At 41.5% G+C, this 72,089-nt stretch overlaps 1 protein-coding gene across 1 annotated transcript; it reads right to left on the bottom strand.

Moving 5' to 3' along the window:
- Window positions 1-31,037: 31,037 nt before the first annotated feature.
- Window positions 31,038-66,736, bottom strand: tbx15 (T-box 15). Its single transcript, XM_022741086.1, has 8 exons — window positions 66,550-66,736; window positions 59,700-59,907; window positions 56,146-56,247; window positions 47,681-47,852; window positions 41,341-41,508; window positions 40,811-40,875; window positions 34,724-34,821; window positions 31,038-31,870 (listed from the first exon to the last, which is right to left on the bottom strand). The coding sequence occupies exons 1-8, from the start codon at window positions 66,734-66,736 to the stop codon at window positions 31,038-31,040; spliced, it is 1,833 nt and encodes a 610-aa protein (XP_022596807.1).
- Between the last annotated feature and the right edge of the window lie 5,353 nt (window positions 66,737-72,089).

The following is a 72,089-nucleotide window of genomic DNA, read 5'->3' as shown; positions in this document are numbered from 1 at the left end:
GATAGAAGCAGAAAAGAAAAGGTATAAATAAGAGAGCTGCAAATTTATTTAACTTTAGTTCATCTTCTTTAGGACAAATCTAGTGTCAAATCTAGTGTCTCAGTGCCTAAGTTCCTGTTTCTTGCAGTACTAATTTGTAATTTGAGCTGATGGAACAGGTGCATTTTTACTTGAAATATTTGTCTAGTGCAACTTTGAGGTGACAGCATTAGCAGCAGTCACAATAGGTCCTCAATAGAACTGAACATTGCACTTCAAAAACAACAAATAATGCTCAATTAATGCTCAAAAACATGACAAAACACAATTGTGTATCCACTTGTCAGACACACTCACACCCCCTCCTGCTGATACACACTGTACACATGTAGAAGCACACACTGGTGGACTCTGGGTCACAGTCGTCCGTCCTGGTGAGAGATTGATGTATGCGGTGAGGAATCTTCATGTGATGTGACGATATCTGGAACATGCAGTGGCTGCCCACCCGCATGCCGATGGTTCGCTACCCCATCCTGCTTTTAGATTTCCACTGGTCTTTAATGTGAAAAGCCCACCCTGCTGTAATTTGCCCTCCACTAAAACCGAGAAGTGACTCAATGACGGGAAAGGTTGCACTGACCCCATGAACAGCCCCGACAGCACAGTATTAAAATGCAACTGACCGAGAATGAAGTAACAAACTTTGCTGCGTCCTGGAACACGCCAAGTCAGCACAGTTAATCTCTCATCACTTTACACGTTGCTTCACTAAACATTGTAAATGAAATGTGAAATAAATATACAAAAGATAAAAGATTTATTGTTGTATTGATACCACATTGAAAAAATAATAAACGGCTTAAATTACTGAATTTCGATGGACTGTCTGCTTCAGAAAAAGGGAGAGTCGATTTAAAATCTGATTTGTCGATTTATTATTGAATATATGAATCAAATTTTCAAAATATTTCCACTAAAATTATATATCCAGTGAGTAAGAGTATCATGAAGCTGATACCTGACGCTGCAAAGTTAACGTATATTGAGGCACAGATTGCAAAGAGGTGGTCATATAAATGGAATGACTTTTCACTTCAACTGTAAGCTGTATTACTATGCGGTCTTTCTATTTATATAACATGTGCATTGTACATATGCTCTGTACCTTTTGGTCTATCTATATCTCCATCTGGCTGAACAGGTGCAACCTTACATGCAGCCAAAGCGTTCTGGAAATGTATCCCCATAAATCAATTTAGATATAATTACAGACAACACTATTCATCAGTCAGCATGGTCTCATATCGTGTCTTCTGAAATGATTAGCATAGCAAGCTATTTTCACTGATGGAGTGATCAAATCATGAACTACTTTGGTCTCCTTCTCTTTCATCTGGGTACAAACACTTCTGTACATCGAGCCAACTCACTCGCATCTAGAATTATTGTTAAGCAGGCTGCTATGTGTTAATGTATAGGGCTCATTGTGTACGGCAGAGTTCTGACATATGTTGGACAGTGATTCTAGCAGGATTAGAAATTAGATCCACTAATGCTAATAAATGCTGTAATTGGCTGCTAGATTGCCTATAGATAAAACTGTCCACCAATTGTTATCATGGTATGTTGGTCATACACTGCAACTACAACACATATGACTTCTTTTTAGCTTTAAACAGCACTGTGTAGGTGATTTTATTTACTTCATGTAACTTTCAGGTTTGTGTAAATAATAATGTGAAAGCTTTATTCGAGAGAATACAGTTAACCAAATATATAGCCAGTTAAAAACCTGTTATTTTTTAACATAAAACTGCAAATTTTTTAATGAAATTAGCACTTCACTAAAATGAGCATAGAATCTAAATGTGTATTGACTGATGAATTGGCAGCTGTTCACAGCTTAATTCTGACAGGAGCTTAAACGTCATTAACGATTAACTTTTCAATGCCAGGCAGGACACTTAAAATACAGGAAACAACTAAATAGTATAGTTTGTAAATAATACTACAGATAATGACGTATGAGACAGAAATGCACTACTGTACATACAATATACAAAAAGTGGTCTGTGATATCAAAAGTTACCCAAAATAAAATGATAGCCAAATCAAAAATAGCATGTTCACACCAGCAAGGACAGAGAGAATAGCACTGCAGTACAGCCAGCCCCATTAGGATGCTGTCCAAATGAACAAAGATGGATTGCATGCTCTTCAGTTGACAATCATAAAATCACTGGTCCCGCTCCACAGTGGTGATAGAGTGAACCAGTGTGACATGTGGATTCAGGGAAAGTGCTGATTAACTAGAAGCCAGCTAATTGGTGGTTGTCTGAAATAATCGTAATGACCTGGTGACACAGAGTATGAGCGGTGTAAACGATCGGGCCCATGGCGCTATGACAGAAGCGCTGAGGGAGGAGGGGGAGTGGAGAGAGAGGAATAGTGTATAATATTACATTATATGCACAGATGACTAGTTTTACAGCACCAACAGGCATACAATCCACTATAGATGGATGAGATCTGTTCTCAAATCGGAGGGGGGTCCTCTTGTAGTTTGATAGCAGAACATGGAGCATTGGCTGAGCTAGCATACATACTATTCATATCGCTAAGCTTCTCCCAGAAAACATAAGCAGCTTCCCACTTTATCAGCTGTTTACATGGCAAACAAGTTCGAGATATGGATTTATGGCCTCAGTATTTATAAAAGTGTCCTCACCAGAAAAAAGACATCCTTGATCATTTGCTCACACACTTGGACCTGTCTACAGTATGTCTGCCTGAAAAGGACACATGAATTACTGTTTTCTGTTAGGAACAAGAAGGGAGCCAAACAATGTTCTATCATCACAAATCTATGTTATTTTGACATGGAAAACTACAGTTTGTAGCCCATCTCCAGCCAATTGTTAACACTGGTTTCTTTTAACCATGGCTATGATCTTTCCCTAACCTTAACCAGGTAGTTTTTTTCCACCACAAACACAATCAGAGTGAACAGAGGACTCTACAGCATTCTTTCACTACACTGTTTTTGTTTTACACCCTGCAAATCTATTGCTTTGTTATAACTACTCTACCTGCAACAGGAAACTGTTTTGATCTGAAAAGTTCAGATAAACCCACTGTACACCATTTGCCCAGTACCAAACAGTAGAGAGACAAAGTAGGTGACTAGCTGGTGAACATAGTGGAAGATTTAGCAGCTCAGACCCGGATTTTATCCTCAGGGGTTGCGAGACCAAACCACAGCAAGGAGAAGAGTGGATATTGGACTTATATAGATTTATTTTAAAGTGGTTGTAAAATGACTTCAAATTAATGCTAATGTTGCAGTGTGTGTGGTTGTGTTAATAGCAGATGTGCAACTGCTTGCCAATACATTCACCATATCAACTTTAGAAGGTGAAACTATAATAATTTTTTTGCGTACAGCTTGTTCCACTGTCACTAAGAGGCATGTTGCGTGCACCCTGGTTTTGATGTCCTGTCCTCTCTCGCGGCTACATTTGCCTCCCAGTTCCCTCTTCCTGGTGCACACCTGGGTGCAATCAGCACTCGGGGACAGAGGGAAGGGATAAAAGGGCAGAGAGTGCAGAGACAATAGGAGGAGGGAGGGAGGGACGGAGGGACGGACGGACGGACGGACGGACGGACAGACGGACAGACAGACAGACAGACAGACAGACAGACAGACAGACAGACAGACAGACAGACAGACAGACAGACAGTTCTTTCGGGCTGGAGATTACCGGTAGTCATGTTATTCATCTTTTGTTTTAGGTTAAGTTGGGTTTAGGTAGTTCAGGAGGAAGTGCTGGGAGCGACGGCCCACTGCGTGGTTGGCCCAGCGTTTACCTGTCTTTTGTTTATTTTGGCCGGGGTCTCCAGTCCTTTTCGTTGTCTTTAGTTTAGGTTGATAAACTATAAATAATTTTGGGGATATTTCAATAAAGCTTGGGTGAAATGTTATTCTTGTCTGGTGTCCTTTTTATATATGTTGCAGCCTCCTGCCCCTTTTGAGCTTTATTCTTGGAGGCCGTAACAAGGCAAAAAAATAAAAAAATAAATCACATGGGTCGTTTTGGTAGGCAGTGACAAAACTTATTTTGATGTTTATTTGGTGGCCTTCTTTGTCTTTGTTTCAAAACTTAAAAGGGAATTGAATGGAATAAAAAAATTTTAAAGGAAATCTTTAAAAAGTGTAGTCTGTGCCAACCGATACAAACACACTCTGACCCTGTGAAACCTTGCATGGTCCAATGATGGAAAAGTAATTCTGAAGTCCACCATCTCTCCCACTCTCTCTCCCTTTCCCTGGTACTGTAACTCTATATCTGCAGCTCAGCCATCGCTGAGGTGATTAAAGCAGATCTGAGCCAACCGAGTGAAATGCAGTCTGCAGGAATGTTCCACTTGATCATCCAGAGCATACCAAGTGAGAACGAGAGGTGGTGTTTGGGAGGAGGTTTAGGTTTCACTAGACCTTCTTATGTTGTAGCAGTCAACCAAACATTTAAGCTAATAAAAAATTAGATGGGTGGTGACGTCGGCCAAGATAGTCAGTTGATGTGTGAAATGTCGTTGTAATATTAATGGAACCTTACTGGCATTAAAGCATGACCATACAATACCTAAAAATTACCTCTATTAGTTTTTATTATACAACTAATATTGTGAAAAGCAAGTGTGTATCGACGGCAGTGACCTAGATGTGCATCATTCAACAAGAGGTGGGAGGTTAAAACAACAAATTATAGCTTATTTACAGACAATAAAAATGATGACCTAAATTCTGACTTAATATACTTTGATTACTTGCCATCAGCCCGTTACATAACTTTCTACTTACAAACTACAGCAAGGAGTGGTTTTAACTCATTGTTGATGAATTACAAATCTCATTGACTAGCTCAAGAAATATGAATTCATTCAAAACTTAAATAAAATATCCTTTAATTGAAATTACTTCTGACTTAAACTTATGTCCTCACATGAAACTAATTTCATCATATCTCAAATAAATACCACAAAGAGATAATTGCTTTTGATCTGTTTCATGAATTCTACCTCTTGCCTGTGAACGTGTCTGTTAAGGTTTAACAGAGTCATCTGATTATGCATCTGATAGTCATCTTTGTCCAAGATCATGGCCTAACAAAGCTGAACGTGGGTTATGATACATGCCCCTTTTCCCCATTTTATTCAAAACAAGTCATAGCCATGAAATACATTACTTGTGTACAAGCAGACCTTTTGCAAAGAGAGAACAACAGGCAAGTGTTTGGAAAACTTCTTTTAAAGCTTAGAAAAAGTTAGGAAAAACATCTCCTCATTCTCTTTCATTCTTTTAATGTCTCTGTCCTGACTCAAATACTGTACACCTTGTTTCCACCCAACATCTAATGGAACAGGATTAACTGCCGATATTTTCCAATGGCTCTGGCAGCACTACACCCTTGTGTTACGTTAATGTTACGTTACCCTATGACGAGAGAGAAAGAGGAGTGACCAAAAAAGCGAGTGTCTCTTCGTGTGTGTGTGTGTGTGTGCGTGTGTGTGTGTGTGTGCGTGCATGCGTGCGTGTGTGCGTGCGTGCGTGCGTGTTGCAAGCGTCAGTTATATGTGGTTATATACATTAAACTGTGGCAGGCAAATTGAATTTAGTATTAATCTAATACTACAAATAAGAAGTAACTACATTATTGGGAAAACAAGTCAAATATTGTCTTGACATTTGCAAAGGCATGAGGAATCGGCGATAGTTCTCATGATCGATGATCACTGATACCATCACCCATCGGCACAGTGTGAATACACCCAAGATGCATTGAGGAACATCACTCAGACCACATTCGCAGGTGGTCTGGGCCATATGTGTCAACATTCTTTAAGCCTACTCTACTGATTACTGATTTGTCCCACCACAGTTTCATAGGCCATGTTCAGACCTGGTATTAACATCTGTCTCAGGTGATCCGATCACAAGTGGACAGCTCTCAGTTCGTCAGTTCACACCTGGCTTTAAAATTCGTCTCCACATGCATCTTGATTGACCACTTGTGATTGGATCTCACTTCCCTGCTTTATATGCAAATAAAAAGGTATGCGTTGGTGTTTTTAGGCAATCGACAGACATGTCCGTTGTGAATGTGCTTGTGTGTGTGTAAAGCGGCAACCTCCAAGGCTGAAAAATGAAGCCAACACGGAAGTACCAAAAACTGCAGTTCTTCAAATGGTTGCTTGAGTCTGGCTTCAAAAGCGAGTCAATCCCCATAGATTCCCATGTTAAAATGCCCAACTTTACACATGTGTCTGGCAGCGGCAGACATTAATAAAATCACCTAGCAAATGGCACTTATTAAATGGTGAATTGCAGACCTGTGTAAATAACCGAAAAGCTGCTGTGCAACTATTTTCACCCAGGTGCAAATAGACACTCTAGGCGTCATTGCTTCTCACCCAATATAGTGTAGTCTCAATGGTACATTAAAGAACTGCCTCTAAACAGATATGACTTACTGTCTATCATTATTGTGAACAATAACTGAGCACCTGCTTCTGTACGCAGAAAGTACTGACACACACACACACCCCAACATGCTCACCTTCATCCCGGGGTCACAGTCACATTCTTTAGACAGAGACAAATTGCCTGTCGCACAAGTGTTCTTCCCACTCACCCCCTCCCTACACACACACACACACACACACACACACACACACACACACACACACACGTAACTGTCCTTGTGTCCTCTTAGCAACAGATGAGCATTTATCATTGCAGTGCTGGAGAAACAGAGGTGACCATCATGGTAAAACTAAAGGAATACTCTTAAAAGGTGACTGTGACAAGTTTCTAATTTGCTCACAGAAGAGCAGCATGTAGCAGCTTAGATATGTCTAGATATTAAAACATCCACTGAAACTCGTCAAACCACTCTTTCAATACAATCCATTGCTCTAAATTGTAATTATTTTTCCAAAATAAAGCCAATTGCACAGCTTCCATTTCACAATATCACTGTCTTTTAAGATCAAATGATTTTGGGTGGAATATCACTTTAAAACTATTTAAAAGCCGAGGGCACTTTGGGGATTGTATTGAACTCATTAAAAATGAATATAATTTTGTCAGGATTTAAATAATTTTTCCTTATTCTAGTGGCAGTATTTTTAACTTTTATTAAATTTAATTTATAGAAATATTTTCAAAAAGAACTTCCCTTAACATTCTAACAATCCTAAAACTTTCACTCAGACAAAGTCTACTCTGCTCTTGCCCCACCCGCCTGAACAGTTAATTAGCAAAGAAAACATCTCCAACCAAGACCATCACGCTCCAGAGGCACCCCTTGGCGTGGAGAATCAAGGTGTTAAAACGGGGAACTGATTTATTAAGTTCTAATTGTTGGTGTGGATGTCTCTCCGTCAGACAGGGGCTGAGGTTACTGACAGACTCCGCTGAGTGCTAACTTTTGTCAGCTAGCATATTCATAGCAGACTGAAACCTCCCACTGAGGAAAGAATATTTTTGAAAATTCGCAAACTTGTTGCCACCACTCGAAAATTGCCCCTTGTGTCCTAGAGGGGGTACTGTTTGTTTTTTTCACCTCCAGCAGACAGATGATTAATGACGAGGGGGAACAACAGAGGAGGGAGAGAGATACCATGAATAGGGAGAAATAGGAGAAAGAGAGGGGAGGACAGACAGAGTTGAAAGCAGGGGGTTGTGGGCCTAAAATATCCTGGCATGGGGGGTTGGCAAGGGCAGCGACGGGGGTCGCCATGCTCGCCTGCAGGCCGAGTTTGTTCACAGACCAGCACACATAACGCATGACTTACTGTAGATAGCAGGAGATTGCAGAGGCTCAAAAAAGTGAGGCTTGTCTGGCTGGGCTATTTGTGGAGCAGAAATTCAGCTACGGACACATACTGTCATCTGATGATGGATCAGTGGGAGAGGAGCAGATCAGGTGGAGGAGGGGAGGACAGGGCATCCTGTTGCAACACAGGGGTTTTGGGGAAAACAACCTCAGCCTTCAAACCACGTGCCCGGCCACCAAGCCTTGGACAATCCCAAACGTCTGCTGGGATCTGATCACAGCTTCAGTTTGTTTTCTTTGGTCTGAACCATAGATGGAAGGCTTACTTTCTGTATTTGGTTCCACATGGGCTCACAGACAGCTTATTCATTGGACAGAGTTGTAGTTACCTGTCACCTTGCCAGGTTACAGATTCAAAACAAATCTGACTCTAGACCTGTAACTTTATCTGTGTGATGTCCTTGTCCTTCCAGAGTTGACCAACTTTGGTGTTTGTACCATATTAAAGCACTTAAAGCAGCACTGCATCAGTTTCTTTCTGTGACTTAACTTGACTGCCCAACCTTATCAATATATCCTTTCCTTTTAGTTTTTTTAGTTTACTTCCCTTCAGTCTGCCAGTCTGTCATCTTTGCATAATGCCCTGTCATGCCCAGTGTTCTGGTAAACAACATATGTAGGTGGTAGACACACAATGACACAAGCCTTATTTCCCTTTACTATTTTGTCTGACACCTCATAAAGTTTACTTGTAGTAAGTTTCATTTTTGCTCTGGTTGTGAATACATTTACATGTACACCTATACTCCGATTATTTGTAATAATCAGTAGGGCTGCACTCAACGATTATTCGATTTTCTTTTAGCTCACTGTTTTCAGCACAAGTTCTGGTCAGGGATGAGTGAGGATAAGAAAAAATATTAGAAAATTCAATTTGCATTGGAAGGTTTTTTTTTCTTCTTTTTTAAATAAATAAAACTCAACAAGAGACCACAATGACTTGATAAGATAGAATTTCTCAGGGAACATGACAAAGTACTCATAGAATCACTTTTGCAGTCTACTGGACTAAACTACTTGTTGAAATGTATCTTCCCCAGTGTGGTGGACCTGTCTGACTCCCCTCCTACAACCCCTCCACTCTCCCCCACACTCCTCGTCTTCCCATCAGTAGTTGAAGAGCTTGACTGGGTTTGGAATAGCACCAGTGACCCCTGGGGCAAAAGTCTGCAGATCCTGTCATGGGTCCCCCTGAGCCCACTGTGCCCTCTGTGATTTATATCTGCTGTGAATTTACAGCTTGTGAAATACTCTCCGTTAACAGCAGGACGAGAGAATCGAGAATCAGGGTGGTGGGAGCTGGAAGAACAATGGGCCTTTCCGCTGGGACACAGATTAGCGTACTGGTGTATGTGTGAATATTTGTATGTGTATGCACTGAGAAGGTAATGTATATTTAAAGTTGCACATGTGAAGCATCATCAAGGTCAAGGAAAGGATAGAAGTAACCACACAACCATCAGACAAACAATAAATACAACAAAAAAAAAATCACACTGAGTTATTAAAAAGCCAATGGCAGCCGGGATTAATGAATACTCAAGTCTGCAGCCAGACAGGAGCAACTTAAACTCCTTGAACAGGGGGTGGCTGGGATCAGCCAGGACTGACTGGGCCTTCTGCAAAGTCCTTTCCTTGTACAAATGACTTACGTCATTCAAGGTCATGCCTGCACACTTCAACGATATCCTGCAAATTGTTTTATATTTTTGAGGTTAAGTGACCCGTACAAGCCGATGACGGAGGAGAACAGTAGAATTTCGAAGCTTACAACAACAGTATGCGCTGATGGGCTTTTCTACACACAGCATCCACTTGAAGCTCAAAAGTCAGCTTGTCATCAATTACAGTGCCAAGATATTCAAACTGCTACACAAACACAACAGCCTGATCATTAATAACTGCAGGAGGGATGACTGTAGGATTTTAAATTTTCACCGATTGCCAAAAAGAACAACTTGCACCAGTCTGAATGATCAGGCTCATCACTGCTGAGGAGACACGATCACTGAATCATTGGTGAACTTATTGGCTTTGACATCTGCACCTATGTGTGTGTGTTGGTCTGAGGCTTTAAATATGTGTTTTAATTTGAGGATTCATGTGAATGACACACGTCTGCACTGTGAGTGTGAGTGTGTGTGTGTGTGCGTGTGTGTGTGTGTGTGTGTGTGTGTGTGTGTGTGTGTGTGTCTACATTCCCCAGTTGGAGCACCTGGCGTGGAGGAGAGCTTATAAATTCCCATGATAAGGAGAGGGGAAGTGTCACATAGCTTGGTGTCATTTTTTTAAGATGTGAGGAAATGCCGCCCAGCTTGATTTCCTTTTGAAATACAGCAGCACTGCAAATACTGATAAGTTCCCCATGCTGCTTAAACTTTTACTGATGTAGCAGAAATGTTGGAAATGGCAAATCAAATCCAATCCTTATTTCCATCTCTCCCTGCCATCACCACCAATTCCTCCACAAAAGTGCAGAATACAAGAATACAAAACAGTGAAGGAGACAAAAAGTTGTTTTCAGGCAGTTAGAGATTTAAGTATCAAAGATTGAACAATAAACGTGGTATTACAAACAAACCAGTGATTTTTAATGTGTGGCCTTTATCAGGATCGTCATTAAGGATGAAACTTAAAGTTTCCAGTTCCCGCCCTTGTATCTCACAGAAACAGAAAAAATCTGAAATGATTCTCGGTAAGCTGATGCATCTGTTGCAAAGGCTGGTGATAAACTCTTACATACTTCATTATAAAGCTGCATTATTTGCCTTGGGGGGCAGCATACAATGGGGTACTATTATCTCATTAAGTAGTAGCAGTGTATTTGCAAACACTTGACAATGCACACACCCAGCAGACACAGAGCAACACTAGCATTCCTTGATGAATGTAGGGGCCAATATTCACTCTATATATCATCTGTATTAATTAAGGTACAACTACGTATTTACTTTCTGAGGAGACTGAGGTCATTTGGAGCAAACACATTGCTTCTGTTATCATTTTTCCAAAAGGTAGAGTGCAAGGTAGTGTCGCGTCTCTGTTCAGCTTTAAGATAGCAGACTGCTCAATGACTGAGGGTGAAACACTCAAGTCAAGTTTTCAAACTGCTTATGATGTCTCTGACTGGTAATATTACAACAGACCCCTCTCATATTTTATTTGAAGAATACAAGTTTTTGCCAACAAACAGAAGGTTTAGAGTTCCAGAGACGAGGCTGTAGAACTGCATGCAAATAGAATTGTTGATCACAGACACCTGGGTGAATATTGCATCAAAAAAACAATGATAGTCTTGGCATTAAAACACTAGATCTGCATTATTGAAACAAAAAGAATCAGTTGTTGCTTGAATTGCTTTCCAGCCAATAATAACCGAAAATATGATATAAAAGAATTGGGTAATGATAAAGAGTTGGACTTAGATACATGTGTATTGTTATGTTTTGCAAAGATCAAACAGAAAATGAACCTGATGATTTGACTTTACCTAAGGTAGGGAGAACCTCTATCTCTGATCCCAGCCTTAACTTCATTGTGAAACCAAAATTTCAGTTATTCCCAAAATGGTGCTTCCTAAAATAACCCCCCACCAACTCTGTGGTGATCTGCCTGGGCACCTCCGCTAAAACTGCCGCCCTACATAACTGCACTGCACAGCCTCCTGGTATTAAAAGAGATGTTCCACATATAATCTCTCCATTAATTGGTTGTCAGGCATGATATTTTGTCATTTCATTCCCTGGTTAACTGAGACATTGCTCTAGACGTAATCTCTAAATCAGTCTGTTTATCAAAGGAGGTTTCCATGTAAATGATAGGTTGAGATAAGCTCTTTTAATTGGGTGATGCGGGTAGTGGGTGGGGGTTGGGTGAATCAGAGAGACCAGAGGCCATTGAAAAGGAAACTTTGCTCATCACAGAATAAGTCGTCACAGCTCGTCATAATGAACTTACTCATGCACAGAACTGTACACAGAAATGGACTCCACATACACACAGTAGTTAATGTTGCCTCTGCTCTATTCTCACCTATACAGCAATGGTTTTTGTAGGGGCGAAACTGATGATTCATCTACCTACAACACAAAACACAGATGCTGCTTGACCTCATGAATCTTGGTACTCATGCACGGAGCGCACATTGGATGATGCTGCACCTTAAGATTTCTGTCTAATGTTCTTATATTACATGGCAGAGAGTAAGAATGTAGAGGTTAGGGTCGTGGATGGATGTGTCACAGATCTGTGTCCACTCCAACCAAGTGATTAAGTTTTGGCATGTGCAGATTTTTTTAAAAATGGCACTCAATGTAAAAATGATCAGGCAAACCAGAAAAATGTTCAAGGTTTGATCATTTTGCCTCATAAGCACACATAAGGACAAGACATCCATAGAGACAAAACATCTCTCTTGCTGAAGTGATGACATCACTGATTCCCTCCCAAAGATGCTCTTCAGCTGACTTCTGACCTCCCCTTTTAAACAAAGGACAGACGAAAGATAATTTCTCTGCGGGGATCAATTGTACATTTGCATTTATTTGCAGAAAGAGTTGAAGGTCGGTTAAAGAACAGCCCTGCAGGTGAAATGACATTCCTGCTAACAGTAATAACTTGTTGCACAACTTTCAACCTCTAAATGTTAGTCTACACTAATGTAGAAACAAGGAAAAACTTTAGTAAAGTTCAGATACAGATTTATATTTGTAATCACATTACATAGTATGATTTTAAAAATGTTTTAGCAAATATATATATAAATAATGAATCTTAGCAAAGGCATGGGAGAGAGGACGGGATCTCCAAAGACTTTTATTTTTGGCTTGTTGGTCTGCACACACCATTGACCAATGGTTGTGAGTGAAATATTTTCACTAAGAGAGCAACAACAAGATAAGTTCACCAAAAAGCCCCAGCTACATTAGACTAAAAAATGGTTTCATGAAAGTGTAATAAATTAGAGTCATTATCACTTTACCATGCTTTCCCAACAAAGTAACACACTGCAGGAAGACACGGTGTGGATGTAGCTGCATGGTGCATGTTGGTGTGGGTGGGAAATCGATCCTTTGTGATGAAAGTAAGAGGTAAACAAACAAACAATTTTGCCGAATGTCATCGTCTCCCCGCTGGGCGTTTGTCGGTGGGGGTCAAAGGGGTAGAGGGGAAAACAGGAGTGGAAATGTCATAAATCAGAGGGATTTTAGAATCTGATGACAAACCTAATTCCTTTCTGAAAAGATCCGAGCCACCCCCCCCCTCCCCGACTGTCATCGAAGCTGGCCTATAAACATCGCAGCTGTCACCCAAACTCGCCTGGACCGCGAAGGACATGCCATCGTGCCTCTCACATGCTCTTTCCATGGGCCAATTCTGGACTGGAGGGGCCGGCGAATTCCACTTTGCATTTTGTCACATTCGGCCGCAGTGGGAACTGGACCAAGACCCCAACTGTAAACCACCACCACCACCACCACCCACTATCCCCTGTCATGTCTGACCATCTGTTGAAGGGCATTTACTCCTGCAAAATCACTTTATCCTTCTATCACTCCTAAAACAGGTTGTGAAGCCTTAAAAAGGAAATATGGATGAGGGGGGAGAGGTGGCGAGAGAGCACAGGGTGGTGAGTGGGTATGGGAGGGTAGTGGGGGGGTCGGCACACCGTGCTAAATGTTGTCACTGCGAAAGGTGAGTAGAGGAGCTTTAGAGGCCATTTTCCACTCAACAAACGCACCCCCTGCCCCTCCCCACCCTTCTTTCTCAACACAACGCCACACACACACACACACACACACACACACACACACACACACACACACACACACAGGCAGTGGTAACTAGATAGCTCCTAGCGTGCCTGCTCTGTAACCTATACAACTAAAGCTGGCAACTCACTCACTACAGATAATATATATATATATATATATAAAATTACACTGGGACATCATGGCATCTGAGGAGTATGTCTCCTCAGGCCAAAACTGTGGCATTAACTTTAACCTAAAGCAAGATGAGACCCTTTACTGGTTTATGGCACGGGCACATTCAGGATGTATTGGCACATGTGAAGTCTTGGCCAAGTCCTGCTGACACACATAAACAATATAAATAGAATTTCCCTCTGATTTTGAAAAACACTACATTCAATTATTTGAACTCAAAGTACTAATGGTTTGGGGAGCCTTGGTAGCACTTGGCTGGGCGCATGTCCTAGCCTCAACAGCCATGGTTTTGGGTCCGGCCCATGGCCCTTTGCTTGCTGCGCGTCATCCTGTCTCTCTCTCCCTGACTTTCCTGTTTCTCTCACTGTGGTATCCCAATAAAGGCAAGAATTCCTTAGAAACCTAGAAAAAACTGTACAAAACAAAACCCACACCTCAATGTGTATACAATGCATGAAGTATAAGCATTTATCTAAGAATTAAAACCCAATTCCAAATTTCCATGCAGCATATTAGCAGCTGTTGGCTAAGATTTATGGTACTTCACATCCATAAAGCCGTTTGCAGCTGCTTAGAGATAAGTGCTCTGATAAGACAAACGTTCAGTACACTATCAGCCCAGAACTGTGTCCGCTTGATGGGCATATAGATAACAATAACAACATGAATGTTAGTTATACTTTGAAACTGTAGTTAATGACGCTGTAAGCTACACTTTTTTGGAACTAGTTAAACTACAGCAATTGATTGAAAGTAACTGAAAAGTAATGTGGCAGTGTGGCTACTTTTGTCATAAATTATTACACTACCAAAATTAATCTGATTGAAACTCAGAGTCTGTTAAATCATTTTTAAACATCAGTATCACTTAACTAACTGAATGGAGTATTTATGTAATGAGACTTTTTTAAAGCAGTGCAGCAATTTTTTTTTTACTTTTGGTGTACCTGCAGTAGCAAGTCGACTAAATGAATCAGAGAGCAAGACTAACACTTGACCAGCTCCCATTCTGCTGACCAGCTCTCCAGAGTAGGGTGGTTTTGGGGGGGACTGGGCTGCCGGCCCACTCTCTCTTTCTCTGCCACAGACAGTCAAACCAGCCTGCTGCTTGATTCTCTCCTGAATGAGAGGATGGAGAAATGAAGGTGCATAATCTGTGCTGGTAACGGAGCAACAATTTTTTTCCCCTGCAGTAAAAAATATATAAGTAGTATTTAGCAACGTTGTGTTTTAAAAAAAAATATCTAAATTGGGTTTGGGTTACAATATTTTGAAAATGGCTACAACCTTAAAACTCCCAACAAGTCCTCAAAATTAAATGGCAAAATCATGATTTCTCCCTGGTGTCAATCACATACTGTAGAAGCATTTTATGATCATCATGATCATTGGTTTGTACCTTCCCATACCATTACAAATCACTGCTGAAAAATAAATTTGATATATGATGTGATGATGCTATGGTAAGTGGTTACGTTTAGGTACAAAAACAGTTAGGTTTAGGTAAGATCATGGTTTGGGTTAAAACAAGTACTTTGTTAGGGTAAGGTTAGCCTCATCGAGTTGATTAAAGTTTGGGGGACAATTGTGGTCATGATTAAAGGTAACCTATTTGACTTGAGATTAGAAACTGGAAAGAAACAACTGTCTCCTGTAATAGTCCAGCATTGGTTGACCCATCCATCCACCCCAGCATCCTCCCTACACTGACTTTCACTCTATAATAATATCAGCTCACTTCCTAATAGGACTGATGCTGTCGTTCCTCTCAGGAGGAATGTGTCAGAAATACAGGGAAATGTGGGATAACTGGTTGTTTCACTAGCTTTGCCACATATAGCGTGCTTAAAAAAGAATAAAATGACCCCATAAACATACAGAAGTTTCGGTCAACAGTGTAATCACCATTCTAAATCAGTGCCCAAGTAATATTACAGTAAAAAGTAGATAACCACAGCAACAATACTTGCTATAGTTGTTACTTGCTAAGACAGAACTAACTCCGACTGAACGAACAAAAGTGAAAACAAAGCAACATGAAGAAATGAATGATGATTTAAACACAGCTTCTTTTCTGCTTGTTGTAAGTGGCCATGTTATAAGCACAATAATCTCCCCAGGGTGTGTTCTGCTATACAAAAATAAGTTAAAGGCATTTCCTTTGTGGCGTCAGTTATTTTCTCATATCAAGACAGTTTTTTTTTTTTTTTGCTATAGAGCAGGACAAATTATATAAATGGCACCTGTAAATAAAAACAAGTTCATTGTACCTATGATCACGAGTAAGTTGATTCTTCGTGCATTTGTTTTTGTTTTGAAACTGGTTTGTGGTTTAAATTCCTGACTAACTACTGCCCTGGGTTTCCCGCTCTCGGTTAGTTTAGACGTAAATGGCCACAACACATCATAAATAAGAAGAAAAATGTCACAGGGCCTACTTCCTGTGTAATTAGATCAACATGCTGTACTGTATGTGATGCTGGAGAACGTCTGTGTGTGTTCGCCATATGTACAATGACACACACACACACAACGTCTTTGTCTACACACACACACACACACTTCGAATGTGTTGTATGAGTGAATATAAAACAGTTTCCCTATGTCTTAAAAAAGACTGCTGAGGGTTCACATCCAGCTGCTGAATTTATTGACCACCATCAGCAATTTTGGGAGGAGCCTCTGTGGTTGTTTGCAGTTGGCTTTTAGACAATCTTCAAGAGTGACAAAGTTCAATATTGTTATATTATTGTTGCCTCAAGCTTTTCAATCTGCACAGTTTACAACACCATCTGTCCTTATACCCTCGTGGCAGAACAGAAAAAACTAACCAACAAACCCTACTAATTTGAAGTACAGGTGGAAATCACAAATTACTGATAGAAAAACATTTCTTCCTTTTCATAGAGTCATATTCACTATGTAGTTTGTTGGTTTTACTAAACTGCGATCACACAACTACAAGAGTTATCATATCATGATTGTTTTCATTGATTTTTGCAGTTTTTGTTGTAAGTAACATGAGCTGACAATGTGGTTTTCACTAATCAGTGGAGCTTCAATGATAAAAGTTTTGTCTTCTGTGAGTGAGACTGATATTTCAGCAACTTGGGTTTCAGGATAATTTTTTCATTTATGCATTGAACACTGCAACAAATCCTGCGTTTTAATCAGTAACAAAAATCTAATTGTTTGAGTAATGCATCATTAGCCTGAATATTAACGGATGTCTTTTCACATTTGAGAAAGTGAAGGCTGTGCCATGTTTGAAGATTTTACCTTTACATGTTCAAAATAGCTGATATTGTCTCAAATTGAGTCGTTAAGCGAAAAGAGTTCAGAACGAAAGCTCCCTCTCTTGCTCCATCAGATGATTGGAAACCGTGAGATTTGGCTGAAAGCTCAGAAAAAAAGCTTGTTGGAGGACTTAAAGTTCCATGTTTGTCCACTAATTACAAACCAATGGTTTGTGGCCTTGTTCATGATGGTTAAGTCAGCGCCTTGTCTGTAAATGTGTGAACGAGAGGCAAGGTGTAAAGTGCTTTGGATAAAAAAAGCTCAATGAATGCAGTCCATCCTCATTGAGGTCCATAATCCCTCTCATATTGGGGCCAAATGATTTATTGAATGATCAATAAAGTGTTTGTTGGTTGCAAATGGTTGCATAGTATAGTTGCATAGTACTGCATATTAAATATGACATCACTAAAATTAAGACAAACAGTAAGGCACCCACAGATTTCCACCTCAGGGGTAAATGGCAACGTATGCTTTGTTTTATCAAATTGTGCTTTGTTTAACAATGTGGACTGAACAGTTAGGAACATCTTTATTATTTTATAGACTCAGTGAAAACACAACATGTTATCCTGTGACAGCATCTTAACACAAACCCACTGTTTTCTGATAATGTGTTTAAAATCAATTAAATTGTCAAAGTGTGGCAGGTATTGATGTGTCTGGCTATCTTCCCTTTGACCTTTATACAGCCTCACAAAACACTTTCTAAATCTCCTTTTGCCTGCGTGGGAACTCATCTGCCACCACCTTTTTACCTCTCTGTAGCCAAAACAGTGATTATATCAATCACGGCCGCTGCAGCTAATGGACATAACAGCCAAGTGGGAAAGAAAGAAAGAAGTCCAGTACTGCTAGACACAGACAGGGAGAGGACCAGAGCTGAGGGCTTGTCCTGCTGTCTGGTTCCCTCCACCACAGACTCAATTGTCATTTTCTGGAAGGCGATCACAGTAATAGTCTTGTAATTGGCTTTAAGTGGATTAAGTACCAGGCAAGGCAGAGTAGCTCTGGCCAGAGTTGTGCAGTCCAAACAAAACCTGTTGCCCAGGGCGTGACTGAGCGTGAGGTCTCAATCTGGACAACAGACATGGCTGCTCGCAATATGCATTCCAGTCCACACTTCTGATTGGCTGAGTCACATTTGAAGACTTTGTAAAATATCCAATAAGCAAACACCTGTGACCACAAAACTGTTAATTTACCCATACCAGTACGTAGGTGTCACATAGCAACCACTTTGTTAAGCTGCTGTTTAGGAACAACATTGTGTAACAGATGAATATCACAGTAAAAAAAGATTCATAATTCTTGAGTAAATGTACATTATGGTATGTACTTATTACCAGACAAAGCTAAAAAATCAGTACATGCAAGTCATAGGAAAAAAAGGCACACTACATATTTTAGGTTTTGGCTGTCTTTCAGTGGTTAATGGTCAATCAGTCAGTAGCCTACAACAGTAATGCCTAAACCTAAAGCTGAAATACCTACTTTCTGTATTACAATACAGTGTCGATATCCCTATGTTGCCCTTTATGTTGTTATCTCCAGCATAGTTTTGCAGAAGTGGCAAAATGTTTCACTGAACTCTAAAGCTAACCTGTTATAATAATATAATTACCACAGCAATATATAAAGATCAGAAACTAACCAAAGCATTCAACACAAATTTTCTCCTGCATTAGCCTATAGGCTGTGAACAATTTTCAGAGCAGCTTCCTTTGTTGGCTTGTGCTAGCATTGGCAACAAGCTTATTAAGCTAATTAACATTATACCATTATGTTTTTCCTGCAGTGTCTTACATATTCAATTTACTGTAGTCTCTACATTTGCATACATTTTATTGAGTCATTTTTAACTAACATCTACAGCTTACTATCAGTTAATCAGGCAGTCACCAACAAAGAATCACATAAAGTTATAGTATATAATGAGCATTAATAATAATAACAACACCTTTCTCTAACAGAACATATAAGAGAAAGAGATGTTAGAGCTGCGGTGCATTCATTCTGAGGCTTTATAATAGTTTGCAGATCTTTTGAATCTAGCCCCTGCAATTAAGGCTTAATTTGAAATAGGCAGGCAAGTTATTGCAATGAACTGTCCAAGTAATTCATGCAACTGTGTTATGCAGTCCAAACGTCAGAGTCATCCTCAATTAAAATCTTCTTTCCACTGGCTCTTTAGTCGTGGTTGTAAATTTAACTTGGCATTCCTTTATGTAGCAGGTGTGAGGGATTAGGCTGAGGGAGGCGTTCACAAACTGTACATGTTGTGAGACATCTGAACTTGAACTATTTCACATACAGATTGATTCACACACTCCTGATGTGTGTGAAGCGCAGAATATGCTATACATATATTGCATTATACACTGCAGATGCAGACATAAAAGACACTTACAGAGAAATAGACAACTGGGCAGCAGAGTTAGCAACACTTCAGAAAGAGTACAATAGATAGACAGCACTTTTACATACAGCTGGACAAAAGAGATGTGTCAAAATCCATATATTAACGTTACTCAGCTCCTTGCTCTTTCAACATCTGACATCTATACGGAGAGGACGAGTGCTCCTGGTGAGGATCTTCTGCCTATTTTAATCTATATCATTTCCTTTAAAAGTTATTTGACCACAAACGGAAAGTTGCACATGCATGCAGAGTATTTGCCAGTCTGAGAATTCACGTACTAATCACCTAAAAAACTGGGATCAGAACTGTATGTCTCTAAAATGCCAGCTGTAGAATTTGGTTATGCCATGATTAATAAGGACAAAAGAAGAAACTTTGGAAGAAGTGGCAGTTGAAGATGTCAAATCAATTCTGAGGCAGAGACTGCAACATCTCGTGTTCTATAATAATAACTTCATTCAAGAGCATGATGTTTTTTCAGAGAAGACAGCCATCCAACAGTCAGTTTTCACACAATGTTGGATTAAAATTTCGCAAAAATTAGTTTGAGGAAATGAATGTGCCCTACATAATGCTGAAATGCCTGCATTCAATGCATTCCAGTGGAGTAACTAAAGAGGTTGTCCTTGATTTAAACAGTGATACACAACCACACAGCTCCTGTGAATGATCTACTGTTTTTGTATTGTAACTAAACACAGAAGCCACTCACTCACACACAGCACACACATCCACAGCCTGCCTTTGTCTTCCAGCTGTACATTTCAGGGACTTAAAAGAGGGTTTGGCAGAGTTCAGAAGCAGTTGGTCAGTGTGTGTTTTTGACACACAGGTTTCAGGCACTTGCTGAACATGTGCAGCCGTTCCAAATTCCACCAGGGAAAAGAGAGTGGACCCCAGCTTCCTGTTTTCCCCTCTCAGCGCACGTCGCAATGCGACCCCAGCCAAGCTGCTAGGCAGCACAATGAGCGCGGATGTGATTCAGCTTTCAACAGGCCTGTTACTGGGGATTACCATAGCGTTGTTTAATAGTGTTATCCGGATCACAATAGAATGTTGTTTTATCAGAGTAATAAGTCAGACACTTCGCTCACTGACGGCTTCAGAAATGTCACCGTGAAATTTCTGCGAATCTGTCCCTGGCCTCTGCCCAGCCAGTGCAGGTGAGGTCCATGAGAGAGCACAGCTGCCACTCTCAAACTTGCATTCAGACACGCACCAGCAGGCATGTATGGCCCCCATAGATAGATTGATGGTGGCGGGGGGAACCAAGGGCTGTGTGGCTGTCCTGAAATCAGGCCAGCTTTAACACAGCGGACATGCTCTCAAGCCCACAGTCGTAGTAACATTTTATGTGACAAGCATTATAAAGGTGATTTATAGAACGCATGTGTGTTGGGCGGAATAATTTTCAGAATATTTAGCCGGGGGTATTAGGTCTGCATTTTTAAATCTGCCTGGTTGTTCACATCGTCCTTACATTGACCGTTAAACAAACTTCCTGTGAAAATAATGAGCGTAGCAAATGGAAAACTGTGAATGCCCTCTCAGAGGGCCTGACAAGGACAAGGGAGGCATGCTGTTGCAAGCACACATTTATGAGCATTGTTGTTTTTAATGGGATGGCCTGTTATGTATGGCACTGACCTCTGGCTTGTTCTCTTTTGTACTCTTTCATTCAGAGCAGACAGGGACCATAGCGCCAATAGTGCCTGCAAATAGTTCAGAGCTTTGATGTAAAATGCCTGCAGAACCAGGTAAGTGGAGCTTAGTGGAAACAGTTCAGACAGCTTGAGTGGTCAATAACACAATGGTTTATTCAGTTGACTTTCAAATACTGTTGTGCTTTTCTAAACTATGAGATTTCAAGTGTCAGCCTGTGAATAAACTTCACTTTCCTGGTAGTTACTCCAAGTCTATCACATGAGTTTTCTGTGGCAAATATTCTCTTTTGTGTATTTTTAAGAGCAATATGCGACTGTCTGAACCCCAGTTTTTAGGGTAATAAAGGCTACAGAGGATCCTGCCCAAAATCTCATCAGAAAATAAAATATTCAAAGCTGATGCTCATTATAAAAAGGTGAGAACCAGCATTATTAAGAAAGCATATATTTTTCCACAACCTTTTGCACGTATGTGTTATTGCAAAGCTGTACCCCAACTGTTGCTTCTACTTACTGTAAATGTAGTATATCAGGATATCTTATACTCTACTCAAAGATTCAAGATCCAGCATACAAACTAACACCCATCAAGTGTCACTCCACCCACCACCAGATCCACCTGCTCACTTCCCCACCTTACTACACAGTTGTTCCTCATTTCACTCATCTGCTCCCCAGTATTTATACCAGCCCTTTTTCCCTAGTCAGTTGCCAGATCATTTGCTAATGTTTGTCTTTGTGCTGCTCATGCTGTGGACTCCTGTTCCTGCAACATGTATGTAGTTACCTGTTGTCTGTACCTGCCCTGGCTGCCTGTAAACCTGGTCGTCATCACTTTATCTATTACAGTTCCTTCATTACACTGGTCTGCCTGTGTGTCTGTGTTTGGGACCTCCTTGCCGATCCAGTCTAACATGCACCCAGCAGACAAGCTTCTAACTCGGCCTACCATTTACCTAGGAACTCTTTGGAGTTTGGTCTTTAGCCCTGAGCCCTTCATCCTTCAGCCAGATAGTCTCCAGCCTGAACCCCAGTTGCTCAGCCTCCAGCAGGCCCGGCATCAGGGAGGTCAAAGGGTACAGATGACCCTGACATATATCACTCACAATACATTTTATAATATATTTATGTGTTGAAACCACATTTCAACTTGTCCTTTGATACCCCACCCCCGCTGTTATTGTGAAAATGGTGGAGTCGAGACACTCGAAATACAGTCAGATGTGTGTGTCTCTCACTCTCTCTCTCAAACACATTGACAACAGACCATCTGTGAACAGCCCCTCCTCTCCCCCGCAGAGAAGAGGACTAGCATAACTGCTAGTCAATCAGGCCCAGATTAAGAATGCAGAGGCCACTCTGCACAATGTCTTGGATCTTGGCTCTTCACACACGCGTAGTCCAGGTTTTGAATTATAGGTTTTCAGCGGAGGCTACTATCTGTTGGAAACACCTGTAGCTTATAAAGGATTTACACTGACAGGCTACAGCCTATGATCACAGCCTGAAGGACAATATCAACACCTGGAGATATATTCTATCATACAGGATTTACACCTGATGATTGCAACAATACTTTCCTGGGTTAGCAGCAACAATATCAACACATTAGCATACAGTGTGTAGCCGAATAGTATACTCAATCACATTCTGCCCCACCTCCACCAATACACTTCTATATTTCAGATTCTTCCATCAATCACACACACACAGTGATCGATTCATACTGTCCTATAGTCTAACAAATAACATATATAATCTATATCAGTCCTGCAACCACACAGCTGGCCACCAATGTTATTAGTTGTTGATATTTGGTTGAATGTAGATTGTGATGTCTGGTATCAAAATTCAATGTCAGGACAACATCTAATGCCAACGTCACTTTGACGCAGAATTTTGAAAACGGACGTTGATAACCCAACGTCTGCTTAACTTCACGTCAGTTAGCCAACGATGGGTTTTAACGGTTCATTTCCAACAAAAATTTAACTTCTGTCAGTCGTTAAGAGTCCAACATCTTTCTGACATTACATTAATTTTCGGTAATTATATGCCAGAGAAAAACGCCAGATAGACATTATGTTATTATTTAGTCATGGGGTTCGACAAACTAACTTTATTTTAATGAGAAAATAGACCCTCGACAACAGGGCGCCCGGCCTGAGCAGTTGAAACAGTTAGCTAAAAGTAACTTCCGGTTAAAATAGGTGCAAAGTAATTGCTTAAACTGATAACCTACCGGGTCTCTGTCATCAGCAACGCTGTAAGGCTCCAGTGGAGATGAGGGTCAGTTGAACAGGTGGCTGTCACAGGGTTGTGGCTCTCTACCTTTGTTCGGCTGCTTCTGCCGCGTTCTGTCCTTCTTCTCTTCGACGTTAGCATCTTCCACCTCCGGGCTCTTTGCTAATGGCTAGCAAGACAACTTACGAAAAAAATCCACATATATCGTATGCTTTTCCGAATTTCAGTTTCTCTGATATAACTTTCTTTCTCTGCCTTTCTCTTTGCTGCTCCACTGTTCCAACGTTCGTTCGTTCGTTTGTTTGTTTGTTTGTTTGTTTGTTTTTTATGTTTTAGGAAACCTCTATGTTACCCGGTCTGTTTTGAGGCTAAATTCCCGCCGTCACCTGATCTCTGACCTGACGTGGGTCGTCATCACGACGATACCATAATCATAATATTTTTTCTTATTTGAAAACAAAATAAATCTGCATCTTTGGTTCATATTTCAACACACACACGATTAATTTATTTGAGTTTTTTTATTTAAAAAAAAAAAAAAGAAAAGAAAAACAAAGCCAGGATGAAGTGAGGGTTTCGACGTCCCCTAGAGGTCGGAGGCCGCCGGGCACCTGCCAAATCCAGGTGGATAACTTCCTGTGCAGTAGGCCAATGCTAATTCTTTAACTCTATGCTTCCTCAATGCACATGGCTATTGAAAAAATGTGGGAAAGCTGAACAGGCCGACCAGAGTGATTTGCTATCGAATTCATTTGTTAACTAATTTGTTTTCCAGTATCTAGGCTCCAACCAGTGATGCTCTGGCAGCTGAGGCAGCAAGAGAGGGTCAGGGAGTGATAGCAGCTAATGAAGAGAGGGATGTAGGACAGGAGGAGAAGGATATAAATATTACTTATTTGTCACAAAGTACTTGGCAATTAAAACATTTACAGTGGCGCACCTTATACAGAGACCATGTTAGAGCTCAGGGTGGGCGGTGGTGGTGCTAGATTGGATGTGGATAAGGGCCTGATATGGTCCTGCACCTGTAGACCTTCAGCAGTCACCTTTCCTTCCTCTTCCTGAGCCTGTACCTGAGTCAGCTGTTCCAGCCGACATCCTACCTGTTCCCAAGTCTGTCCTGCCAAGGAACAGCCTACTCCCAAGGCCATCGTCTCTGCCAACAACCAGCTCCTGCTCCTGAGGCTGTATTCCTAGTCAAGGATGCCCCACCATATTATCAGGCTGCCAGCCTCCATTGTGTCTGGTTCTCAACTTCACCTGTTGGCCTGTTGATCCCCTGAGCTGTCTGCCCGAGGTCTCCTGCTCTTCGTCTTTTCTGCCACCAGGTTGTCTACCCAAAGTTTCCTGTTTCATGGTAGACTCAGTTCCAACATTTGGCCCCTTGATACTCACATCTGATACTCACATCTCTGTAAAATTAAAAAAAAATACTAAACCTCATCTTGTCTGATTTGGTGCTTTCAGGGAAAAAGACATTCAGGTTTAAATTAAGCTATATTTAGTTGAAGTTTTTTAGGTATCAATTTTATTTAACAGTATTTCTTTATGGATTTAGGACCTGCTTCATGTTAAAATCCTTCATTTAAGAGTTAAAAAACATCCACTTCCACAAGTGTTTACTTTGACGTCTAGATGTAAAAAAAAATCTGTTTTCAATTATGTTAAACAAAGAAAAGTAGTCGATCCTCAAACCTAAGTAACTGGAAATGGTGAATATTTGTTGTTTATGCTTGATGAATTCATTGACAGTTAATTGGTTGTCAATTCATTTTCTGCCAGTTGACTAACAGATTAATCAGCTATGTTTAAGCACAACTTCACTTACCTTACCTTTACCACTGCACATCCTTCTCACACCACTGCAGTTCTCACACTCAGAAAATCAACCCTCCACTGGGATCTCAATATCCAGGTCACCTGCCCAGTCAGTCACACTATACGCTGGATCTCCGAGGACCTGACTGCAAACTGCCACGCAGCACCGGACCTCTCTCATTTAGACACAGGGGCTTCCCAGCAGGGTGTCTTTGTACACAGCAGGCACGGCACCATGGGACGGCCTGGGACGGGCCTGTCTCCATCTGGGCCGGGGGTTTTATCAGAACCACCTGCCTGTGGGGGTCGACCATATCTCAAACATCTCTTTTCCCTCCTTTGGAAAAAGAAAAATCGTTGGGACTGTTTCCTGTTGACCTGCATGCCATCGCTGAGGCCTTTTTTCTGAGAGTGTTTGAATATTTGTGTGTTTTACTTCCCCTTTTCGTGTGTGTGTCTATGTGTGTGGCTGATTGAGCATTACTACTCAATACAGCATGTCTCTAAAATAGAGAAAACTGCATTTTACCCTGCTGTCTGTACTTTTTTGAGTTTGAGGATCAAGATTAAGGGATGTTTTTAATAGAGGACACAGACTGAGGTTTGGCATGTACAGGGTAGAATTATGGTTAAGTATAAGAGAACAAACGTAGTCAACACAAGGTCTTTGTAAGTAGTGATACTTGCATCATTACCATCATTACAAACACATGCTATGAGGACAGGGACTAGTCTTAACATATATAACTATTTAAAATAATCAAGATACAGAGGTTCCTAAGTCAAAAAAATCACTTTTTTGTCTCAACTGTGGAAAAATGTGATAAAACAGAAAAATCCAAGTGTGATATTTTCACACTGTGTGGAATAACTTCTAACTTAATTTCATTTTTATTGTATTTTACTTTATGTTGTTGTCTTTTAAGGCTATATGTATTTTAAAGATAACAGTCTAGTGGGAAAATCATGGTTACAAGACTTTAAATGTTGTCTGTTATGACATATTCTGTTATATTGTGAATACAAGTCAGTATAACATTTGATGTAATTACCGTAATCATTAAACATACTAGGTCAAAGTCACCAATATTCTTGACATTCATCACACATCATTCATTGTTACCTCAAAGATTTACTCTCTCATCCTACCTCAGAATTGTGTTTTTATCATGTTTTGTTTTTGTCTCTTCATGTGTGGTTTACCCAGTTTGGAGACTGAGGGGTGCATGAGATTTCCTGCATTCAGGAAGCTGTGAAGCTGTCTCCAGATCTCCTTTTTCTGCTCTTCCACTCATCTGTCAATTTCAAATCTGTTCTAAATTTACTTTTCCTCGACTGTCCATCTTTCTTCCATTCAGAGAGAGAAGAAAAAGAGAGAATGTGACAACCGTATGTAGAGAGGAACAAAAGTTTTACAGTTGGCCATGGTTTGATTTTTTCTTTTTTCTTTTTTTTCGGTTTCAAATGTTTTGCCTGCAATGTGAATTTCCAACTAAGACGAGAAACTCTTTTCTTGTTCCCACACGAATTCAGTCTGTGAGGGAATGAGTTGTGGTTCATTGATCATGTTTGTTGGTTGACAACATCAACAGAAGCTGAATGTCTGAATGTTTTAGTCCAAAAAAAAAGGAAAAGTTATCATCAGCACTGACATGATGATGGCAGAAATAACAGAAAAATTCAATATGGAACAAAATGCATTGCATTCTGGTATACGAAGTCTTTTGGTAAGTAAGTTAACTAACGGACAACAATGTACTGACAAGAACTAACTTTCGACTGGTTGTTATTATTTGCTGAGTTACTATTGCTCCATTTCGCCATCTCTCTTTTTGAATGCCTAGTTATTAGTCTGTATTCAGGCCTTACAATCACTATCACAATCACTATGACCATTAGAAAATTAGATTGTGACAATAAAGAAAATGTTGCAGGGAAGTTGTGATTACAAAATAATTTGTTCGTGATTTTTTTTCTCTTTTTCATGCAATAATCAGAATATGAGCAAGAAATTACTACTATTATTATTGTTCTTGTTTTGGGATGTCAGCATCAGCCAGACTGTCTTCTCATGATCATTTCATAAAAACATGTTTCTGATGTTGTAATTTTGTCTATAATCATCAGACAGAAGCGAATATCGCTGCAACAGATTCTCTCTCATAATTTAAACAGTTTTGAGTTTGAAATAAGAAAAAGAAATAAGTCACTGATCACGAGAGTGTTTCCTCTTAGTTGCAGCTTTTATTTGAATAATAATAGTTAAATCATCAGTGGGAGTTACTATGAGAGACTATGATGATAAGACTTATATACTTTCATCAGATGAGGTAATTATCTTCACTTTTTTTGCCTCAGAGATCTGCACTTCTGTGACTGTAAAAACACTGGCCACATCACCAGAGTCTGTATGTTTCTTTTTCTAAGCTTGACATCTATATCATGACTTTATCAATCCTTAAATAGATTCAAGATGTTCCTTGAAGGAGAAAACACACACACACACGCACACGCACATACATGCACACACATTGGTGTAAGGCGGCTGATGGTATGTGAAAGCCCTTTGTGAAAGAGCAGTGATTTAGTGCTTCAATACACTTGTCAGGCACACTGTAACACCTCTGAGAAGTGGGTCTACGTCTCCTGTCAGCAATAATTTACAGTGAAGATGAGTCAAGCCGAGGAATCTCAAGCATAAGAGAGGAATAAACACAAGAGGGCAATAGTTTACCAGGAATTTCTGATTGCAGTGTCTCATATTAACTCACACTCTGTCATATCAAAACCAGACCCTCACATCCAAGAAATTAAAACAATGTTTGTCCTCTCTTTTGCATATGGTCACTGAACCCCCCCGGGCTGGACTTGCATCCAGTAGAGTTCCCCAGAGAGCGATTCTGAGTCTGTTAAAATGTCCGAAATGTGTTCGGAGGGAAAGATCAATGGCTGAAACAGTGGGGGATTATGGGATACCCTCCAGTCAGCGTGCTGTCACTCAGAATGGCCTCAAAGCGGCAGATTAGGCACCAGATCCCTCTCATCTCTGTCAGAGGATCTCGTTAAAATACCCAGTCCTGTATCTCAAATTGTTCCAGTTTCATGTTTTACGGCGAGCCGGCCTCACTCTGCCATTAATCAGTCAATGGGATCGTTTGCATATTTTGTTCCTAATGAAAGACGCCACGATGAAAGGCAGAGAGTGGCTGTTACTGTTACTCAAGCCTGGCCATTCTTTTCCACTTAAGGACCTGATGGATAGTTTACGGTATAAAAACAGACCTGCAGTGCATTATGTCATGCCGCTGCCCTGTGGATCCATGTGCACTGCTCCTCTTTACAAATACATCTCCTAATTTAACAGGCTCTGAAGTAAATTTGCAGCGAAGATGGGTGGGGGGTGGTTGGGTGAAAGAGGTGGGGGGGGGGTGATTTTGAATGCTGCTGGAACAAGAGAGGGGGTGTATATCAGACAAATAATGTGAATAATTATTGGAAATAATGTCCAGATAGATGGAGCGGAGCCAAATTATGAAATCATGCGCTTCTCTCCGGTACATCACCCCGCTCATTATTTGAAGTCATGCTCTGGAAAAACAGGTGTTTCCAATACTGGGTCGTTGTCTCCACGGTCCCGCAACCCCTTCATTTTCTTATGATGGTTCAGATATGATATTTCATGGCTGGGGCCGTACACATGATAGGAAGTGATTGGGGAGAGCCGGTCAGAAGACATCCGTGTAATGGATGCTGATTGGCCCCGGCTAAATCCCCAGAGCATGTGCCTGTGTAACAAGAGGGGAACCACAAAGCTGCAGGAATGATCCTAAATTCTGCATGTTTTCCTTCTCTTGGACGTTCAAATGATTACAGGGGGATTTCTCTGTCTTTTTAAACAGGTGCCATATTTATATGCATCATGCACAACAGCAGGGCAGCTGAGTGCAGTTGGCACAAGAGCTTTATTCTTCATTCTTGTAATAAACAAAACCAGCAGGGAGAAAATTTGCCCTTTTTTTGGGTCTTTTTCTTCCAGTTTGGTTTATGATCGATGCATTACGTCAGTGTTTGAAGCCCATGTCTGTGATGTGGAGCAGAGCAGATGTGTCCGTTTTATAAGTGGAGAACACTCTCTTGTGTGATTAATAATCATGTCATTTGTTTTAGCCTGGAAAGTAGGTTAAACTCCCGCAGTTACAATCTCACTCTGCTCCAAAGGCACGCGTGTTTTTAGAAGAATCATTTGTCATTTCCAAAAGCTAATTAGTAAATAGCTGTGAAATATGGAACATCCGGTATGTAAAAAGCAGCTTTATTTTGTTGATTACCAACTGTAAACACTATAATTTGTTTTGCTCATGCTCTCCACATTACTTTGTAAGAGCAACTCCTGTCTCCTATGAGTTCTGGGGAAAATTTCTCCATGGCGAATTACAAATAAAAACATCTTTGCCCGTTCTCTTGAGTTGGAAAACAGCGTATGTTCTTCATTTTTGCAGAATAATTGTCTTAAAGATCAGGTTTACTTTGAAAATCTACTGCTAATGAAGAGAAAAATCAAAACCATGTACATGAATTGAAACGTTTATTGAGCTTTTTTACGTGCTTGGCACCTGTATTTACATTTTTTCAAAATGCCTCCAAAAGAAAAAAAAAAAAGAATTATTTTGCTATTTCCCTTTTTTTCCACACATTTTCATTAACAGATCGGCCTGTAAAATTGTTATATTGCTCAGCACTTAAATACACATCTCTACAACACACCAAAACATACTTTAATTACTCTGTTTTGCTATTGCTTCTTTTTATAACTTCTCACACAACAACCTTTAAGCTTATGTTATTGATTGCATTTGCCATCTTATTTATATATATGCTTAAAAACATAATCCACTCAAAAATAGTGAAGCCATTCCAGTCTATGAGGACAACAGGTTGAAGTTGTGTGGTAGAGTCCTGAACTCTCACGTACGAGAGTCTCTGCTGGGAAGAGACAAGAGAGCTCCTCAGTTGACCTGACCTACAGTTCTCTTGACTTACTGCGTCCATGTGTTGTATTCACCCTGTTTGGCGGCTGCAGCGCCCAGACGCTCCACCGCACATACTCCTGCATATATGTAGAGCGGTGAGTCACTCAGTGATCTTGTCCAGTTGTTCCTTTCATTCCAGCCAGAACTTCAGACCATGACGGCGACCACTGACCCCCTTGACATTTCTAAAACGATACAACACAAGTGCTGCTGAAGTAAAAACTTCTAGATCACAGTGAAGATTCTTTGGTTACAGGATATCATGACCTGATAGTCTTTGAGTCCCCCCCAAACAAAAGAATCAAGAATGAGTCACTTGAAGAGGCTATTGCTACTATTGCACCACTACATATTCACAACTGAAAATCCCTTCTGAACCGGAGCATGTGGGCTCCTCCTCCTCCTCCTCCTCCTTCGTACACTGATCTGAGTTTGTTGTTTCTTTCCTCTCATAAACAGTAAGAGAGTCAAGTTGCTGTCCCAATTTTTCACTTTATTAATACATAGATAATTTAATAATACTTTGACTCCCTCTATATTGCTTTGTAGCCTAAGTGGTGGAAAGTCTTCAAAAACAAAAACATGGGATGATGTCCTTTTCTGAAAGGTTTCTTTTGTAACTCAGTACGTTAACTGTTCGACATCGACACCAAACCGGGTTCATAGATTAGAGATTTGCTTTTCAGCTGAAAGACTTCAGAAACACAGAGGACTGTGAGGTCGGAGCTCAGTTTCTACACCATGTGCATGGACATCTGAGAAGAGGAGCCGTATTGACGACCATCACAAGAGCTGCTGCCCTGCTGGCCGCTGGCGGTGTTGCCGATCATGTGCATAGTGTCCATACTTCCGTTGGACAGGTACTGGCGCTCAGCGAAGGCCCCGGCGGGAGAGGAGGAGCAGAGCAAACCTCCCTGGGGCTTCTCGGGGCTGGCGGCCAGGCGAGGAGAGGTGGGGAAGTTGTATCCGTACAGGTTGTAAGGGTTGTGCAGGGAGAAAGCGTTGTAGGAGCCCTGCTGCACGTGGTGGTGGCTCCCGCTGAACATGTGGCTGGAGGAAGGGGATGATCCAGATGAGGAGGACGAGGCAGAGCCGGAGCTACCTCCGGCCTGCATCACGTACTGAAGCTGCGAGGCCGGGAAGGAGCCGAGCTGACCGCTGTAGGCATCCATCTTGCCTCCAGTGCTGCTGCCACTACCACCGCCAGTCAGGGAGGCGTGAGTGCTACCCTGCATGCCAGCAGCAATCAAGGAGGAAGTCCTCTGCGGCAGGAAGGACTCGGAGGGCTGAGCAGAGGCCACAGCGCCCCCTGCAGCCTGGAGGCGTCCGTAGGAGCTGTCGGCCAGGCCGCCGTAGCCCTGCAGCGCCGCCATGTTGCTGCGAGCGCAGGCCGGGTACTCAGACAGGCCCAGGTTGCAGAGCTGACTTTCCCTGCAGCCCACATTGAAGGTGTTGGGAGCAAGGTGGAAGGTCGGAGGGGAGCAGGAGGGGGACAGGAGGTGTGCCGCACCAGAGGGGGAGGGGGTTCCTGTGCTGGAGGTGGTGGGCGAAGTGCCTGTGCTTCCACCTGGAAAACACAAATACAGACAGAATGAAATACAGTGGCATTTTATAGGTGCTTTTATCTTAGTGAAGACTCAGATCCAAGAACAGATCCAGATAACAGTTAAAATACTTTTGCTCCATTCAAGTCTTCATGATGGATCATCATAAATCAGATTGTAGCTGATGAGTCATTTTATTCAGCCATAAACAAAGTGAAGCATGTGTGGTTCTTTTTCAGTTTATTGTATTAGAATGAATGTAAGTGATGCGATCTCTTTGTTTATTTATTTTACATAAAAGGCGCAAAGAAAAGTGGTGTTCAGCTGCCACATTTTATCATATGTCCACAAACCTTTTTCCCCCCCAGAAAATTTGATATGATGGGAAAGTGACATGAATCCCTGCCTGTCTACCTTTGACCTCCCTGTGGAGGGTAGCAAGAAACAAACAGGATTTCCCTGTGGGGAGGTATTAGTATTAGTCTCTCATTTCCAGACCTCCACATCCTTTCTACCCTGTGGCAGTGCAGGAGAAATGTGTTGGAATGTGGAAAGAGACAGATTTTTTATTTTTTTTTTCTGTACATCCACAGAATAAACCAAGGGATCTTGTTTTTCTGCAGATTCTTCATCATCAGGATGCATCTTCAAATTCAATTCTTGTGTCTTACTTTCTAAAGAGCGGGCAGAGGCAAAATGCAGTAGTAATTGCTAATGGGAACACTTCCCAGTGGTCCACATGCATTGAGTCAGGCTAATAAACTAAGCAGTAAACTACATTATGAATTCACCTGTCGCCAATATAATAAATGACCTAGTTGATCCATGTGGAACTTTTTCAAACTCCGACCCTTAGACTAATTGCAGACCACTCTTTGAACCTGTGCTGGGTACGCGATCGTGAACTATACCATAAAATATATAGTGCTGGTATGTGGAGATAAATATGGCTTCAGTTTTGACCGTGTCTGGTCAACAGAGCCACCACAGTCCCTCCCTCCATAAAAAGCCACAAGCGCTGAGTTTAGACATGTACTATACTGTTCAGCTGAAAGGGGAAAAGGGGGAATATGTATATAACTACATCACAGAGAAAAAAAAAAAGGTTGGCACAAATCGTATCCACTAAGTCAAGCCTTTCATAGTGAAATGATAGCTGTGGGATATCAATCGCATATTTCTCTATTAATGAGACTTTGGCCTGGGTTCATCTTGCTGTTGGAGAAATTCAGTTTGAAACCAGAATGAGGAGGAGGCATAACTAAATAATCCAGGACTCGCTTGGCTGGGGTTCTGATTTTGCACCATATGCCTTCGATAATATTGCTGCAGCGCTCGGCTCTGCTCTGCTCTGCTCCGAGGAGATATTGGGGGGGAGGGGGGGGGGGGGACCTTTGCAGGGCGGAAGAGGAGAGAGAGAGAGAGAGAGAGGAAGAAAGCAAGGTAGACATATATGAGGAAAAAGAGAGAGAAGGGAAGAGAGGATGACAGTTTGGTGATGTCATGTTTTCTTCTGGTTTGAATGGCTCAAGGTGCTTCAGTGGAATAGTTGATTAGATGAAGGGAAAACGGTGTCCACACTGCGCACGTACACCACGGCGTCCTTACAGGGTGACACAGGGTTCACTGGCGGCGCAAGGACTTTAATTAAATCCTAATCACTTTGGAGGAGTTTAATGATAACAAACACATGTCCGCCTGCTCAGACGGAGCGTCACGTCATGCCGACCTCCAGAGGTGACCGGGACAGGGTCAGCGAGGAAACAGAGTTGCGTTAAAGCGGCGAGGCCCTTGATATGAGCCATGACTAAGACCTTGCGCCGGTGCTGGACCCGATACAAAGGGAGGTGGCCCGACTGACGCTGACTCGTGTCGTGGAGCCGTCCAAAAGCCACAGGCTTTGTTTAACGATTTTATTTTCAAGGGCTGCGCGAGATGTGAAAAGTTCAGCAGACGCAGGCCGACCTGCCAGAGGAGCAGCGTATGGCCAAGCTCAAATGAAGGACAACCGTAGCTGATGTAGTGTGTGGTGAGATATTCAAGGAAAATATGCAGAGGGAGAGTTCAGGTTGGGACAGCACATGCACCAAAGTCATGCTAATTACCACTGCACACTACACTTAGCGTGAACTTAACTATTCATTACCACAAATTGGATGATATCAACTTAACTGCTTGTAGAAACCAAACAATTTTAAAGAAAATTAGGACTGACATGATATATTAAAGACATAAGATTATGAATCGGAAGGTTATCAATGAATTCAGAATGTGTCTCCTCATCGTGGTCATCGATATGACCTCTGAGGATTCAGGTGACATGCAAAATTACCCAATTCACTGGAAAAGATCTCGTGAAATGACCATTTGAATCATGGGTTTACATTATAGTTTCTTCATTTCAAGAGCAGACTGTGCTTCATCTCAGGAATGAAGATTTTCCCATATGAGTTTTGTTGGGGAAAAAAGCTGATCAGATGTGGTCAGTGAGCTTTAATGTGTCTGTCTGAGGAGAAAAGGTCAGAAAAGTAAAGTTCTGTTGAGTGACTGTGTGTGAGCGAGGCAAAATCTGCCATAGAAAGCATTTTAACACTCTGACAAATGCTATTAGCAATGCTCCTTTCATATCTGGGGTCATATGGAGGTCAAATCATCAACTTTGAATGCCAGTCCTTCAGAATAAAACAGAGCTTCAACAATAATACAAAGTAGAAATCCAAATGGAGACACAGAGACCAGTTTCTACTTTGACCCTGATATTTTTGTCCTTTAATATTCTGCTCTAAATCTTTTGTCTACAAGTAAAATCCCATAGAAAAACAGAGAATTAGAAGAAGACAAGAAGGGCTGAGACAAACAGCGTGCGATGGACTCACCTTGCTGTTTCTGCATGTTGGTGAAGTCTTCAAACGTGAGGGTCCTCACAGGAGGTCTCCAGAAAGCATAAGTCTCCATGATCGCCTCCAGGCCGGTCCTGACAGAGACACACAGACAGACAGAGAGAAAATTCAGAGCACAAATAACAGGAGACAAGAAAAGGATCTGGAGAATGAGACAATAATGGCCTCTTCATATGAATGTTGACCTGACGACGTGAACACACAGAAACAGAGGGTTTACTGTTACTGGTCTTAGAATGGATTAGGATTGAATTTAAGATTTTATTGGGGTGTAGTTTACTGCTTAAATCTTTACTGAACAATGATAAATAAAAAAAAATAAATAAAAAAAAGTTTATTCATTTGTAATCTGATGTTGCTGTTTTGGGTCATTTTCCCCTGTTGTGTCCGGTGGTCTTTAGATCAGTGTTTTCTGTTATGCTTGTTTTCCCTTTATATTCAATCAGTTGCCACTTTATGAAGCACACCTACACAATCTAATGCAATGAAATACAACTGTTCTGCCACATGATGCCTATAATGTTCAGTTTTCCTTTCACGCTCTCACAGTTGTATAAATTAAATTATATGTTTTAGCACTGAGGTCAGAATTAGTGTTGGCGTCGCAGTGGACTGCATTATATTCAGAGGTGAATTTTAATATTCTGCCTCCCCTATAATGTAGTCCAATAAAACACCACCTTTAAATGACCTGAGTAATAAATATCTAATTCAATTTGCACATTTCCAACAGTGTCAACAAAAGCTGGGCATTATAAAGAGAGCAGAGCTGTTATAATGAATCACAATAGATTGCACAGGTGTATCTAATAAAGTGTACTTTATAACACTGTGTCTGAAGAAGTGCTATGAAAATAAAAGCTATTTTTATATTAATAGTCATAAAATATATGACCAGTGCAGGTGTGTGTGTGTGTGTGTGTGTGTGTGTGTGTGTGTGTGTGTGTGTGTGTGTGTGTGTGATGGATATGGGTGAGAGACAGAGACAGGATTAGTGAGTAAGAGCAAAAATATTGGAAAGATTAGTTGAACAGAGAGGGGAAGCGATATTCATGAATATTTGTGTCTGTGTGTGTGTGTGTGTGTGTGTGTGTGTGTGTGTGTGTGTGTGTGTGTGTGTGTGTGAATGAGAGAAGGGTTGGTGGTAAATGAGTCAGACTGAGTGAGAGAGTATCAGAAGGAAAAGAGAGAGAGAGAGAGAGAGAGAGAGAGAGGGCGGGAGAAACTGGAGTCCTGCTCGGAGGAAACTGGAGCCATTAAAAAGGAGCAAGTTTTTACTGAGCACATAAATCTGGGTGACGTTTCATCTTGAATCTGTACACGGTTCTCCTTCCTGCTTGATTTACTTCCCTGCGCGCCGCTCGCCATGTTGTTTTAGGGCCACTAGCTCCCTGGCCGTAGCAGCTCGTTAGTGCGCCATGCTAATCGGCCCGGGCCTCGCCATCACTGCACTCATTCATACGGTCACGCTGCCGCGGGACCAAAACCCAACAAATGAGCTGTATCCCTCCGCCAGGCCGTAAAGCCCGGTCACCAGACACAACTGACGACACCACCGTACTTTGGAGGGTTCTATATTAAGATGCTGTTAATAAAGTCAGAAAAAACAAGCTGGTGCTTAATTTGAGAATTAGCAGTGCAGGTTTGCCCTTTTCTATTAATTTATATTTCCCCCTCAGTGTGGAATTAGTTGGTAACGTTCCACAGCAAACAGGCTGCGTTCACACTGTGTCGACTTGCTGCTAAAATCCAAAGAAAAGTTTTTTTGGATGACTGTTAATGTCGCTCATATCCGACACTAATATAAACTGAATTTAAAATACTCATGTGGCAGAGTAACGATAACAAAAGATGTCACACCGGTTTTAATGTTTGCAGCTTCTTGTTTCCAACACTTACACTTCAGTTGCTGCTGTTGCCTCCCACTTTTGTATCCAGCCCGACCCGACTTCAAATTATTACAGGATGATAAATCTGAAATTTTCTTAACAAATATAAATGTAAAAGGTCTTGATTTTTCCTTCAACATCCAAATGTGTTTTTCTACTTTTATCTTATTGAATTGGTTAAAGGCCCAGTCTTGTGTTTCTGTGTTTGTTGTCACTGAATTAAGACATGTGATATGTATTTCTCTTTTTCTTTTTGATGATTGCAGTTTAAACTTTGACCTTTAACCTTTCTGATCCCAGTCAGTGTGTCCATCGTCACAATTAACGTTACACAACAAGCATTGTTCAAACTCACAAAACTGCGCTTTAAATTTGAGCCGAGATTCAAAGTTTTCCAGCATTGGCTTTAAATATTTAGTATAAATGTGATATTTCGGTGCATTACACATCTGCAAAATACATGTGGTGCTGTCAGGGTGGAAAAATGTTTCATCTAACTTTTTATACCTAAAAAGGAAAATTGATAAATACACCAATGTGTAATTACAAAACAAAATGGCTGGAGCGTTCAGATTCCTTGAAGCACCTGTAATGCAGATCAGAACTAGAGCTGAAAGAGACATGACACACACTCCTTCATCATTTTTCCTCACAGCATTTGGCTCCTGTCTGCTCACATATCTTCGTGTTTTCTCCATTAATACACCTTTCCTTGGGAATTATGTTTACAAAATGTGATTAAGCTTTTTAATGTGAGGGCCCCCCCCCCCCTTCCCCCTCTCTTCAAACTGGCTGGACACTGGAGAGTTTGACTTTTTAGTTGAATCAGACTGAAGTGCTGTGTGTGAGTCGGAGGACGAAGGATCAGTTTGAGACAGACACTGTGCGTGACAGTGAAAAAACAAATGTTGGTGCAATCAGACCAACATTTGATTTCACATATTCACTTACTGCACAGGAGCCAATCACAAATCAGATTACTCTTTATTGAAACCAACCCAGCTGCACCTGACTCTGATGCCAACATCTAACCACCGCTGAGACTCCATGATGATGTTAGTCCCACGGCACCAGGTTGTTTTTATGTCTTGATTGATTGTCTGGATTTTAACTTGTTTTAAATGTCAGTTTTGATCTTTTTTTTCTGCTTTGTTTTTAATGCTGCTACTTTTTTTTTTTTTTACCATTTTTTTGAGTAGTTTTAATCTACTCTAAAGCACATTATATCACCTTTTTTAAATCAGAAATAAAACGCAGTTATTATCATAATCAAGGCTCATCCTCATAATTCATAAGGTAGTACCAGAATTTAACTTGACACTTTGTTGCCATAGAAACGCTTTTTTAAAATTCTATTTAAATCACAAATAAGACCTGAAACTTGGCTATTAATGAAGAAATCAACAAATAACCTGAACCTCCCTCATCACCGTCCCCCTTTTTATTTTCTTATATTTCATCTTATTTTTTCTGTGTTTTATTATTCATCACTTACTCATATATTTACTTATTATCTATTTATCCCCCTCCTCCCCCTCATGAGACTCCTTGGTAGCCGGGTGAGGGAAGAGGGACGACCTCCCAGAGGGGAAGGAACCAAGAACTGGTGTGGGTGGGAGTGGGCTTGCAATAGATAACCACAGAACACCGTTAACTCTGCTGCCATTTGTACATGTTATTAATATCTGCTCAAAAACAATAAAGATCTGAGCCACATGCAAGTCAACAAAATCTAAACTTCAAGCTACAACAATCCACAGTTACATTTCATGTCGAGCAGACGCCCTCATCCACAGTGACCTTACAGTATGTGACCAATTAAACCACAGAATAATTATGCAAAAGCAGCAGCAGGAGGATCAGGAGGTCAGAGCTGCAGCTCATTAACAAGATTCATGACTAATCAAAGACAAAAAGCATGAAATCGGAGGATTTCAGGGGAGGGTTCTTTAAGGTGACAGAATCTGACGCTCCCACTTGAATCTGAACAACAACGAATCCCCACAGAGCTGAAGGGAAGGAATCACCAGCCGTACGTGAGAGTAACTTCATTTTCTCTCTCCACGGACAAATATCTCATCCTCCGTTATCTTTTCATCTGTAGCTTTTCTGCAATGAAATTCTAATGCCACTTCATAAATCAAACAGTCTATTGTTTGAAAAATGAAAAAAGATGTCTCAAATATCTGTGTGCCAATAATGCAGACCAGATGAGGGGGCTGCTTTCATGTGCGGTTCAGTACACTCCCGCTCCCCCCCCGCCCGCCCCCTCCTCTCCTCCACAAACGTTATATATGATAATTCAGAAACTGAGAGGAATCGAGAGAAAGGAGAAACCAAAAGAGAGAGAGTGAAAGGAAGGAAAGAGGGTGCGAAGAAAGGAAGAGAGCGAGACGAGAAAAAGACAAGTGAGGGAGAGAAAGCGACGGCTTGTCTTTATTGACAAAATCAAACACCTTCAATAATATCATTAGCTTGGTCAACATGTTTTATCATGACGAGCAACATGAGTTTTGACTCTACAGTGTCAGCAGCCAATGGGAGTGCTCCGTCTGGCTGACATCATCACACTGGCAGTGAGAGCACAGCTGATGCAACTACTGAAAGGATCAGAGCAGTCAGACTGTGAACTGTTTACAGTCGCACATTGACACTGACAGTCACAGCAAACAGTCGGCAACATCCTCTCTCTGCCCCTGTCTGTCTGCGTGTGTGTGTGTGTGTGTGTGTGTGTCTGAGATTCAACACATCTCAAAGAATCCCATTTTGAGTCTTAAAGTGTGCGATGTTGCATGAGTGGTACAGTGTGTGGGAACGTGTAATGAAAAGCCATGACTTCAGACAGAGTGTTAATAACCCCGTGAGCGTGGATTTGGTGCTTTGCAGGTCAAAAGATGTCTAGACGTCTAGGTTAAAATAAACTTCATCACATGTAACCATTGTTCTGACGTCAGTTTACGACGACAGTATATTTCAGTCTGAAGCAGGTCCTAACTATGTGTTGAAATACTTTTTATGGTTTTATGTAACCGTATGAAAAAAAAAAAAAAAAACGTCTAAAAAAATATTATTCAGCCAACTTTTAACCTATGAGAGCGGGACAGGAGGGAGACGCAGCACGAACTCAATAGCATTCAGAAGTCTGGACTCAGAGCCATGAACGTCTCCATGTAGACGTTCAGGACGCAGAAAACAAATTCAACAGAACTTCCTCATCATGGGAAAAAGTGGCGGTTTATTTGAATTTACAGGTGAAATAACCTCATGCACACGCCAGATTTTTTTCACTTGTAAACCAAGAGACTGGTTAGATCTCTCACTGTCTCTTTTGCTCAGTGTATATTTTAGATCTACACTCACTGAGAGACACATTTTAAAAGGGGACATTTGCAGCACCGGCCTCCATGTTTGTGCTGTTTCGGCGGTGTCGTGTAGAGTCCATCAACACCCTGCTGGACAGGTGTGATCATCAGTGTGTGGGTCCATTCACAAATCCTGTTTTTCATCTACTTCATGCAGAGGTTTAAGTATGTTTGTAGACTCATGACTCTGACGAACTCGTAACATGTGATTAACTACGCAAATAATTTACAGTTAGGATTGAAGGTGGATGCATCCTGCTACGCTGCAGGATGCATCCACCTTGAAGCGACACCAAGCAAGTTGACTGCTGCCTACGGTCGTCACGTTACACCACAGTGAATTACTTTGAGGTATGTAATTAGAGCGTGACAAGTACAACATCTGTGTCTGGCTTCGTGGTGCCAAAAAAAGCAATAAACAGGTGAAATTTGATGCTGATCTAATAATTAATTTCTATATTTTATTTCTATATTTGATGCTTGATCAGTGTTAGTTGCATTTTGCATGTTGAGATGAATGAGACAGTGAGAGAAATAAAGGGAGAGGTGTGTAAGGGTCTACCAGTGACTCTGTCCCTCTGTGCTGCAGATCTGAACTGTTCCTCTTGGCAACAGACAGAACAGCTGCTTTTATATAGAGCAGCATATGGTACTAAGTGCTATCTTCAGAGGATTATTTCCATATTAAAGATCATGCATAAAAATAAAAAAATAAAAAGAAGTGATTTTTGTGGCGCAGCATGGAAACGACTGTGACAGGCCGTATTGTGTGGCTGCTCAGTTGGTAAACAGATGCTGTGATGACACTGTACCTGTTTCTGCCAGAGTCCCGGAAACCTTTGGCGAAGGGGTTGCGGTCGATCTTTAGTCTGGTGATCTGCAAACAAGAAAAACATGGAGAGGAGACTCTTGTGATCACTGCAGCTGAAGATTAATTTGCAGCACCTTTTCCAAAACACATACATATGCCATCTGCTCTGTGTTACTTTGCAATAAATTGCATTAATATTAAAAAGTGAGGAGTCATCCTTTGTCTCTGTTTATTTTTAAACCTTCAACAAGGAAACATTATTGGTTCCTACTGTGCCATGGAGTATTTCCAACTGGCTCCATAAGCCAAATGGTTATTTCTGATAAGCTCAACCTGAGAGGACAAGTTCGTCTCTACTGTAGTTAGAAAAACAGATTGAGGCTCTGAATTCTTTTGACTTTGGCTAAAAAAAAATGACTCTATTTTGCAGGGAATTGCTTGAATTTGCATCGTCGGAAAATTTGTAGGGTGAGTGAGTGAGTTCATGCAGTTTTCCCCGTGAGGAAACAAAGTGGGAGGTGCACAGCATACCTGCTGGTTCTGGTAGGCGGTGACAGTGGTGAAGACGGTCTCAGGGAAGCTGAAGGTCTTCACTCCCTCCCCGCTGGGCACAGGCTTGTTCGGAGACAGTTCGCTGCTGAAGTCCTTCCTGATGACATGAACACGAGGCTGATACTTGTGCATGGAGTGGAGGATGATCTGAAAGTATGAGAGGACAGAAGGTGAAGTTGGGCTACTGTTTTTAATATCATTAGTCATATCAATCATCAGAAAACCAAAAATTAAACCACTTCAGTCCAGAAATTTGTCTCCATGTTTGAATCTGCGAGTAACTGGATTTTGCATGTTCTTGAAATCAGCAAAAATGACGCTGAACATCTTCCAACCTGAGAACGTTCTGACTTTTAATCTTCCCTATTTTTTAATCCTTTGAAGTTATAGTTACTACAGGCAAAACTAAAAATCCCATCCTCAGGATTGTTGAATCTGTTTTTGCTTGTAATACATAGAAATGACCAGAGAAAACATTGAAAGTGCAGATGTTAATCTTCCTTAAATGGCAAACATCAAAAAAAAAGATGTCTTCTTCTTCGTCTGACAGCTGGATCAGGTTTTGGTCTCGGCCAAACTCTCGGCTTCTCTGCAAACCCACAATACATGCACTTCCTTAATAACATCAATTAGCTCTCTATCAGAGCGGCGCGACATTAAGCGGAAACTAAGTTCACAGTGCGATGACGCTCGCAGGAGGGCAGAGGATTATTTCACAGCGGAGTGGAGGCGTCAGCCGGTGTCGGCCCCAGCCTCGCCTCAGGGCCTCGGTCTGCTCTTGATTAATCTGAGAGTGAGAAAACCTCCCCAGAGCCAGAACACCCCCGACCTCCCCTCTCTGCTACAACAGAGGGGGTCATTTCAAACCGGGGCCGTGGGGGGAAAAACAGCTCAGAGTATCAGAAACACTACATTTAATGTTCCAGACCTCAAGTCACACACACACACACACACACACACACACACACACACACATAGATGCATACTCTGCTAATCTGCAGTGCTCGTTATTTAAAAAATGCTCAGTGTTGCTCGGCGTTCATTTCCGTGGTGTTTCGGCTCGCTCTGCTCAGAGATCACATGTCTGTCAAAGCGCGTGGGCGGGGCTGTGGTGTGTTTTTCCTCGGGTGCTGCGTAGATGTTGCGCAAAAGCGTGTTTCCCCCCTAAGAAACCAATGTCTCCTGGCTGCACGTCTTGACATCAGTTTTACACCAGGGAAGAATTACTTTCATATTCTGTCGGCTGCTTCCTGCTGCTGTTCTTTCAAATGGCAAAACAGCTTTTTTAAAACGGAGATTACAGAATAAAAGTAGCCTGACAAAAGACAAAGTTTCAATATAATGACTGCAAATCAGGCAAACTTTAGGAGTGAAGGTAAATTACCAGACAACAAGCATTAAAACTGCAGATAGCAAAGCTTCCATGAAGTGAACACAGGTTGAATCACAGTCATGTTTTAGCAATAGAGATTTCACAACTGACACACACAGACAGACGCAGCTGCCTCACGGCCCAGAGGAGTCATGATTTTAGTCCCCAGCCAACCTGAGGTGATGTAAAGTCAAAAGCGGATCACACATCGACACGGTGAACTCACAACATACAAGTCAGAGAGCAGCCAGATAACCTCAGCTGACAGTTGTTCACGCTCACATACAATTAGGCCAATTTTTTTTTTTTTTGTGTGTCATGGTGGATAATGACGTCTTTTTAATCCCCTTTTGAAACTCATCTGGACGTTCACACCACAGAGACACCAGCACATCCCACAGATGTCTGCTGTATCAGTTCACGTTGTTGATTTTTGATTTTCAAACACAGTTATAAAAACACTTTAACGGCCGTGACCATTTAGTGATCAAAGCAATTAATCACAGTCTGTGGTTGAGCTCCCGTGATTTCCCCTGTGAAATTACTCGTTATGGACGAGAACAATGAGGACTCTGAGCCGTGACGGTGTACGAGCGGAGCTTCAACGCCTCGCACACATCACTGCTCACCAGATTGAAGGAAAAGAGGCGAATGGCAGCCTCTTAAGCAACAGCATTGACACATTACAATGCAATGAATCATTAACAGCAGAGCAATTATGGAACAAAATGGAAGCAACAACAAAAGAGAAGTCTTTTGGCCAGTCCGGCCTGCTTCAGCGTTTTATTAGCTTTTCCCATAGAGCAGCAGGGACACACAGGAAATAAAGGACAGGCGAGAGCGACAGCATGAGGCCGATCTGAACCCATGAGGACGATGCCGAACGAATCCAGACAGGCACGAGGTGTCCCGGGGACAGAAACATGTGCTGTCAGCCTACAGCATGATCTCCTCTCCGTACAAGCGACACAACATGTTGCTGTGATAACTACAAGTCACTGACAGAAAAACTATGGTGTTGTGGAAGTTGATGTTTTTGAGTTGAGACAATACACAAAGCCATGCTGCAAATGTTTCTGCAAGCAAAAATATATGTATACTACATATATAATATATGCAAGAGAGTTTGGTAGTGCCATAGTTCAAAGTGCATTGTTACATTTAAAAATCCTGCGATCAGAATTGAATTATTACCAGCATCAAGTACTTTGCTTCTGTTTATAAATCTACGTTGTTAACCTAAATGAGGAGGACTAGAATCAGTGATGCGTTTAAGTACAGTTTCATGATCCTTGTACTTTACCTGATTTTAAACTGCATTTACACTTTATACACTTTATTTTTTAAAAAATATCATTTAACTTCAGTACATTTATTTGACAGCTGTAGTTATAGCTGTTAAATATTCAACATAAAGAACAGAATTTAAAGTATAATACAGATCAGGTCCAACAGCCGCTATATTAAAATGAAACCTACAAATTAATCCATCATTAATAATAATAATCTAATATTATGACATAATGTTATATAAATAGTCACAGGGGTCATTTTCCTGCATAATGACTATTTTTTTTATTTTTGATGATTTAAGTGCATTTTATTGATGTGACTCCTGTAGGATTATAACACAAGTACTTTTCTATTGTTGTGATATTATTTTCTACTGAGCAGAGGATCTGGATGATTCATCAACCACAATGGAAATAAGTCACTTTGTTTTATTGAGTTTTTAATGACTGTAACCACTGCACTGCTGAGTTACAGTGTATTAGCAGTCAGCAAATAAAATTATATAATCAATCATAACCAACAATGTATCTGTTAATTAATTTACAAAAGAGCTGGGAATTATAGTTGAATATACAATATTTATAACTGAAATATAGTGGGGTGGAAGTATTAATCAGTATTGATCCGTATTAAATTGAAATACTCAACAACTGTGAGTAAAATTGTGCCATAGTTTAAGTATCTTTCTCTGCTGTTTAAGCTTATTTTTTATTCTAGTTTGCTTTACAGAGGAAAGAGAGATGAATTATGTGTTTCTGTTTCCTGTCAGACGCTTTGATATTTGAACTGTGCGTCTTGTCTTTGTGTGACGGGTTTTCTTTGGTACGAATGCCGTCATCAGTTAAACCTGAAAATCTCATCACACAAAATCACAAACTGGTAGAGACACTGTTTATCACTCTGGGGGACGATGTGCCGTCTGAGACATAATAAATATGAGACTCTGCTTCTGTTGTGCGCTGCGACGTCTGATGATTCATGACATGTACGGTGTCTGTTTCTGATGAGGCAGACAATTCACGACACCACAAGTCAGGAGGATGAGCGAGAAGTGGTGAGGTTTCCCACACGGGAAGCTCCAAAATTAATTTCCTTTGGCCTCTAAAGCCCCTCCGGGGAAACAAAGCCCTTAAACTGAGCAGCGGGAGAGGAAAGACAACCTCCCCTCCGTCTGAGAGAGAGAGAGAGAGAGAGAGGGAGCACTGAGTGTGAATCCTCGCCCCAACAACACCCATATGTTATTACATTTGTCACCACTGAGCTGATGTGATCATCTGCAGAGCTGCGACAGAGCAGGGACCTGCCAGCTCCACGCAGCCCAGTACGCTAAAACCGAACGCCGCCATTTTCTCGCAGCACTGGAAACATCTCTGTCACAACGCCGTCAAATCATCGCATCACCTAGCGTCTCCGTAACGACTGCGAGCTGCGAGGAGAAACTGATGCTCGTGTCTCAGGCTATAAAGCGGTCTCGTCTATAACGGCTCCACAGTCATGACAGGAGGCGTTGTGCCGTCCTCCGCTGTTTCGACACTCAGACGATGTGATAGAAAAGACAGCACGTCCTCTCCTGTTTCCACCAGCTCATAAAAGAACATGGAGTTCATACAGAACCGGGACACTCCTGCAGCTTTGAGTTACGAGGTTCACTTTCACTCAGGGTCGCCATTTTTCACATTTTTATGATCTTAAAAAGACACACTTTGCAGAATTTGATGTTATTTAACCTTTTATACCTTCTATCCTCTACTTTTAAATTCATATTTTGTGAGTGTATTTATTCAAAAGTAAATGATTTCTTTATTTTTTTGTTATGAGCACAGTTGGGGGGTCGGGGCTGTTGAATTTTCACTGTAGTTGTACCTGCTGAATGTGACAATAAAGTTTTCTCAGTCCTTGTTATCTTTGTAAGAGCCATGTAGTATTAAATATTTAAAGACACTTCAGGATGAACAGTGTATTCTCTTTAATACCAGTTTCGTGCAAACACAGCCACCACCATATCTTGACTTTTTAAGGTTGATGCCTCCTTACACACCCATCAAATATTAACTAATATTAATGCTCATTTGGAGTGTTTCTGTCCTCTTGTCCAATACGCAAAGCTCTTTGGTGGTTAGCACGCTAACGTTAGCGTTCTGAGTTAACCTGGAAAGAAGTTAGGCTGCAGGGATTATTATTAATGCAGCTGCACCAGTGACTCATTAATGATATCATTAATTTTAATATTTTGCTTAGTATTTTCTCAGCTTTCATTGCAGGTTTAAACATAAGGGGCCAATCAAAGCTAATAACCAAAAGCTAACACAGTTTTCCTTCATCTAAAATTGTCCCTTTCCCATGAAATCCATTTCTAACTATAAAGAAGTATAAAGTGAAAATGAGGGATTCACTTCAGCTTGCCGCCCACTTGCTGATTCTACATAAAGACGGCAGTAAATCAAACAAATTGTGGTGTAACTTGTTGCATTACAGTTAAATATTTCACCTACGAAACCCACATTACACATTCAGAGCAGCCAAGAACCAATAAGAGACTTACTTTAGCTCACCACCTCTGTTCCTGACTGGATACAAGCAAGGCAGTAAATTAGACAGACTGTGGTCAGACTTGAATCTTAGCTCAGTGGTGCGGCTGCCGGAGCGGACTACAAATCAACTTCAGTCATTAAGTGCTTTTAACGAAACCGTTTCATTACAAAAAGCTTCACAGAGCCATGAAGGAAATGAATATTACATGTTAAAACAAGGGCACGGGTTCAAATCCCAGACCTCTAATATCTCTCCACGCTAATCCAGGAACCTAATAATATTCAGTCAGAATGGACCATCTTCAAAAGGAGTGTGGGAGGGTGGTAAGCGGCGGAGCAGACCGTCGTGTATTGCAGAAAATCAATTCTGAACAAGTCTCATGGCTCAGTGAGTCATGAAGCATAAAGTCCATGAAGAACAGTGTCAACTTTCCTTTCAAGCAAACGCATCAAAAACACTCCTATCCAAAAAAAAAAAGAAAAACGCCTCACAGCTCCAAGAGTGCATTCATTTCTACAGCACCCCGGAGTGACATGAGGTTTAAAGCACAGAAATGAAACTAATGGATCACAGCTTCAACATTTAAACCCAGAGCCTTTCAGCTGAAATAGCTACCATCTTTGTAACAGGACAGCATGCACAGTCAGCGCTATCACTAAATACTGACATCTGATTGGTCTGTGGATCTGTGGATACAGGAAATGTGTTGGGTTTAATAAAAACAAGTGATTTGTGAGTTTTATAAAACCGCAACAATCACCATCAAAACATGATGTTAAACAACCTCTTTGATGGTGTCATATCTGAGGAAAGACTCGTCTCGTGTCGCCTTAAGGTCGCCGAGGAAACATCAGAATTCAGAACGCACGAACAAGCAAATATGAGATATTTTTTATTGTTTAGTTATTTTTTGGTTTTGGTTTTTCTGCAATGTTCAAGCAAAGTTGATTCACTTATGAAGTAATGTCTCATTGATATGCAGATCCTCTAAATATCTCAACATGCTCTTCAGTCATTTACAGGCACAAACGTGCTGTAACGAACCGTCCTGACAAACTGTTCTCGCTTGCAGCAGGTAAAAGTGTTAAAATAAAGAGATAAAGAGTAAAAGTCTGTGCTTACGTGTCCCTGGTCGTCCAGCTCGTTGTTGGTGAGTTTGAGCTTGTCGAAGCTGACCACCTGCCTCATCCAGGTGTCTCCTGAGGCCAGAGAGTCCGGGTGGATGTAGACCCGCGGTGGCACCGGGGAGTCGGCGTTTCCCGCCACCATCCACTTAGAGCTGTGGTACACGTACCTGCAAGAGAAGACAGGGAAAGTAGGTCTTAAGCAGCAGAACATCAGTCCAGTGAAAAGAAACCGAATCTAACATTTTATTGGGGCAGTGTGATGATGAGACTCGGCAGAGAAAGAAGACGTTCAGAACCTGTGGCTTCTACGGGTGAAACTTTATAGACTGGGAACCAAAAGTGTGACCATAAATTGTAATTGTGGTTTATGGAGAAATCCACGTTTTCTTCTTTTCAGATGCAGGAAGTGGAATCAATGATGATGATGATGATGATGATGATGGTCACAGTACAAACAGTTAAACAACCTTACAGGTTTCTTTTTCTTTCTTTCTTTTTCTTCTTGTGTTTTTCCTTTTTTAAAGTTTTTTGTTTTTGAGCGTCTCCTGCCTTTATCAGACAGTGGTCATGACTTTGCTTAATTTCATGTCATAAATCTGCCTGTTTGAATTTATACATAAAATGTTTGAGTTGCAAATATCAGCTGACAGTGGATGTTCTTTCTTTGAACGGTTTGCAGGAATATGAGGCCCTACTGTTTTCTGAATCTGTGATATGTTGGAGGAGAACTGTGCATGATTAAATCTGAGTTGTTTGAAATGTCGGTACAAACTGGAAAAGCACATTACCCTTCTGAAACAACCATTTCATCCTCTCTGATTTCTTTCAGATGCGTCCACTAATCGTGTTTTTCTTCCACAGAAGGTTAGTTAAATCTGCAGGACTAATATTCCCTAATCACTTCACTGTTTTGAAAACTCATGTGAATGTCTGAGGTCCCTTCAGGGTCGAACGCCTCTGCGTCTTTCGCTGCAAAAACAAACTCCAAACACTCGGCCACGTTGCCACAACACCGGCTTTTAAAACTCATCTGTTGTTTCTTCATTGTGCTTGAAATTTCTAACAAGCGCGACATAAAATATTCCATATGCAGTCACACAGTCAGCTGCATAGTTTCAATTAAGCAGAGCCATAATATTTGATGATGTTGTGTGTGAGTTTGGGTACAATGGGGCGTCCCACCCATTAAACAGCAGGGGGAGAGAAGAAAGAGAGAAGAAGGAGAGAGAGAGAAAGAAAGAAAATGACTTTTACCCTCCATTTTAAAAACAAGCCCGCAGTGAACACAGTATGAACGGTTTGAAAAATAAATGACAAAAGAAAAAGAAGAGCTGGAAGGAAAAGGGAGAGAATAAAAAATGCAAGAAAGGAAGAAACAAAGGAGGAAAGAAAGAAATTCAGGGCCAGAGAAAGTGAAGTCAGAAAAAGAAAATAAGCCAGAGTCAGGAGAGAGAGAGAGAGAGAGAGAGAGAAAATGAGAGATAAAGTCGATGGACGGAGAGATAAAAGAAAGGTAGAACGGGAGAGGAAGAGGAGAGAGAGGAACACAGAGTGGGAGAGAGAGGTATAGAGTAAGTGGAGGAGAGAGAGTGTGAAGCACAGCTGTTTGCCTTTAGTTCTGGCCGAGGACTCAGTTGAAAGTGTTTTATCTGCTGCGTCTCTGCCAAAGTCATCACTCACTCCTGAAACATGGACAAAACTCTCATTTGGTCCTTTTGTTATTGCCACAAAGGGCTGCACCACCCCGCATCACCCCGCGACACACACACACACACACACACACACACACACACACACTCATAAAGCGTAAGTATAACTACGTTCAAATGCAGGCTAAAATACAAACTCAGCCTCAGCGAACACAAACACACGCACACATATAAAAAGCACTGGGGGCGTTTTTAGGCATGTTGGCAAACCCACCCTCTGGCAGCCATGTTGGAGGTAAAGTCAGCTCTTTGTGACTGTGAGTCAGCTTAGTAGCTTAGTTTCTAAAACTACATCTATAAACAAATCTGACTCATTAAACCATTCAGATTCTCTAGATGGGTTTCCATCCAAATTTAAAGCAACTTTTAACCAAATTTCTGGAAATTACGTCATGATTTATCCACTATTTCTGTTTCCTTTTTCTTTCTTTTTTCTTTAATGATAAGCCAACTTTCCCACCTCAGCCAAGTGTGAAAATGTTTTTTGTAATAGTTCAAGATTTTCTAAATTTTTTTTTTATTTGCAAATTGAAAATACACATAAAAACAGGTCGGTGGAAACCCACCTACTGACGCCTCAAAATCCAAGGAACCAGACACATAATTAATTATTCAGGTCTCAAGTCCACACCTTCCACTCATTTGCCAGGTCTGACTTAAACTTCTTTGGGTCGTTGTAGCTTGATCTGAAACTTCCAATACCCATGATCCGCTGGTGAAATGAAAGATTTGGTGTGTTGGAGATGGTGCCTGTCACTTTAAGAGATTTGAAGCTTGTCCATGACTGTATGAGTGCGTCCAAGATCACTCCCTATATGATAAACCGTCAGAGGTTTACAGTGAGCAGCACCCTGAGACTCTGGGACACATGAATCATCATCGTCATCACTTTTGCATCAGCGTCACACAACTGTCATACTTGCATCTGTGAAAATGCAAAAACACGTGCTGTGTCAGTTAAAACATGGCAAACTTGCTTTTCTGTGCTAACATGAAACACACACCTCCAACACACAGCTCTGAGACCCCCGCATACACACACACACACACACTAACACATACATACATACATACATACATACATACACACACACACACACACACAAAGGGGTGCCAGGCGTTTCTGTAATTTCCTGTTTGGAGCGCTGTTTAGGGTTACGCTCGGCGTAGCAGGGAAAGTGTTAAGGAACGAGGAAACTTTAGCCCCAAACCGGACTGGAAATCTGATTAGTCCCCCGCTTTCATCTTCCATAAATCTGCCATCTGGCACCGGCACGATCAATAAAGACTGGACTTTATGTGACACTCTTACTGGACAGATGGGGGAGGGAGGGGAGGGAGGGGAGGGAGGGGAGAGAGGAGGAGGAGGAGGAGGAGAAGGAGGGGGTGGGGGGGGGTCGTTTTCCTTCTCAGCCAACACCAAACTGTACAGCTGACAAAACTGCACTCCAACGCACACTCTAATTTTCTCTCTCTCTCTCTCACATACACACAATTACACCCACTGGGATAAACACACACGCACAAAACCCACACACACACAACCACACACAACATCCAGAAAGTGAAAACAGCTCGTCAGTGCGTGTGTGTGTGTGTGTGTGTGTGTGTGTCTCGAATATTCTGTAACACAGGCAGGCATGCACATAAAAACACACATTTACACACTTGCCAGATCCAGCCTGTATATTGGGTTACTGTACTGACAGAGTAAATATTGCTATTGAATTACCTTTCAGGGTTGACTGGTGTGTGTTCTGTTTTGTAAGAGAAGACCATCAGCTTTGTGCGTGTGTGTGTGTGTGTGTGTGTGCGTGCGTGCTCTTGAATTCTTACATTTATGAGGACCAAATGTCTTCACAAAGACAGATAAATGATGACATTTTGCCCGTTCTCACCTCCACACTGAGCCACTTTCAGACTTGGAAGAATGTTTCCAGCATAAACGTTGGAATAACGTTAAGACGACGTTGGTTTAGGGTGAAGATCAGATTGAGGTTGGGGTTGTGATGCCGTTCGTCCTCATAAAGTAGTGACAAAAATTCCTGTGGGAGTGTTTCTATGTCTTTTGAATGTGTTTCTAATTTGAAGTGGGTACCTGTGTGTGTGTGTGTGTGTGTGTGTTCTTCTATTTCTATACTTACGAGGACCAAACTGGATTAAGGTTGGAATTAAGATTAGGTAACGTTTATTTAGAGGTAACGTGAGTTTTAGGCTCCGGTTATGGGAAGGTTAGGTAGCAGGTGTTGGTGGGAAGACTGTGTTGAAAGATGAGTATAGCAACAAAGATGTCATTGGGTGTCTTTGTGTGTTTTTTATCCCTCATGAAGGAACAAATGTCCTCACTAGGATACATAAACAATGGCACGTTTCCAGTTGTCACTGACACTAAGATTAGAATCAGTGTTTGTAGGATCACATTTTGATTTAATATTATATTTGGGTTAGTTTAAAGTTAGTGAAGGGTTAACCACGTGGGTTTAGGGTTTAGATCAGGTGAATGTAATCCAATGCATTCAACGTTCTCACAAGCAGTAACAAAGATGTCTTTGGGTGTTTTACTTTATAATACGCCTCTAATTGTGTATGGATACCACTATGGGCTCTTTGTTTCTATTCTTACGAGGACCAAGTGGCTGCACAAAAATAACACGTGACAACATTTTGCAAATCTTCACATGTGCACAGGGTCATTTTAAAATTAAATTAAGATTACCTGTTCATTAACCTGTTTATTTATAGTCATTAAAACCACGTGTCCTGACAAATATAGGAAAATTATGACATTTTGGGCCTTTGACAGAGGGACTGTTTAAGATTAGGCTTTGTATTTTTTGGTTATGGTTAATGCTTTAGTTATGTTTAGGTTGGGGGAAAGGTAGTTAAGGGTTAACAGCTTGGGTTTGGTTTGTGATGAATGACTGTCCTCACAAGTATAGCTACATCCCTCACAGAGATGATGTGTTTGTGTGTGTTTTATCCCTTAAAACATGTTTTTCTAATTGTGCCAAGGTATCAGTATGTGTGTTTTTATTTCTATATTCATGAGGATCAAGTGCGCACACTAACAAAGATGAGTCAGTGTCAGGGTCGAATTATATTAACGTTAGGTTTCGGTTTAGATAAAGTTGATCCAAGCTGGGTTTAAGATCAGATCCAGGCTTTGGTTCGGGTTAAGTTGGAGACAGGGGTTTGGGTAATGACTGTATTGCATTCAGTCACTGTGCTCACATGTATGGCAACATTAATGCCTGTGTGTGTGTGTGTGTGTGTGTTCCTCTTTTTCTGGACTTGAGTGCCAAATGTCCTCACAAAATCAGATCAGATTAAAGTACATAACAAAACATAACTTTGTGTGTGTTTTATCAGTTTTGAGCATGTTTCTAATTGTGTGTGTGTGTGTGTGTGTGTGTGTGTGCGTGTGTGTGTGTGTGTGCGTGTGTGTGTGTGTGTGCGTGTGTGTGTGTGTGTGCGTGTGTGTGTGTGTGTGCGTGTGTGTGTGTGTGTGCGTGTGTGTGTGTGTGTGCGTGTGTGTGTGTGTGTGCGTGTGTGTGTGTGTGTGTGTGTGTGTGTGTGTTAAAGCAGAACTGCTCTGACACAGCTGAAAGAATGAGGTATGTTTGAGGAGCCAGGCAGCCTCCAGCGTTCAGCGGCTGGAGCTCAGAGCAAACCAAGTGACTGTCCACATAAAAGGGCTGTAATATATGGAGATTTAATGAGCGCAGTACCAATGAGACGTTCCTACAGAGGGGCAGGGAGCCCAAGTAAAGCAAGTCGATTCCAATAAAGACCTTATTTCCAGACCCCAAACTCTCCAGGACTGTGAGACACTCCAGTGACAGCTCCCAGCTCAGTTTGCAAAGCCCTGTGGTAAATTCCCCAGCCAGGAAGAAAATCCTATTTAATTTTACAAGATCTTCTGGCCTCTAAAAATCCTCCATGATGTCTTGGTTCGCTGGTGGGAGAGCGTGGAGAGGCGGCAGGGCAGAACGTCTGCTACGCTCTGCTGGAAAACTTTACATTAATAAACAACGATACTAAAGGACAGACGCAGGGAGCTCCGATCAAACACACACATCGCAGAGGTCGCTTTATTCTCATTAATCACTTGTGTCTTTAATTTCTTTCTGACGAACCTGTTTCTTGTCATAAATAAAATCCGACGGGGGGGAAACGAGCCTTTTCTCTGTTTCCTTCTGAGACGTTTTGTTTTGCAGAGGGAGGGAATATTTTTGCGGCACCCTCGGTCTTTAATCAAATATTCACTCTCGCATAGCAACGCACGAAAACAGCACTAACTCCCTGTAAACATGTTTTATGTCATTGAACTTTAAAATATGCTCAGCAGCTGCCAGGAGAGGCCGTGCAGGCCTTTAAAACGTTGCTGATGCATTTGATACACAACTGAGAAGCCGCACACGACTCAGCTGAACTCGTGTTTAGAGACATGAATCTTTAGTATCTTCAGGGATAGTTTGATGGACCAGGTGTGATTTGGCTTCACTCTTGGATGCTGTTTATTCATTTGAATTTCAGATTTCAGAGAAAGTGTAAATTTATTCTCCCCTCTCAAAGGTTTTACGTGTCCTGGACTTGTAATAGCCTTAAAGAGCTGTTAACACTTTCTCACCATTAAACGACAGCAGCACAGAGTGATGTTGCAACAATGAAAGAAACGCTTCACGGCAAGAAGATGCAGTTTTACTCCCATAATGTCTGCGTAATTTAAATGACAAAAATGTATTTAAACGTATTTAAAATGAGGATTTATTCAAATTTGAAATAGTATTCCAGGTCATTCGTCATATAAAGTTTAGGCTTGTTTTACTGCTTGTTTAAAGTTGTAAACCAGCATCAGAAATCGTTCATGGTTGTGTTTATGTTGTAAATCAGATGTGGAGATAATAGCAGGTTCCATTCGTCTGTGAAGTAATTAAATAACGAGTATCTGTCAGGTGATTCTATAGTTTTCTTATTCCTCTGTGCTCTCGCTCCATTGTTGTCCAAAAACTAAAACATCATTCCTTCATTATGATGAACATGGGAAATGTAGTTCTTTTGTTTTCTTCTTCTTTTTTTTTTTCTAATCACACCCACATTCACCGTCCTGCTGCCTAAGACACTCAATACAACACCAAATGTGTGTTACTCCGCAGGGGAAAATAGTCCCCAACTATTGCACTATTTACTGATGTTTGAGTCACTACAGTGCCCAGCTGTTTTAGGGAAGTACAGGTCAGGAAGTCGGATTGTTTACGGTCTGACACATTATTAGTTTTGGTCTTTTCATGTGATTTATTGACGATAATGAAAATATAGAATATGGCCGGTCTTATCCTTTCAGGTTAACGGTTCCCACCTTTTTCTAAATGAGCCTCATCTGTCTGCGTCAGCGTCCTGTGATGGTTTCCTCTTTCTGAGGCTGAAATCCTCAATTCTAACAGAAGAAACTGTCGAGTGGCAGCTTTGAGACATAAAAAAAAAAAAAAAAAAAAGCACCAGCTTCAGCTTTTAGAAGCCCTGACTGGTCAGACTCTTTTAAATGAAACGAGGCAGACTCTGGGTTATTTGCCACATTATCACTTCATCACGCACAGTAACAGCCTGTATCTGCGTCAGCATCCATAAAGCCATACACGAACGGGCCGATACACCGGTAAACCTCACACATTTTTCCCATCATCCGCGTCTCACTTCCTCATTTCCGTCGTAACACCTGAAAAGATGATACTGAGCCATAAAAGTAACCCTGTAAAACTCTACGGCAGCAGCAGGTACGTGTGCAGCATCGCAGATTTTCTTTCCATCTCCACCCGTTTTTTTTTTTTTCCCCTCATTTCCGTCATTAGACCTGAATGTTGAGAGTTATCCTATTTTGCAGGCAGGCTCTGGCTCTGCAGCTTGGCCAGTGAGATGATGAATACATTTCAATCTCCTCTCTCTGGCTCCGACTTCAGGCCTCAGTACCGTGGGCCAGGATATCAGTCTTATTGCATATCCAGAGAGATCCATCATATACGAGCTCTCCTCCAGCGCATGCACACTTTAATCACTTTCGCTTCACTTCACGGATGCAAATGATGGAAGTAACTGCTTTCACTGCGTTTGCCGAGAAAAACACAGCAGTTATGAGAAATGTGAAAGATGACAAAGGGCTGGAAATATCTCCGCTCGGTCCAAATCCTGTTACACACGGCTCTGACATGAGAGATGCCATGAAGATGAGAACAATCCAACTAGGTCAAGATGCTTGTGCTCGCCCTGACATTTGAGAATCATCCAGGAAAATACAGTTGTGTGTCCAGCTGCAGCAGGCTTGCTCATGCATTTGCACATGCAGATATGACCGTGCATGTGCTTATTGTGTACAGCTGTGCATTCATTAAAAGGACTTCTGAAGGCCGATACCGCTATTTTCAGACTGCGGTGTCTGTTTGTGCCGATGTGCAGCGTCCGCGCACTTCACATTTTTTCACGCTGATGAGAAGAATCCAATTACTCAGCGTTTCTGCTTCAGTTTAATTCATGTTGTGGCTCTAAAACAGCGTTTAAACCGTCATAGGACATTAAATTCCCCACTGAAACCCAAAGAATTAAATCATTTCTGTTCAACAGCAGTTTGGTAGAGAAGCTCTGGGGAATATTTCTGCATTTTTAAGGCAAGTAAAATGGAAAAGAGCGTACACAAAGTGTGTCTGATGTTTTACCCGTCAATCACTTCCATTCATGTGTCTGTGTGTGAGGAAAGTACCTGTATCTCTTGTTGTCCACAGGCACAATGTCCATGGCGATGTAATACTGCTGATGAGGGTCCAGACCTGCGATCTTCACCCGCATGGCAGGAAACATCCTCCTGAAGAAAAAGAAAAGACACATACACACACATACTGAGAAATCTGATGGAGCAAACACTCGTTTCTGTCCTTTTCCTTCTGTGGTAAATTAAGAAAAGAGATGACTAGCATTTTTTAAAATACAAGTGTCCAAAAACCAGACTGATGAGCTCTGTCAGCTGCTGACACTCTGTCAGCGTCAGCAGCTGCTACGCGGCCGATCGACCCACAAAACACATTCGAACTGTGTTTAATTAATTTAGGAGACTTTAAAAAGCATGAACAGACATCTGATTTCATGTTGCTTATCTGCAGCTGTGGTCAGGGAGGAACCTGAGGTCAATCATTTTTATTGAAGCAAATGTTTCCCTTGTTGTCACAATCAGGAATTTGATAATGACTTACACAAAAATGCAGAGAAATGAAAACTAAAGGAAAAAAAAAAAAACATGAAAATAAAAAAGTTTATGGGGCAAAAATAATTATTTCTCCAACTCACTGATCTGAGAGGGAGGAAGAAGCGTGTGGTGCTCCAGTTAGTGCATGTCCCCACCCTTAACATGCCGACACCTCCTACATGTATTCAAATGTATTTAAACTAGGATTAATGGCAGATGAATATACTTCCATAATCTAAAGGTCTTTAAAGACTCTGAATCACAAAATAAATTCCTAACACTACCGCTGTTACAGCCTGATAAAAAACAAAACAGGAGCGCCACAACGCTGCTGAAATCAACTGATTTTTATTATGATGAAATAGTGATTATTGAAAGTGTGTGTGCAGTCGAAGCCTCCGGTCAGACTGTAACATCCGTTACATAATCATAAGAGTGAATGACAAATCTGCAACTGTGTCTTCTTCTCTGGATATAAACTCAAACCGGTGAGATTTCACTTTTTTTTTTTAGATACGAGCTGCTTTCACATATAAAACTTTGCTTTTTTTCTACTTGTGGAGAAATCTCTGCTCACTCTGTCTTTAATCACTGAAATGAGGAAAAAATATATGTTTGAAGTGTTTTAAAACTGTTGAAAATACTGTAGGTTCTGTCAGTCTTTATCTTTAGGTGTATTATTATTTTTTTTTTAGTGTGCAGGTTTCACACTGATGGCGACTCCTCTCACAGAGGACTTGCTGACATCCGTCATCTCCTTCCGGCACATTTACCAGCGTTGAATGAGAGGAGATGCAGCTTTTGGTCAATCAGGGTTCTGTATTTTGAGAAATTACAGTTTTCACATTTATTTAATATAAAAATCACATTTATTTCAAAAGCTTCTCCAACATCATTATATTGAATCTGAGCCTTTATCTGATCTCTGACATCACTCCGGACTCCTTTCATTTATACAATATAAAATAACCTGTTGATTCATTAAGAGACAAATCTCTCCTTTGAACATTTCTATAATTTTATAGTGGAGTGAAACACTTGCCCCCACGTCATCATGTCACTGTGACCTCTGACCTTTGCAGTCCAGCAGTTTAGGATTATTCTGCTGTTTTAGTTCTTATTTTAGCAAAATGATTTAAAAAGTCAAATTGTAAATCTTAATTATTATAAAGAGGCAGAAATGTATTTTTTATCATTAAACTATTTTTAGGGACCAGCTCGTTTTGAAGCTGCGGACTGAAGCTTGAGGTTTAAACTGATTCAAACCTCATGAAAAAAAAAACAATCTAAAAAGAAAAAAGGGGGGAAAAAGCGGCACTTATATTAAATAACGGTCTGTACATGGAGAGGGAGACATTTCAACTTAATTCCTCGTTTTGCACTTCAAACGCTGCATTTTTCCCTTTTCATTTGGAGGTCGTAAATCCGGGGCCGGCTAATGAGAGAAGAGGGCTGTTTTCTTGCTTCCCTTCTCCTCTGGATTTATGGCCTTATTACGCGCAGGCCGTGAAATACACACGGCGACGGTCGTGTCCGGCTTCACTCCGCCTCAGCGCAAACTGATTGTTGCTCTGTTTATGAGCTGATTACCAATTTAACCCAATTCATAAAAGCAGCCAAGTATAGTCTATAACTGTACATGGACTGTGTGTAGGAGGAGGAGGAGGAGGAGGAGGAGGAGGAGGAGGAGGGCGACATTAGAGACTCTGAAGAGGAAGAGCTGAGGAACTGCTTCATGTTTCATATGGAGAAAACAAAACTCTGCTTTTAAAAGTTCCGCTACAGAACGAAACAGCAACTAAAACATTTTACTCACAAGAAACAGACACGTCTTCTGCTAAAGTAAAAATTATAGCCTTTAATAAAATTATTCTGGGTCTGTAAAGTCTGACAGTCTGACGTGCTGCACCATCCTGAGAGAAAAAACAGTCCGCATCTAAAAACGCGTTGCAGCCCGGACGAAGCACAGCTGAACCATTTTAATAGGAAAAAATAATTACAATAAAAATACAAAATAAATGTATCAAGTATCAGGTACCTAAACTACATTTTCTCCTCATTATTAAGCAACAAGTGTCACTTTTGTCATCAGTCTTGAATCAGTTCCAACAGCCGAGAATCTCTTCATCCAATAAATATTTTCATACAAGAAAAACTGTTGTTGGAAATATAAAGAATTATCTCAGTTCAGCCGCGACGTTTATTCACTTGATTAAACTTGTTAAGGAGGAAATTTGCCTGAAGGCTGAAGCAACATTAAGCACGATCTGATGTGAACACGGGGGGAGATGTCAGTGGAAATGTGCGGCAATCCGCGGGCGCAGGCAGCGGAGCAGACCGCGGGGGAAAAGGTTCTTCCTGCAGGATTCGCAGGTCAAACTCCTGCCGCTTGCTCCGGGGTTGGACTGTTGGCCCGAGAGAGCGAGAAAAGCCGGAACACGTTAGAGAGAGATTAATTAGAACCAGCTCTCCCGGTTCCCCGACATCAGGAATAACCTGCCGCCTCATGAAGGCCTGAACGCCGCGGAGCGGCCTGCATGTGCAACACATTAACACCCTCCAAACAGAGCTCAGAGGTGCGTGTGTGTGTGTGTGTGTGTGTGTGTGTGTGTGTGTGTGTGTGTGTGTGTGTGTGTGTGTGTTTGTGTGTGTGTGTGTGTGTGTGAGTGTGAGTGTGAGTGAGTGTGTAGTGTGTGTGCTCTGCTCTAACTGAACTGTGTTTCTTTAAAGTGACGCATTACTGTGAGTGTGTTTGCGGGTCGCTGCTTCTGCAGATTTTAAAATGCGCATATTTGATAAATGTTTTAATGAATGACTTGAGTCTGAGCTGTTATAATCTTCCCTGATAAGAAATTAATTTTAATAAATAACTCATAATAAAACTGATAATGAACTCACCTTTGTTTTTTCCATATAATGGGAAAAAAAACGCAAATCGCCTTTTACGCACATTTGACGCAGTCTGTCTGCGCCATAAATCCACCATAGAGTTGCATGTAAACCTTCTGGGATACTTTCAGCAGCTGACAGTGTGTGTGTGTGTGAGTGTGTGTGTGTGTGTGTGTCCGGCCTACCTGCCCGCCTTGGTGATGATCATCTCCGTGCCGATGTCGTGGAAGCGCTTCCACAGGTCTGCGCACTGCAGCTCCACCTGGATCTCCTCCATGGAGGCCGGGGGCGACGGGTCACAGGGGCCGGGGGCCAGGTCGGCGGGTGAGCCAAAGGAGCACGACGTCCTCTCGGCCAGACCCTCTCCGTCCGAGCCGGGACTCGCCTCCGAGTCTGAGGGGAAAATGAGGAAGATGATGAGGAGGCGGCTCTGAAACAGTGGAATTAATAAGCTTTAGGCTTTACGCAGGAAACTTGGCGCGGTGAGGAGGCGCAGCGGTTCTCTCCGCTGACTCCAAATCACCTGCCGTCTGCAGCCTGGAGAGAAGCGGCCGAGTTGGCTCGCTGGCTCAGCTCGTCATGGAGTTTCTGGGCTGATGTCAAAAGCAGAATAAATGCTGCGTGAAGCCTTTTGAAATGCGATGTAGAAAATATTAATTTTAAATTGGGCCACACAATGAAGAATCCCGAAGGGAGACGTTGTGCAAATGAAGTTTCCCCTCAAGTGCTCCTTCTGGACCGAGTTTTACAGACTGACCAGTCAGAGTCATCAACACGGTTTCAATGTTAGAGCAGATAAAAACCTTCCCTCCACCCTGAAACAAATCCAGACCTACAGGAGAGGTTTCCATCCTCCTGAGCCTCAAAGTCCCAGACACCAACCAGCATGACCTCAGCCTTCATTCACTTGATTTCAAACCAACAGCACAAGTGGCAGGGGTGGACAAAATAACAGGAACACCTGACAAACCTGCACCATCCACAGTCCTGCCTGACTCCTGTAAATGCTGAGTTTGCAGCATCAAAATGCACCAGATGATTTTCTTTACATACATTTTCCCCTGATCTCTTCACTGTGTTAATTAATCTCAAAAACTACAATACATGAAGCATTTCTTCCAGGTGAAACAGGAAATTACAAATTACACCAGGTTCAAAATCCAAGCAGCTTTTTGTCACTTAATAACAGCATCTTTAAACATCAGGATCTCTTTCCACTTTAAAAGAGAAATGCAGAATTTCTCAGATTTATTCCTCTTGACTGTGACCCTTAAATGTTACTCAACACTTGTGTGATGTTATTTCAAAATAAAATTAAAACCTTTTTGGGTTAAATATAAAAATGTATCATCGTTTTTCCAGCTGGGATGTAAAAATCTTTAATGCTCGACACCTCGGAGCTGCACTTTACCCAGATCTAACTCTCATAAGATCAACACATGCAAGCTCTTATTTCACTTTTCTCAGAAATAGTTTATAGCTGAATGTCCTCCACCCCCTCCTCCTCCTCCTCCTCCACCACCACCCAAAAAAAAAAAAAGAATCTAATAATGTATTATTTATTGAGGGCTCTGACACAAGGAGGTTGACTTGGCAGACTAAGGGCACACAAATATGGTTATGCAAATTCAGAGCTGCTGGGAGACTGGACAGCGTCCCAGGCGAAAAAACCGCCGCAGCCCGAGCCGAGCCAACCCCCGGCTGGAAAGGAGAGATGGAGATAGGAAGAGCAGAGGAGAGGAGAGGAGAGGAGAGGAGAGGAGAGGAGAGGAGAGGAGAAGAGAAGAGAAGAGAAGAGAAGAGAAGAGGAGGACGGGGAGTGGAGGGATGTAATGACCACAATAAGACAGAGAGACACTTTCCATCATCTTCTTGGGAGATCCTTAATGTCACTGCAGCAACAGAGGACTGTCACACACGATTACTCTCCTCATCCGCTGCTTTTTAACTGTTCACACACTCAGTCAGCCCCTCACTTTCTATACAGATACGTATTACACACACTGCTGGTGTTAAAGGAAGAGGACAGAGATGGACGGCTCCAAAACCCGCTCACACAAAAATCACGACTACAACTCTGCACTGGTGTAATGTGATCTCCAAACAGGGTCAATAAGACATTTCATTTGAGGATCTCATAGAGACCAGAGGTATCTGACTGATCTGGGGAATGTGCTGAATCCTTGACAGAAAGTTTATACACATATACAGCACACATGTTCTTTGGATGAATATTGCAGCCCTGTTTTACGCCTCTGTTTTCGTAACGTGCTTCTATATTCCTGAGTCGTGCAAAACATTTGATGCTGCTCTGGCAACCCAACAAAGCTCTGACCATCTCAGCATCAAGCTGTTTGAGCAGAAACAAAGTTCTGGTGCCATAAACTAGATTTAACAGTGTTGTATAATTTTATCAATATCAGGCTTTGATCAAATATCAGCAAGACAGTTTTGTGCAAAATATATTTCTGATCTGCAATGACATTTAATTTCCTGGCACTGAATGTTCAGTAATTGTAAATAGTTCATCATTTGCAAATGTCAGATTTGCTGAATGCTAAATACTTTTCCCGTGTGACAGGAAGAAGATTTGACACAATATGAGAAAATGTGATATTTCTGGTATCGACACTGAAAGCTGCTTGAATACTCTGCAGCGCTGTATCGACTGTCGGCGTCTAAAAGTGGATGTATGTGTGTGAGACGGAGAAGTTCGGAGGAAACCGGCTCATTCCAGCCTGATTAAATGAGATAATTTGGCAGGAACGCCTCCGAGATGCAGAGGAGGGAAACACCAGCCAAGCAGGAGCCTGACGACTCCGCCTGGCCGCCCTGTCATCAGGCTGAAGGACCTGTCCTCCGCCACTCACCAGTCACACACCAGTCACACACCAGTCACACACACACACACACACACACAGGTCTGTGTTCATAGAGTCAAACATCAGGCCTGAAGCCAAAGTTCAAACACTGAGAATAAAATTGTAAAAAATTAAAATTAAAAAATTAAAAATTACAAAACAGGAAAATATTTTTCGGTCGGTGTGACAGGATCGAGTTCGTTCCTACATGAAAGCTTTTTAAGCTGAATGAATAAAACCTGACATTTACTGATCATCAAAAATCTGCCCACTCAGCAGAACGCTGCTCTGATATCTGCTGTGGTTAGCTTCACACACTCACACACACTCACACACACACACACACACTTGGGGCCTGTGTCTTGTGGTTAAGGGCTCCCAATCAGACCATGGCCGGCCTCATTAAAGTGAGGCTGACATCCATAGCAGGCCACTAATTGGTCTGAATTTAATCAAGTCAGTGCCGTGCATCAAATAGTCCTCTGTGCCACGGTCCACATGCAGCACATGCACATCAGCCTCAGTCAGAGTGTTTGTTTAAAATGCATCTAATGCATAAATATATTTAATGTAAATATGAGGCCACAGAGGGAGGAAGAGCTTCTAACGACGTTATAAAGAAGCTTTAAGTCAGAGTAGACAGATGTTTGTTGATCTGGAGGTTTGAGAACTTTTATGTATAAAATTCATGCTCTATCAAGATGTAACCATTTTTAATTGGGGAGCAAATTTATGTTTTTCATTCAGAGATTAAAAAATATGTGTTTTGACACCAGATGTTTCTTGTGAGGAGATATTTTACTGATGCTGAGGATGAGTTTTTAAACTGGAAGCTGCAGACAGATGTTACGTGTTACACATCTACATGAGAAAATGATGGGATAACGAGGTTATGATTAGTCTGACATGTAGTTAATTGATTTACTTGATTTAGAATATTTCATTTTCTCTAATAAAGAGCGTCAACCTCTTAAACCTGGTTGTGTTTCCATCTCTCCAAACTTTTTGAACACAACATTTTCCAGACACATTAAATATGTTCCAGAAACTTGTATAAAATTATCATTATTATTATTATTATCATTTGCAATTTTTCAAAAAAATTAAAAAATGTCTCATTTTAGATTTGAATATCTGAATAAAAAGGGACACACCACGTACATTGAGTGACGCCTCTCAAGCGCAGTATTCTGTGTAACATGCTGTTGTACAATGTGGATTTTTTCCCCTTTTCATAGATTCTTAAGGGGAAGTTCGTGGGGGGTGTCAAAGGTTTAAGGGGTTAACACGTGTAATTTTAGTTATTATATGGCCACTGCATAGAAAAGATTATGTTTATGGAGTTGATACATTTAATGAGGTTGCAGCAGATTTCTCAAGAGGACAGTAGCAACCATGAAATCACTGAATAACCCGGTCCACACAGTGAGAGCACCTGTTTCCTCACTGATGGAGCAGTAAAAACTTCAATCACACACACATCTCTTTTATCAGCCTGCACAGGAACACTGAGAGGAAGCAGCAGTGTGCAGGTCATTTATTATATAGTAATCTTGATTAGTTCTGTGCGTAATCTGTGCGTAAAAGCGCAAAGTGTCACCTTGTGAAGGCTCAGGCCTTTGATAAATGGCATTAAAGGTTGAAGTTATACTAGATGTAGTTTAACCTGTTAATTGTTGTCTTAAATATTAGGGAGATGTGGTTGTAGGAGTTTTGTGAGGTCTAACAAATCTACTTTTTTTCTGTGCAAACGAAGCTGTTGAGCAGACTGTTAAATGCGAGCCTGTGTCGGAGTCTGTGCGTTTCTCAGTCCTGCCCTTGTCTTTGAGGCTAATAAACGTGTTATACGACCAGCCGGCTTCCAGCCTCGCCTGGAGTTGAGTAAAAATAAAATCACTCCGTTAAGGATTCCTCTAAACCACATAATCTGACCACAGAGACTCGCTGTTCTCGGTCACCGCCGCCCGACGCGCCAAAGCGGAGGCTTTGGGACCCGAGCAGGACCCGCTGAACCTGCCAACAACCCGCCTGCTAATGAGCGGGACCAGGGTGGGGGGGTGGGGCGGGGGTCGAGGACCGGGAACTGGGTTATTCATTCAGTCACCAACCCTGAAATTACCCGGAACAAAATCAGGGAGAAGATGAACAAAGAAACGTTTCTTCCCCACGGAATCAAAAAAAGATGAGAAAAATCACGTCATGGCCCTTTAATGACGTGTACGGTTCATTTCTGTTGATTAACTTTGACCGTTTAAAACACGCTGTTCGCCGCTGGCAGCAGAGAAATCAACGTTTGGTTTCACCTCCCTCATTTAACCGCAGCGCAGACATATACTTTAATATCAGCAAAAACAACAACCTTCCCATGAGAATATATAGGACAAACCATCTCTGCTCAGATCCTCCCTCTCACTGATTTACTTCTCTTCTCATATTTTTTTAGGTTTTGCCCTTCAGTCACTGGCAGCAGCTTCACACCGAGAGGAGTCCCGTGCGTAAAGGCGCTGCGCCCCGGAGGTCAGACGGCGGCAGGCACCGGGACTCGGCGTCGGCCTCAGACTGTGTGAGCAGCGGGCGGAGGTGGGAGAGCTTCATCTCCTCCTGGTTCTACATTTCTAAAGAGATTTAACGAGCTGCGATGCTCATGTAAAATAATGTGATTTCTATATTTCGAGCAAAATCAAATATTCAATAATTAAAGGAGGGCCTCTTCTGGATCCATGAGCCTCGCGGAGATAATTCATTTTCACCAAATCTCAAATTCTGCAAGAAGGCTAAATTCATTCAACAGTGACTTATACATTATTTGGCCTGAATTACCTTGAACTGTATGATTTTTTTTTAATCTGAGGCTCAAACTCGAGGCGAAGCTTCCAGGTTAAAAGTCACTTTAAGTTCTTCCTCAGCGGCGCAGCAGGTTCGTCTCCGTGTGATCAGCTCATCTCCAAACAGGTTTGAGATGAAAGACACGTCAGAATATTTCATGTTTTTTAAGTTGCTGGAAATGAGCCATGAATTAAAAAAGTTGACAAAAAATATTAATTAATTGTTCAAATAAAAATTGTAGTTGTTGCAAAAAAAAAAAAAAAAATCTGTTTTATCGTGTGTTTGTTATAAAGAAACTACAATTTAAAAAAACTGCTGATACAACAAAATATTAGATTTTTTAAATCCTGATTTAAACCACTGGTAAATTCTTCTGCTACACGTTCATTTAAAAATCCTCATTATGCCTTTCTCTTTATTTCATCATTATAATTATTTTATGTGATTATTTTTTACACACGCCGTGTATTTCCACTGTTCTGCTGTGTTTAATTTATTAACATTTTCCCTGGTGGTTGGATGGTTGTTGGATTCTTACATTACATCTTTAAACTGATCACACATTTTCCATGAATGATCAACTCTTAACTTTTGCTTCAGAGCTTCTCTGTGCGCCTGGAAAACACTTATATTCTGCGTTTGGCGCAAACGGACGCTTTTATTGCACGTGTACTCTGATTGCAGTTTTGCACGAGGCCGGGGTTTATTTCTCAGCAGAGGAAAAACTAATTCACCCTGTTTGGAGATTTTCTGGATGTCAGTGCACCGTGCAGAGAGCCGAGGCCTCCCTGCGGGCCTGCAGCCAGATCTGCGCTGAGAGCAAACAGCCTCCAAACAGCAACACAACTTCACGCTTTGACTCATTAAAGTATTTTGATGTCACTTACATCACACAGTGTGATCCACCAGTCCGGAGTCAAAACCTGGACAAACCAACCCGCCATGACAAAAACGCACATCTAATCACTTCAGTCCTAAAACCTGCTTTAACCTGTTTTGATAGTTTGATTTGTTTTTGCTCCTTTGGGTGAATTTTCCTGATGTAATGCGTCATATTCCTGAGAGTGGAGCAGCAGGACTGACTCTCTCTGCAGGCCTGCACCCATCAGGTTTATAAGCTACATCTACTACAGTGAAACTCTCCTGTGTGCTGCAGCAGAGCGGAGTCACTGAGCAGAGGAGAGAAGAACGACTCGCATGGAGCTCTCAGCTACATGCCCTGTCTTGGGTTGGGTCACTGACAGTGGAGCCATGTTTTGACTCGGGACTCGTGGTTTTGCTTTGAGCTGCAGTGATATAACGGAGATCCGGACATTTGAGCGGTGTGGTGCACGTCTGCAGCACTGACCCGGGTCCATATCCAGACAGTGCGCCGGGTCCTCTCCGTCCGTGGCGAGGCTCTCCATGGACAACTCCAGTTCCTTCTCCTCCCAGCCCCGGAGCTTCCTCTTCTTGTTGGAGCCGATCAGGGCTTCCACGGAAAAAGCGTGGGCTCTAGAGCTCAGAGCTGCGGCAGATCGCCTCCTCTCACTCATTTCTCTCAAATCCACCCGACGGGGGGAGGGAGGGACGCGGCGAAAAACCCACTCCGTCCGTCCAACGCAGTGAAGCAAAACAATAAAAAAAAATGCACACGTCAGTGTTTACAGCGGGGCGCAAACTCACCAAGTGTCCAAAGTAATCCCAACTGTGACTAGAAACGCCGCATCAAACTTGTTGAGGCGCACTGTGTCATCCTGGCTGCGCATGAGCTCGAGTCCGGGAGGATTGATCGTTTTGATGCGGTCTGCCGCTTTGCGCGTCTCTCGGTCCTTCCACTCCGCGTCTTTCTTTTTCTCTTTCTGTCCCCCTAACTTCTCTCTGATTGATACTCACTTCTGGAGGAGTTTTTTTTCCAGGCGCAGAGGGCGGCCCTCCTGCTCCCTGTCAAACCCGCGCGTCCAATGAGAAGAGAGAAAAGACAGCTCCACAAAGTGTTCCGTCCAATGACAGCGGACGGAGACGCGCGTCCTGGAAGAGGAACTGTGATCCAGACTGCAGCAGCCTAATGAACTGACTCCATCATGTTGCCTATGGAAAAACACATTTGGTCATATCTTTTTTTTCTCATAGCACTGAGGCCCGTTCTGCTTTTAATGCAGATCACAGTGCAAAGAAAAATAATTAACCAATTAAATTGGGTCAGTTAAATTTAATGATGCATTCACTGACCTCACCAGTCCCGCCGTCTCCCGTCTTTGACACCCAGATCCTGCAGCTTCAGATCACTCCTCCTCTGCAGGATGATCCCCCAGGTTTGAGGCCTTCACCTCATGGCGAACATCCAAAAAGTCATTGTGGGTCAATACCTGTCCTGTCGGCGGGCAGGCCTGAGTCTGAGCCGCTGATTCCATCATTACCAGGGGTTGTAGGAAAAGTCACATTACAGCTCCATTGTGTGAGCCGACAGCTGAGGAGCCCGAGCAGAGCTGCGGCGGGACAGGTGGGCTGATCTCAGAGCTGCAGGCCCGGACACAAACAAGGAAGATTAGTGGGTGAAACGGTGTCACTCCGCTCGGCCCGCTGATCCACTGCAACACAAAAATATAGGCCGCAAATATTGCAGACAATAAATTGGCACATTTAAAGGTCAGATTAGGAGGAGGCTGTCAGCAGCTGATGTTAATGATTTTCTATTTGAAATTTATCTTTCCACACATGGCCTGTTTATTCCAGCAGTCCATTCATTATTTAATAATTACTCATTTATTAGTCATTCATTTTACATATTGAAGCCAAATCCCTGCAACTGATCAACCACTGAACAATGGCGCAGAATAAAGTGACGCATCACTTATTCAATTAAATCTTTTTTTTATCGAATCGATTCTAATTTGTTTTTACTATTGTTCTGAAAAAAAAACAATTTTTTTTGTCTAATGCAAGAAAGTTTTTTCCAAAACATTGTGAACAAATATATAGAATAATATAGCAGACTACTGCTACTATTAAATATTTAAATGAAATAGTAATAAATGTAGGCCTAATAATAACATTATTAATGCAGACAGGTTGTATTGCTGCAGCAGCTTTTCGTCAAACTCGTTGAAGATTGTCGCTTTTATCGCTTCTTAAAAACACGTGGCTCCGCTGACGAGCTGCTCTCCGCGGGCCTTGATGCCCGGGAAGAGGCGCACAGGCCGGAGACCAGAGGCTGATCACTTCCTACCGCGGAGAAAGAAAAAAAAAAAGAATCACAACACACTTCCTGTCTGAGGTAAACACGAAGAGATCAGGCGGCCCGGAGTCAACCTGCGGCTCCTGGAGGTGAAGCTCTCCAAAGGTCACCGCTGAGCATCCGTCAACTTCAAATGAGCATTATACACAAGCGCGCACCTGAATTATACCTGCGCAGAAACTGTGGAATAAAGTGAAGAACATCTGAACAAATTAAGAGAAAAGCAACAGAACATAAATAAGTTTAAAAAATAAAGAAAAAAAAACTGTGTCGGAATATTTCACATCCTGTAGAAAAATCAGAAGCGTTTGGTTTCATGGTTTCCCTCTGACAGGCTTTCGTCATGACGGAAATATTAATGAATGTAATTGGCCATATACTATATATAGATATAAATAATATCATTATAATTAAGTGACTTTTCGTCCAGGTTAATGTACCCTAAAATTATTCTGCACAGACCGAAGCATCAGATAATATTTACATTTCTTATATTGACATTTACGACTGTCAATAAAAATCATTGTTTTGAGCTTAAAACTAATTATTGATCCGCCAGTCGGTGAATAATGGAAGAATAAGCAGAAAGAAATTAAATGATTATCATTTTAATTGGAAATTAAACAGCAATAATAAGTGGAGTCTTATTTTCTAAACGATTTTAATTGAATGCTTTTGTTCAAGTAAATGTTTGTGCGTAAAATTATGGCAAAGTAATCATTCAGCGTGCACGCGCGCGCGTGTGTGTGTGTGTGTTTTGGGGAGCGAGCGGGCGGGGGGGGATGTAGTGAGATCCCAATGGGAGGAAAGTCGTTACACACCAGCAGTAAAAACTAAAACCAACTGTTTGCTGTTTAGATCCCATTTATAGCCGCGACGGCATCTCAGTCATCCACAATACAGCAGTTTGATTCTGTTGAACCACATCAGATTAACATCTCCAGAGGTTTTACAGAAGATTTTTTATAAGGTTCAGATATTTCCTCTCAAACATTTTCTGAATTCCTCTGGCATCATCTCACATTAGGACTGAAACTCTGTTGTTGCCAGTTTGTTTGGTTTTTACTTTTTTCCCTCCTTGGACTCTTCACACATACACACAGGGTCATGAAGCCGAAATCTGACTTGTTTTTTGACCTCATCCCGTGGAAGGTGGGCGGAAACGCTCAAACGTGCTGTTAATATTCAATTAGAGAAAGAAGAAAGACTCTGACCCCGCCCGGCCCCGGAGGATGAGGCCCGCAGCTCGCAGTAAAGTATCCGCAGTGACAGCGGCTCTCGGGCTGTTTGAGCTCCGGCCGCCCCGGGCACAGCACAGGACTGAATGTAGCCGTGTGGACAGGAACTGCAGCAGCAGGAGAAGTGGAGGATGTGAAGACCGAGACTTTGTTGTTCGAAGAGGCTAAATTCACCTGACGCTCATTTTCAGTTGTAAAAGACTAAATCAGCTGCATCCGGTTTTTCTAAGATGCTGTTTCTGGCGTTAAACTGCGCATTTCATGAGACATCGTGTCTCTGTGATGATCACAACCTAGAGGTCAGAGTTCAGCTTTTTAAGCCTCACATGTTCCCTTTTACAGGGGAGGACTTGTGATTAATAAAGAGGCTGCTTTGTTTTACATTGCCCTTAAGAGTTAACGACCCGGGAACAAAACAAGTGAACAACACATAAAAAAAATCAAACATCAAAGATGCAGATAAATATTCTGATCATGTGCACGAGACTAGAAGAAATGTGGTTATGTCTGAATTTTCCAGGAAGATGAAAGAGATTTTTATTATAGTAGTAGAACAGGTCAATAAACATTTGAATGCAAGTTATATTTTTAAAAAGGTTTAGGCTCCACAGAGCAGCTCCATATAAAGAGAGGAACAGCCCATAATAACACACTCCTGGTCGTTTTCTAAAAACGTCCATGCAGGGCGTTTCTTTTGTTTTATGACGTCAAAAACTACAATAAATCCTAAAGATGTAATTATAAAAATAGTAATAATAAAATAATATATATATATAATATTATATATATATATATACAGTATATATATATATAGCCTATAATAAAGCAGCAATGATGGGTTAAAGTCATATTCTAATGTTATGACAGAAAACTAACTGCCTAACAAATAAATAACTAAAATGATTATTATTAAAGCCTGTTATTGTCACTTGTATGTTGGATGTGAGTGTTTAAACTTCTTGTGGTGGAGGGTCTTGATGTGTGTTGATTACATATTGTTTTACAGTGATTGGTCACATATTTCTTTATAATATATATTTTATGTTCTCTGTATTATAAATGTTCAGTCTGACTCTGCAGAGTCTGACCTGCTCTCATGCAGCTGTAAACAGCAGAAGGGGGATCGCCCTGACTGAAATGGATCATTTATTGTGAACCAATGAAATTGTAATAAAAGGTTTATCTTATCATCCTGATGTTCTTTAAAAGATGTTGCAGAATCCTGTGATTCTTTGGTTGCCATAGAGACAGGATTCATCAGTTACTCACTGTTAGGAAAACTGCAGGAGATAATAAAGCTACAGAGCTGAAAGTAAGATAAGACAACTGAAGTGTAACCCCCTGACTGACACACACACACACACACACACACACACACGCTCTATGATCTACTGTAGCATATATAGAAATATATCGCTAATAAAAAATCCTGTGATGACATCATAAATTATTTTTAAAAAGCTGCTTGATCAGCTGATTAATAACAACCTGTGTCCGGCCCCGTGTTGATGAGTGAAGGGGGCTTCATGTTGACTGGACTCAGTCTGACTTTATCATCAGTGAAATGTCTCATTATTATATTGACTTTGTCTCCACGCGGACTGTTGCTGTTTCCACGTGACTGCGTTTCCATTTACCGCCGTTTCTTTAAAAACGAACATTTATTACGGCTCCATTAAAAGTTTTTACTCCTGCGGTAAAACGCTTCAGTTGCGGCGTCGTTTTCATATTAAATCAGACAGCGCCGGTATCACTGCCGCCTCTCACGGTGCACTGAAACACGGATTTGTCGTGTTGCTGCAGGTCGCTGTGATTTACAGCCTGCTGCTCGGTGTGTGTGTGTGTGTGTGTGTGTGTATATATAGTCTATATATTTTTATTTATATTCTGTCAGCTGCTTATGCCAACAGAGAAAAAAAAGCGCGGATACGCGCTGTTCCCAGGTAAACACCAGGATGGAAAAACCTTAGCTCAGTCTAGCTCCATAGTGTGTGTGTGTGTGTGTGTGTGTGGGTGATGGTGTGAGTTCCTGCAGGAATATTACAAGACTAGAGAGATGCATTTTCAATTAGAGGAAATATGAAGGCGGAGAGCAGAAAGTTTAAACTGCAGGAGCAGAGACAGGAGGAGGATGAACTGTGAGCAGAGGAGTGGGTACAACCAAGAGAGGAAGAATGAAAATGTAAAATGAAATACAAGAAAGAGGAGAAGACAGGCAAAAATCAAAGGAGGACAGAAAAGGGAGAAAGAAAGAAAGAATGAGGGATGAGGAAGAGTCCAGAGCCAAAGAAAAAGGAGAAAAGAAAGACAAAGAAAGAAAGAAAGAAAGAAAGAATCACAACACAGGAGAGAAAATTAAAGAACACAAGAAAGAAAAGAAGGAATGGAAAAAAAAGGGAATAAGGGAACAAAGAGGGAAGAATGTAAGGAAGA

The sequence above is a fragment of the Seriola dumerili genome, unplaced genomic scaffold (genome assembly GCF_002260705.1).
Source record: "Seriola dumerili isolate Sdu_G_001 unplaced genomic scaffold, Sdu_1.0 BDQW01000052.1, whole genome shotgun sequence".
NCBI lineage: Eukaryota > Metazoa > Chordata > Actinopteri > Carangiformes > Carangidae > Seriola > Seriola dumerili.
Note: the sequence above shows the minus strand (reverse complement) of the source record. Positions and strands in the feature narration are given on the sequence as shown.

What these genes read in the sequence shown, in the direction of transcription:
- tbx15 (XM_022741086.1), bottom strand. Translation starts at nt 66,736, where the DNA reads ATGAGTGAGAGGAGGCGATCTGCCGCAGCTCTGAGCTCTAGAGCCCAC. An exon ending in CTGTCTGGATATGGACCCGG is followed by an intron (nt 59,908 to 66,549) that starts GTCAGTGCTGCA and finishes TTTTCCCCTCAG; the next exon opens with ACTCGGAGGCGAGTCCCGGC. An exon ending in AGCTGGACGACCAGGGACAC is followed by an intron (nt 41,509 to 47,680) that starts GTAAGCACAGAC and finishes TCATACTTTCAG; the next exon opens with ATCATCCTCCACTCCATGCA.